General features: G+C 40.1%; 1 protein-coding gene across 1 annotated transcript; it reads right to left on the bottom strand.

Moving 5' to 3' along the window:
- Positions 1–25,010: 25,010 nt before the first annotated feature.
- On the bottom strand, positions 25,011–60,681 carry prcp (prolylcarboxypeptidase (angiotensinase C)). The gene is made up of 9 exons (XM_052026187.1): positions 60,456–60,681; positions 50,910–51,050; positions 46,172–46,273; positions 43,498–43,679; positions 42,079–42,236; positions 35,859–36,028; positions 32,437–32,601; positions 29,926–30,113; positions 25,011–25,800 (listed from the first exon to the last, which is right to left on the bottom strand). Exons 1-9 carry the CDS (start codon positions 60,624–60,626, stop codon positions 25,569–25,571), a joined length of 1,509 nt encoding a protein of 502 aa, XP_051882147.1. The 5' UTR covers positions 60,627–60,681; the 3' UTR covers positions 25,011–25,568.
- Between the last annotated feature and the right edge of the window lie 267 nt (positions 60,682–60,948).

Here is a 60,948-nt window from a genome sequence, read left to right on the forward strand (position 1 = left end):
CCAATGAAACCAACTTCAATGGGTCTTACCTGAACTGTCTTTTCTCACAATTGTGAAATATATTCAAATATACTGTGACAAGGATTGTATTTATATTTGGATCAAAATAATGACAGTTCTTGCAGTTATCTCAATCAAAAACAAGATTTCTGATAAATTAAAAATCAGCAGTCTTTCATGAAGACATTACAAAAAATATTTTGGTTACCTTTCTGATAACAGGTTCCAATCTAATTTATGTATGAATAGTCATTGTTGTTTGAATTCATAATATTGCTACCCTAAAAGTACGTTTCTTTTTACCTATTGCCAGGAACAAGTGGGAATAGAACTATATTTTTGCTAATAACAAAATATATCTAAAAACACCTGAGAAACTATTAGTTAAAAAATTTTAATCAAGGAATCTCCTGCCTTCAATTAAGTCAAATAGATCTTAGGTTGAAGCACATTTAATTCAAAAAAAGAGCTTAACAAGCAATATAGAAAACACTACAGTGAATTATGTATCATTTTATAGGGTCCACAAATTGGTCAGGCAGGAGACACCTGTTACGATTCTTTTGTGTGATCTGCACAAAATCTAGTCCTCTTAGTTATGCCATATCTATAACTTGATTGCAAAAATAGCAATTGTTAGAAATTCACAATTAACTCCCAAATATGTAGTGGACTTTGTCCTAAGGAGCTTCACAAAGACATAATCAGAAAAAAAAATGGATTTAGGGGCAGAAGATATTAGGAGGGTTGACTGCAAGCTGAGTAAAAGGAGCTGGGTTTTAAGGTGGGTGTCAAGGGAACAGAATGAGGTGGAGAGACAGGGGGATTTAAGCAGGGAATTAAAGAAAATGAAGCTTAGTTGACTGAAGGCATGGCCACCAATAGTGAAACAAAGGAAGGAAAGAAGCACAAGGGAAGGTGTAATTAAACATAATGCATAGCAGCACACACTGTGTAACTGAACCAAAGTATGTGCACACAATGCATGGCTGCTCAAATGTAAAACTGCATACCATTTATTACTACAACAATGTATAATTGTCCCATTTATAACTACATGTATATAAGTGCATGACATTTTGTGTACTTTGTGGAGAAATCCCCCTCCCAAAAAAATTTACAATTACATTATTTTTCTAATATATGTAATTGACTTTTCAGAAATCTGCTCTTATTCAATAAAGAAAATTCTTACCAACTCTCAGAGGCCACTTCATGGCAATCTATACAGGTCTGTGAATATTTCTATTCTGAGCCTTCCCCCATTACCACAGTAATGCAACCAGGTGCTGTTCCTCACTAACTTCAATCCTAATAATGGTTTACGTTCTTCAGTAATTGGAGCAGTAGAACACCAGCAAATATTGATAGGCGTATTGGAGAGTTTTATTTAATGTATTGTGACAATATCTCATAACAGTAAATCACTATATTTGTTGACTACACATATGGCCATGGTAAACTGATGGGTAAAGATTCTGAAAAACTAAGTTTTTAAACTTCAGAACACAATTATTGAAGATGTCATTCCAAGATGATTATTGGATGTCAATCCTGAAATACTGAATTTTGAGACCTATTGAAATCTAATACAAGCAGTTTAGCTTAACATGCCTGAAGCAAGAATCAACCTGCCATACACCTGTTGACATTAGGTAGATATTTTGGAATTTGCACCATCATTCATTCAATGAAGAAGACGATGAAATTTAAAGAAAGGGAAAAGAGAACTATTTATATCTTACATAACAACTCACTAAAAAAAAGTTTCTCACGCAATGATTAATGTTGTGATTGCATTGACTGTTAAGTACAAACATATTCATGGTGGTTCCTGGTAGGTATTTACTAACTGGGCAATATTTAACCTGAACATCTCTGTGTACCATTATTTTATCTAATGGCATAAGATAAGGTAAGATTAAAAAAAAAGGCATAGTAGGTTTGTGTGAACAAGTTACATATCTAATTTTTGTAAATCACAAATCTTAATTTCGTCCATTTTATGTTTATTTCTATCAGTTCATGCTGGAACTGTGGTTGTTACTGATTTCTTAAAGTAAAAAACCCATAAAAGATTACTGATCTCAATCAAAGGTTTTGTTGGTTGCACTTCAGCTTGTACATGAATGAATTGTCAACAAAAATCAAAAATAGAAAAAAACTGCAATGCTGGAAATCTGAAACAAAAAGGGAAAATGATGGAAACACTCAGCCTTTAGTTCTGATGAAGCGTCTTCATTCTCTGTGACTGCATTGTTTTTTTTTCCATATTCTCCAGTTTCCTTCCACATCCCAAATACACTCAGGTTAATAGGTTAATTAGCTACTGTAAATTACCCCAAGTGTATAGAAGAGTAGTAGAATCTGAGGGGACTTGATGGGAATGTGGAGAGAATAGGTTACTAGGAAAATTAGAGTGGGAGATATGGGTTTGGTCTGAGAGCTGGCATAGTCTTGATGGGCCAAATGGCCTCCCTCTCGTTGTAAGGAAAAATGGGATATTGCAAATTTGTAAATCTTTATTTTTAATTTTTTCTTCCAAGCAGCTATGATTGTTACTTTCCTCCAGCTAGTTTTGTTATGTGTTCTTTATGAGAAAAATTGTGGCTTTCACATAGTGATGAGCAGATAGAAAAAGTGCAGAATGTGTAAAATCCCAGCTGACGGGATACAATAAAAGTGTCACAGACTGCAATTGAATGAGATTATTCCAGATCAAAAAATCTAAAAGCTGTACGTTTGCAATTTTAATAGAACAACTACACAGTTCTTAACAGCACGGTGATCCCTCCTGGAGTGAGAAGATTACAGCTGTATTCCAATGTCTGCCCTACCGTGGCAATTCACTGAACTGGCAAATCTAGTGAAATTCAGTTTACTTACCCAACACATATAAGATAAAAAATTGAAATAATTTCACATAAAAATGCCATAATATGAAGAGAATATAAAGATTAGGTTAAAATATAGGTACAGAAAAGAGCAATGAGTAAAAGGTGAATAACTCAATTACAAAAAAGAATGAAACTGCATTTAATTCTCAGTTTATCCGTTTGTTACTAATGAATGGCTAAGTGCTTTTAAAATTATTTGGACTTTTCCAATGTAGGAGTTTGTTTTTAGAAAGATAACCAAGCAGCTTAAATCATTCACACTTCAATCATTTGTTCTTTTATATGTGATTTTGACTCTGAGCTGTAAAATGCCACCTAGCGGATTACCTGAGAGCCAGCAAGTGGTGGGGTGGATTTCAGAACACATCAGTTCATTCTGGAAACCACTGGCTGAATTATAACATCTCAGTTCACTGGAAGCCTGGGTCGAGATAGTAGGGGAAGGGGTGTGGGGTTCTTACTGAGAACACACTGAAGTTTGTGCTGCACATCAGTCGCTGTCTTTTAACCACACAATTCTATTAGTATATCATATGTGGTCAGTTTTCCTGACTAGTTAGGTTGGCCAGATGTGATGACTCAATTTCAGTTTCACTATTTAAAGGGACATTGCCATGATGACGTTCAGTATTTTTGTGGTGTTGACTGCACCTACAGGAAAAACAGAATGCGGAGAAGCCACCTGGATGTAGTGGACATTGTGCAGAGGACATTGTGCAGAGTCAATTAGATCCTCCAGGAAGAATCTTATCTCTGCTGTTGGGAGGAAAAAGACTTTCTGTGAGATGAACAACCTATGGCTCAAAGCTGTCACAGAAATCAGCAGCAAGAATCTGGACCCCATTCCTGGATTCAGTCCCACAATGACCTTGTCAGATCAGGAATACAACAGCACTTTTCCCCACTCCAACCCCACAATCTGCTCTCTTAAGCCTACTCCAGTTGAGCACTGCAAGTGCCAATTCATGTTTCAGGGACACACATCACTTTCCGTTAAAGCACTTCTTCACATCTCCAGCATTCCAGCCAAAGCTCATGCTCATCCTCCATGCAAAGTCAAGCCTCTCTATTATCAGCAGTTTTATTCCATTCAACACATGTCATATTCACTCCCGGGTTGCTTCATTTCCTTTTTTTAAGGAAGGAACACAGAACACCGAGGAAAGATAGAAAATTGGAGGTAGCTCTCCAGTTATCATGTCTTACGCTGACAGAGCCACAGCTCTGGTGATAACCCAGCAGCTGGAAAGCACAGCAAATGAATTCAAATGAGGTGAAAGCCTTATAGCAATTGCAGGGATGGATACAACACTGACACCCTCTCTCAGTTGGACTTGAAGACAGCTGAGAATAGAAAATGAGTGCATGGGTAATGGCAACAAACCATTCTTAGCAGTTCTGATTAATACAACAATATAAGATATAATCATAAGGAATAGACAGAGTAGGCCATTCAGCACCCTGTGCCTGCTCCATTAATAAGATTGTGCTTGATCTTTTACTTCAAAAAAGACTTTCCTGTACTAACCCCACATCCCTCAATGCCCTTAGTATTCAAACAACTAGCTATCTCTTGCCTTGAACATACTTGTCATCTGAGTCTCCACAGCCCTCTTGGGTAGAGGGATTAAGAGAGGTGACAGGATGATTCACTTAGACATTGTCAGCACACACATGGAGAATGATGTTGTGTTTTTGAATGATGTTGCTGAGGAGCAGCCTGTTGACATGAACGTGTGGAGTGAAGAACAGATTCTTGGGTGCAAAAAGGGGAACAATGCAGGAATGGCAAGAGAAAACCATGACTGCCAAGTCTCTAACTTCGACTGAATAGAAATGAAAGGAAACAAGTGGGTGTGGGCTCAGGTTAAATGTGGGTCAGGAGACACAAGAGACTGCAGTTGCCGGAATCTGGAGCAACAGACAAGACTCTGGAGGAACTTAACGGGTCAGGCAACACCTACGGAGGGAAGTGAGCAAGTTCCAATGAAGGGTCTCAACCCAAAATGTCAACTGTCTATTTCATTCCATAGATGCTGCCTGACCAGCTGAATTCCTCCAATGTCTAAATGTGGATCAGGTTAATGCTTCCACCGTACCCCATTGCTTCCAAACCTATGTTATTGCAGCAATTAAATTTAATAACAGATTTGTTTGAATGAGGGTGGAGCTGCCATTGCCACAGCTAGAATACCTTGACCTCAACTAACCACACCACCAGAGGCTAGAATCAGAATGGAGACACAAGAGCTTGCAGGTGCTGGAATCTGAAGCAACAAACAATGTGCTGGAGGAACTCAGTGAGTTGAGCAGCATCTGTGGGAGGAAAGGAATGGGTGATGTTTCGGGTTGAAACCCGGCATCAGGACTGAGAGTGGAGAGGCGAGATGGCCAGTATAAAGAGGGGAAGGGGAGTGGCAAGAGAGGATTCTGAGGCATTGGTGGACTGAGGAGGGGTGTAAGTTGACAGGCAAGTAGTGACAGGAAGGGGAGGTGAGCCAGGGTGGGGTTGGAAGACAGTGGCAGGTGAATGATAGATGGAGGCAGACAAAGAGAGAGAGAGAGAGAGAGGGGGGGGGGGAAAAGAAAAAAAAACAACAGGTGGGGGGAGGGAAAGTGAAGATTGGAGACAGGTGCTGGAGGGAGATGAGCAGGAACACAAATCGCCACCAGTGCTGGATTCGGATAAGTAAAGGAGGTGAGAATGGGAACCATTAGGGGAGAGTGAATGACAGTTGGAACCAGATTGGGGGAGGGGGGTGGGGAAACTGTGTGAAGTGAATGGATGGAGCCAGGAGGGGGAAGGGGACGAAGATGGGTGAAGGGGGGTTGGGGGGAGGGAACAAAAATGGGAAGGATCAGAGTATCAGGAGGAGAGGGGGGAATGGGGGGAAAGAGGGGGAAAAAAAAGAAAAGGAGGGGGGTTACCTAAAATTGGAAAACTCAATATTCACGCCATCGGGTTGCAGACTACCTAGCAAATATATGGTTGCATTAGACTTCATCCTGGCAGTAGAGAAGGCCAAGGATGGACAGGTCAGGGTGGGAATGGCAAGGGGAGTTGAAATGCTCTGCAACTGGTCTTACACCTCCATCCCCCATCAGGAACGTCTAAAAGCCCTCTACTTCTTTCTACAACAAAGATCCAACCAGTTCCCCTCCACCAACACTCTCATCAGCCTGGCTGAACTTGTTCTTACCTTAAACAGCTTCTCTGTTGACTCCTCTCACTTTCTACAAATCAAAGGTGTAGCCATGGGCACCCGCATGGGCCCCAGCTATACCAGTCTTTTTGTTGGCTATGTGGAACAGTCCCTGTTCCAAACTTTCTCCAGTACCACTCCCCAAGTCTTTCTCTGTTACATTAATGACTGCATTGGCGCTGCTTCTTGCACCCGTGCAGAACTCATCAATTTTATCACCTTCACCACCAACTTCCGCCCTGCTCTCAAATTCACGTTGACCATTTCTGACACTTCTTTCCTTTTCTAGATCTCACTGTCTCCATCTCAGGAGACAAACTATCCACTGATATTTACTATAAACCCACCGACTCCCACAGCTACTTAGCCTACATCTCTTCCCACCCTGTCTCTTGTAAGGATGCCATTACTTTCTCCCAGTTTCTCTGTCTCCACTGCATCTGCTCTGAAGTTGAGGCTTTCTGTTCCAGGACATCTGAAGTGTCCTCCTTTTTCAGGAAGCATGGCTTCTCTTGTGCTGTGGTCGATGGAGCCTGATCTCACATCGCCTCTGTTTCTCGCACTTCTGCTCTCAACCCTCCTCCCAGACAGAACAGAGATAGAGCTCCCCTAGTCCTCACCTTTCACGCTATGAGCCTCCGCATCCAGCATATCATCTTTTGTCATTTCCGCCAGCTGCACCGTGATCCCACCACCAGCCACATCTTCTCCTCCCCACCCTTTTCCACCTTGCGTAGGGACCACTCCCTCCGTGACTCCCTGTTCCGCTCATCCCTCCACACCCATTCCTCCCTGACCCTTGGCACTTTCCCCTGCTGTTGTAGTAGATGTAACACATGTCCTTACACCTCCTCCCTCACTGCTATCCAAGGACCTAAGCAGTCCTTCCAGGTGAGGCAAAGGTTCACATGCATCTCCTCCAACCTTGTCTACTGCATTCGGTGCTCCCGATGTGGCTTCCTCTACATCAGCGAGACCAAGCGCAGACTGGGCAACCGTTTCACAGAGCACCTACGCTCCATCAGCAATGGCCATCCCGAGCTCCCAGTTGCAGAGCATTTCAACTTCCCTTGCCATTCCCATAGTGACCTGTCCATCCTTGGCCACCTCTACTGCCAGGATGAAGCCCAATGCAAACTGGAGGAGCCACACCTTATATTCCACCTGGGTAGTCTACAGCCCAATGGCATGAATATTGAGTTTTCCAATTTTAGGTAAATCCCCCTTTTTTTCCCCTCTTCCCCTCCCCCCCCAATTTGTCACCACCCCCCCCCCCCCACTCCCTCTCCTGATCCTTCGGTCCTCACCTTTTTTGTCCCCTTTCCCACCCACCCTCAGCCGCCCCTTCACCCATCTGTGTCCCCTTCCCCCTCCTGGCTCCATCCACCCACCACACACTGCCTTCACAACCCCCCCCCCCCACCTCCCCTCCCCACCAATCTGGTTTCAACTGTTGTTCATCTCTCTCTTCCCCGCTAATAGTACCCACTTTCACCTTCTTATCTGAATCCAGCTCTGACGAAGCTTTGTTTCCTTGCTCATCTCCCTCCAGCAGCTGTCTCCTATCTTCACATTTCCCTCCCCCCACCTTGCTCCATCTGTTTTTTTTTCCTTCTTCCTCTCTCTCTTTGTCTGCCTCCATCTATCATTCACCTGCCAAAGTCTTCCCACTCCACCCCCCTTCACCTCCCCTCCATGGCACTACCTGCCTGTCATCTTACACCCCTCCTCAGTCCACCAATCACCTCGGAATCCTTTCTCACCACTCCCTTTATCCTCTTTATGCTGGCCATCTCGCCTCTCCACTCTCAGTCTAAAATCAGAATTCATGACATAAGCTACATTTTATTTTTAAATGGTAAAAGTGCAGCTAATTTCATAAAGACATATTGTGCCAATAAAACAGCTATACCAAGGTGCTTCAGGATTACAGTGATGAAGAATATTGAAACACCAATGTGAGGTGCCTGTAGGTTTTCTCTGCCAAATTCCCTGGAAGTTTTTAGAAAATGATTCAAATCCTTAAGGGAAATCAGAAGTTGCCTTGTCTGCAAAGTGAACAAACATATGGTAGAAACTAGTAAAAGATACCAAACAAGTAAATTATACAGTGGAATCTAGACATAGGAATTGACCAGCCCCTATAAGAAGTGGCAAAAATGTAAAAATTTAAGGTTCAATCAAGAAATTGATTATAAATGGAGAATGAAAGAGGAGGTTCAAGAAAAAAATCAAGTGGACAAATTTGTGCCACAGTAAGTTAACATGCCTAAAGTATCTCAGTGGTAGAATAACAAAGACAAAGAAGAACATTATCCAGTCTTAAATTCCTTCTTTCTCCTTTGATCAAAATAATATATATACTTGTATCTACTTACCACAATGAATAACCCAGGAAGCATACTCCTTTCTCAGCATGAAAACAGCATGCAGTTAGAATAAAGGTTAGAGAAATAACAAGTAATTTGCTTCTATTGTAGCAGCCTGCAAGTATGGATCTAGATTTGGAGTAATGTGCTGCACTGAATTATATATCATTAATGTGAATCTTCTCAATTACACCAAAAGCACATTTAAGACATGGTAACACACATATAGAGTCTGTCAAATTCTGAGAGACCAGCAGATCAATAAAACATCTGAAGGAATAGTGCGCCACAACTATAATTTGGCTTTGCACAGTATAATTGGCTTGAATGTACCTTGTGATTTGAGTTTCTGATTCTTTTGTGACCATTATGAACATTTTTATGAACATTTGGAGAGGTATAATATGATTAGGAATAGTCAGCATGGCTTTGTTAAGGGCAGGTCCTGCCTTACGAGCCTGATTGAATTTTTTGAGGATGTGACTAAGCACATCGATGAAGGGAGAGCAGTAGATGTAGTGTACATGGATTTCAGCAAGGCGTTTGATAAGGTACCCCATGTGAGGCTTATGGAGAAGGTGAGGAGACATGGGATCCAAGGGGACATTGCAGTGTGGATCCAGAACTAGCTGGCCCACAGAAGTAAAAGTGTGGTTGTTGAGGGGTGGTATTCTGAGTGGAGGTCGGTGACCAGTGGTGTACCTCAGGGATCTGTACTGGGACCCTTACTATTTGTGATTTTTATAAATGACCTGGATGAGGAAGTGGAGGGGTGGGTTAGTAAGTTTGCGGATGACACGAAGGTTGGGGGTGTTGTGGATAGTTTGGAGGGCTGTCAGAGGTTACAGAGGGATATAGATAGGATGCAGAGTTGGGCTGAGTAGTGGCAGATGCAGTTCAACCCAGATAAGTGTGAAGTGGTTCATTTTGGTAGGTCAAATATGTTGGCGGAATATAGTCTTAATGGTAGGACTCTTGGCAGTGTGGAGGATCAGAGGGATCTTGGGGTCCAAGTCCATAGGACACTCAAAGTGACGGCGCAGGTTGACTCTGTGGTTAAGAAGGCATGTGGTGTATTGTCCCTCATCAATCGGGGAATTGAATTTAGGAGCCGTGAGGTATTGTTGCAGCTATATAGGTCCCTGGTCAGACCCCACTTGGAGTACTGTGCTCAGTTCTGGTCGCCTCACTACAGGAAAGATGTGGAAGCCATAGAGAGGGTGCAGAGGAGATTTACAAGGATGCTGCCTGGGATGCAGAGCATGCCTTAGGAAAGCAGGTTGACGGAACTCAGCCTTTTCTCCTTGGAGAGATGGAGGATGAGAGGGGACCTGATAGAGGTGTATAAGATGATGAGAGGTATTGATAGGGTAGATAGTCAGAGGCTTTTCTCCAAGGCTGAATTGGTGGCCACAAGAGGACATAGGTTTAAGGTGCTGGGGAGTAGATATAGAGGAGATGTCAGGGGTAAGTTTTTTACTCAGAGAGTGGTGAGTGTGTGGAATGGGCTGCCAGAAATGGTGGTGGAGACTAATACGATAGGGTCTTTCAAGAGACTGTTAGATCGGTATATGGAGCTGAGTAAAATAGAGGGCTATGGGTAAGCCTGGTAATTTCTAGGGTAGGGACATGTTCGGCACAGCTTTGTGGGCCGAAGGGCCTGAATTGTGCTGTAATTGTTCTATGTTCTATGAATCATGGTACAAGTGGAAACCAATTATTGAACTGTCACTGTGGAAAGTAGCATAAAACAAACAGTAATGGATAGACCAATGCTAACTTTAATGAAAGGAAATTGGCTGAGGTGTATGAGTAGTAGCTTATCAGCTCCCACATATTGTTTCAGCTGAAGCATTCTGGTGTGCAAATGTTAGGTAGACATAACATTAGAAAGCTTTTTCAGACTCACTCTGTTTGCTTTGAGAGAGAGTTAGGGACACACTGAACCAGAGGAGGAATGATATTTAGAACACACATCATAGCACGTGGTCATCCTACGAATAGAAAGGTGAGAAAGATGAAAGGAAATTAGTGACCATCCATGCTGGTGTAGAAGTCGTCTTAGGAGGAAGGGACAGTTCAAATTCCAGGAACTTTGATACTGTTCATTGGCTAAATAGACATGGTACACAGCGTATGTCCAAGAATCACATTCTTCTCACAGGGTGTTTTGTTCCAGTCTCTACCCTCCTCCAGCTTGGCGATGAGAGCCAAATAGATACCACATGTATGTGTCTAAGCTCCATGATTTAAACAGAGAGAGTAGAGGTTGTTTATCTCCAAACACTGATAGATCAATCCCTTCCTCATCTGTTAATGGATACTGACTGAAACAACTTCATCCATAAAGCACTTCCACCAACATACAATTCACTATATTCCACCTTGAACCAGAAAAGGGTACTATATAATGCATTTGTGTTGATATGTGGTATATAAATTTCTCTTCAGAAATGAAACGTCAAGTTACAAATAACACTTTCAAGATACTCTGATACATACAATTAGAAATGCATTCACACCAACTCAAGTCTTTTACACAGCAAATCCTAACAAAGTGAAATGCAACAAACTTTTCCTCTGGCTCTTACTCAGAAAGTCAAACCCTGTCTTACAGCATCTATTAAAGCCTCAGCCACAGCTTGCTTACTTACCCACACTCCAAGGAGTCAATGCATTTGCAGAAGTCCCCACCTTATGTGCACTCTGAATTATATAGTGCAATAGTGCTAACTTGTTTCAATTTAGGTGTTGCAAAAAAGCTCTACAAAATTTAAGTAATTTTCTGAATAGTAAATCTAGCAACACCTTTTGTTTCAAATGACTGAAAAAAAAAGAAAATAACAATCTTTTTATTAGTTTTCAAATTAATACAGATTGATATATAGCATCAATATTTATACATGTAATACAAAGAGATCAGGATAACAATCATAGCATATATAATCATAAAGAACAATAGAATATAATAAAAATCTGTAGATCCAACGATCTCTTAGTAAATGAATATAATATAAAAGAAAGGAAAGAGAAAGGTTTATTATATAAATTTTAAAAAAAAATCAATTAAAAAAATTATAAACAATATAAACTAAACAAAAAAAACTTTTCAAAAGAAAAACAAACAACAAAAAAAGGGGGAAAAAAGGGGAAAAAAAAACTGGGCTAAACTGTCTCAGTAGAAACAAAACAATATTATGTCGTCAAGTCCGTTCCTCCAAGTTGGAAAGTTATTGAAAGGGGATCTACATCATGTGAAAATATTGAATAAATGGACTCCAAATATCTTTAAATTTAAGCTAAGGATCAACAGTACCACTCCTAATTTTTTCCAAGTTTAAACATGATATAGTTTGAGAAAACCATTGAAAAGTAGTAGGGGGTATTGGATCCTTCCATTTAAGCAAAATGGATCATTTGGCCATTAATGTAACAAAAGCAATCATATGGTTAGCGGAAGGAGATAAATGGCCAAACTCTATCCTTGGTAGTCCAAAAATTGCAGTGATAGGGTAAGGTTGTAAATCAATCTTCAATACATTTGAAATAATGTTAAAAATGTCTTTCCAATATTTTTCCAGAAGAAGACAGGACCAAAACAGATGTGTCAAAGAAGCCACATTCGATTTACATCTATCACATATAGGATTTATATGGTTATAGAAATGAGCTAACTTATCTTTGGACATATGGGCCCTGTGGACTACCTTAAACTGTATCAATGAGTGTCTGGCACACATTGAAGATGTATTAACTAAATGAAGAATTTTCTTCCATGTCTCTGTAGGTATAGATGTCTGGAGTTCACTTTCCCATTCATTCTTAATTTTGTCTAATGATTCTAGATGTATTTTCATAATTAAATCATAAATTATCACTATCAAGCCCTTCTGATAAGGATTAAGACCTAAAATTTTTTCCGTAGTTTCAATTTTGTAAGGTGTCGGAAAAGAGGGTATAGTAGTTTTTAAAAAATTTCTAATCTGCAAATATCGAAAAAAGTGTGATCTAGGCAAATTATATTTATTAGACAATTGTTCAAAAGATGAAAAACAGTTATCACTAAATAGATCCCAAAAACATACTATTCCCTTCCTTTTCCATATGGAAAAACCTGAGTCAGCTCTAGATGGATGGAAGAAAAAATTAGATTGAATGGGACTTGACAAATTAAATTTATCCAATCCAAGACTGTTCTGTTATTAACTTTTTTCCACAAGGTTTGAGGGTGGGTGGCAGAACCATAAAAAGACTTCATATATGTTAGGCAACTGGCTCAACACTTGACCATTTTTCAAAATATAAGACCAGCTTAGTTCTGCAATATCTTGTGTTCCTTTGAGGATGTCCCAGAATGCTTTACAGATAATTAAATATTTGTCAAGTGTAGTCATTATTGTAGTGTAGGATTTACACACGAAATTTCCAGGTAATCATTTTATCAGATATTGTTTGAAGGATAAATATTTGACAGGACAATAATAATTGCTCTTCCTCAAAATATTGTCATGGGATTTTTTACTTCCAGCTGAGAGAGTAAACCAGATCTTATTTTAACACTTCATCCAACAATGCTCCACTGACTGAGTACTCTTCTGAAGTAGGACTTGGAACACACAACTTTCTAACTCAAAAGCAAAGAAAGCTGTCAGGAAAGCCACAATTGATTTAAAGTTGTAATCTACTTTGATGTATGTCATTTTTAATACTTTGAGTACAGATGTTTTCTATGCATTTGACATAGGATTAATCCCATTGATAACACACTCTGTGCTTAAATTGCATATCCAAAAACCATTCTTGTCACAGTAATGAGTCAATAAAGAACAATCTGTCTACCTCCTAGAAGTTGCTTGGATGCCAACTAAGGAAATTGCATGCTCATTTTGTGGAACATTGAACCCATTAGGTCAATGAGAGGACCTGGAGCAGGAAGACATTTTAGCTCAAGTGTAATTATTAACAGCAGGCAGTATTTGAACAATGGCAAAATCTTGATTATAGCATTAGCCAGAAGCCTTCGTAGTGTTGTGTTCTGACTGTTTTGTTGGTTGCACATTATCCAGCAAAGCTGGGACTATTATCTTCAGCTGAAGTGGAGGAGGTGCATGGTTTTGGAAGTAGCCCAGAGTGAGAGTTATAAAAATTGCAATACATTTACATTGTAGCTTGTGCTATTACAATATAAATTGGTATATTTGTATTATCTTAAGAATTAAAATCTAATTTAGTTTTTGAAGTAATGAATGTTTTAAAATGAGACACTGGTTTGAACAGTGAAAATTCTAAATTGGGTTTATGGTCAATTTTACTAGACTGTGAAATTATTAAGCAAAGGATGTACTGGAAACAGCAGTTTAAAAGGTAAAACCAGTTTCGGGTGCAAGCTATTTAAGGAGGAAGTTCACGGGGTTCAAATCAGAATCAGATTTATTATCACTGACTTATACGTTGTGAAATTTTTTGTTTTGCGGCAGCAGTACAGTGCAAAGACATAAAATTACTATAAATTACAAAATAAATAAGTAGTGCAAAAAGAAATAACGAAGTAGTGTTCATGGATCATTCAGAAATCTGATGGCAGAGGGGAAGAAGCTGTTCCTAAATCAATAATGATCTTATTGTCTCCCTCCTAGAAGTTGCATGGTTGCTACACACAAACTTTACACTGATCATCTTGTGGAATATAGGCTCACTAGACCAAAACAAGAATCTAGAGCAGAAAGGCTTACTAGCTCAGAAATAATTATTAACAGCATGGCTTTGTAAAGGGAAAGTCATGGCTAACTTGACTGAACTTTTTTTTGAGGAGGTAACAAGGATTGAAGAGGGCAATTTGTCTGATGCCACCTATATGGATTTTAGCAAGGCTTTTGACCAAGTCCTACATGGTAGGCTGGTCAAAAAAATTAAAAGACCATGTGATCCCAAAGTGGCAAAATAGATCCAAACTGACTCAGTGACAGGAAGCAAAGGATAGTGGTTGACTGGAAGGCTTTTAGCAATGGCATTCCACAGGGCTTGGTATTCAGTCCCTTGGTTTTTGTGGTAAATATTAATGATTTTGACTTAACATATGGGGAGCACAACAAATGAGTTTGCAAATTATCAACCACTTGGCCCATTTTTGTATAGTGAAGAGGAAAGCTTTAGTCTACAGGATGCTGAAAGGTCTGGAGGAACAGTGGGACCTCAGAGTATATGTGCACAGATCCTTAAAGGTAGAAGGTTAATGAAGTAGTCAAGAAAGTCTTCAAGTAATGGGCTGAGGCATGAAATACAAGGGGAGGAAGGTTGCATTAGAACTAAGTAGAACACTAGTTAGACCACAGCTTGAATACTGAATACTGTTGTGGTCACCACACAAGATGCTGAAGCAAGCGCAGAGGAAATTTGAGGATATTGTCAGTATTGGAAAATTTTAAATAGGAGGAAAGATTAAATAGGCTGGGGTTATTTTCTCTTCAACAAGGAGGGTGGGGTGCTAAACAAAGACATAATTGAAATGTATAAAATTATGAGGGTCTTGGAAAAAGCATATAGGAAGAACATTTCTCTCAACATTGGGGTCAAAAGTCAAGTTTTAAGGTCATTGATAGAAAGATTAGAGAGGAGGTGTGGGTACATTTTTCACCATAAAGGCAGTAAGGATCTAGAGAGACACAGCACAGAGGCAGGTACTATGGCCCACCAATCTGGGGATCACTGACCGAAAGGTTGGTAGAGGCAGAAACCATCATCACATTTAAGAAGTACTCGAATGTGTATCTGCAGAACCATAACCTGCAGGGCAACAGAATACAAGGTAAAATAGGCTGGGTAGCTCTTTTATGAACAGCACAGGCATGATAGATTGGATAACCTCCCCCTATATGCCACACATTTGCAATGGTTCCAGACTGACAAGTGCTCCAAAATAATTTCATAGAACACCAGTCTTAGTTTTCTCCCTGGTACATAACAGGCACATATGCTCTTTTGCAGACTGGTTCAGGGTATGGTAAAAAAAAAATTTGAGGACTTAAGTGGTAAATTAATTCAGTCATTTCAAAACTACCCCTGCCAACTAGTCAATATGTGTCAACAAATGGATAGGGTATTGGATTTTTAAGGCATTAGGGTAAAGTAGGAAGTAATAGAAAGCACTGATTGATGGGGTTTTACCCAAATCAGACCCATGCCAACGTCTCGGTAAAAGGGGTACATGTACTATATCAGAACTCAAAGCTGTAAGTCGGCTGTGTAGGGTGGACAATCTTGCATTAAATGAAAAGGATTAGCAAAAATCTAAAACATTGAGCTTGTGAGTTCAAAGGGCAATGGGAGGATATTCCAAAGGACAGCAAAAATCAAAAGCAGGGAAAAGTGATTATAAGGAGACAAGAGACTGCAGATGCAGGGATTTGGAGCAACACACAAAACACTGGAGGAACTCAGCAGGTCAGGCAGCATCTATGGAGGGAAATGGACAGGCCATGATTTGGCTCAAGACCCTTCACCTGGACAAAAAGATAGGAGATGGCCAGTATAAAAAGGTGGAGCAAAAGCTGGCAGGCAATAGGTGGATCCAGATGGGGAGGTGGGGGGAGGGCAGTGGGAGGCAGATGGGGTGGGTGGGGGGAGGTGAAGAGTGGGAATAGCATCAGCACCAGTGACAAAGGGCTGAAGATGATGGAATCTGATAGGAGAGAAAGGTGGACCATAAAATAAAGGGAGGGAGGTGGGGAGTGCAGATGGGAGTAGAGGGGGAGGGGAAACCAGTGGGAGGAATGTGTGGGTGATGGACAGATGGAGAGGGGAAGAGAATCTTGGCCCCTAAACAGCCCTTACAGGTGAGGAAGTTTTTCAGATGCAAATCCCCCAGCGTTACTTATTGTATCTAGTGCTCCAGTTATGGCCAGATGCAAACTGGGCAACCGCTTCGCTGAGCACCTTCGGTCTGTCCACCATGACTATCTGGATCTCTCTGTTGCCAGCCATTTTAATTCTCCTCCCTATTAACACACTGATATGTCTGTCCTCTGCCTCCTCTTCTGCCAAGTCGAGGCTAAATGCAAATGAGAGGAACAGAATTTCATATTCCGCCAGTGTAGCCTACAACCGGGTAGCATGAACATTGAATTCTCCAACTTCTGCTAACCGCTCCCCCTCTGTCCCTTTTCTCTCTCCTCCTGATCTACCTGGCCTCCATCACCATGTCTTTCCTCTCCTCCAGCCTCCCCATCTGCCCATCATCCACACACTCCTCCCACTGATTCCCCTCCCCCACTGCTCACCTCTGCTCTCCCCACCTTCCTTCCTCTATTCCATGCTCCACCTTCCTCTCCTATCAGATTCCATTATCTTCAGCTCTTTGTTACTTCCACCTATCACCTCCCAGAGTCTGGCACTACTGCTATTTTTCCCCCACCCTCACTGGATCCACCTATTATCTGCCAGCTCTTGTTCCACCCCCTCCCTCCATTAATACTGGCTACCTTCCCTCTAGCTTTCATTCCTGATGATGAGTCTCAACCCAAAACGATGACTGTCCATTTCCCTCCAATAGATGCTGCCTGACCTGCTGAGTTCCTCCAGTGTTTTGTGTGCTGCTGCAGTGAATATAATTCATGGAACTATTGATTCTGATATTATAGACTTGACATAAGTTTCATATCAACAAGGATGAGACAGGGATAAAAAGCATGTCCAATAATATCATTTTTAGGATATATAAAAACTGAAAATGTAGGTGTATAGAGACAAATTAATGATAAGCAATTCTGGCCATAAAGATTTATTAAGGTAATATGCAGACAAAATTTGTCATAGTAGGATTTTAAAGGAATTTCATTGAAAGGTTTTCCACCATTCACCATCTACATCCAACATCAGGAGGATGCCTCATACACATAAAGCCATACTCTATTATGAGTCAGCACCATCAGCACCTGCAGTAGAAAAAATTACGATCAAGGTATTCTCCACAAACACAATGCAGTCATTCTATTTTGCAGAAGAGGGTGGTATGGGGAAAAAGGAGGTGGTGAGATGTAATTACAATAAATGAAAAGATCAGAAGGTTAGGGATATTGCACAGGTGATGATCAGTGGGGATGGAATGATGAGGACTGAAGATATGAAAAGAGCAGCAGAAAAAGCACAGTGCAAAAGGAAAAAAAATAGGAGTACTGTGGCAAACATTGTGGGGAGGAGTTGGGTAGAAGATCAGTGAGGTGGCAGGGAGAAGTCAGATATGGCATGGTGGACATCAGAATGGAGTGAAATCCAAACACTGTGTGAAAGATAAAACAGGAGCTTACCTTAAGAAAGTAAATTCCTTTCAGGGAGAATCTTTACAGCTAGATTTCCAGGAATCAATCTACAATAGAATTTGCTCTTTAAATAAATGCAGGTCCAGACCTTGCACCTCCAATAAGGTGTGCTCCAGTATTCAAGACCATCAGTGTATGTGAACCACATCAAAATAATCACAGCGAAGAAGCCTGCTGGTCGTTAATGGCGTAACAGCTAGTTGCTGCTGCTCCTACTTTATCTAACTCCCAACCCAGTTTAAAACCCTTTTTTTTTTAAACGTGATATTACTTTACTATGACTTCAAGGAGTGACAAAGGTACTAAAACTACCAAGGAAGATGATCCTCCTGCATCTTTGGAATCTATTTTACAATTGCTTCAAAAACACACAGATGATTCTTCTGAGCAGTTTCAACAGCTTAACTCCAAGCTGGACTCTATTCAGAAAACCTTAGAAGATCATGACAAGCAAATTGAAGTGAATGAAATGACTCTTTCATTTTTGGATGCGAAAATTGATGATTTAGAAAAGCTTTGTAAACAAAGGCTTCAAGCCTTCTCTTCGTTACCCTGCAAGACTTAGAATTATTCTGAAAAATGGCTCGCAGAAGTGGTTTCATTCGATCGAAGAGGCTCAAGGATTCTTGGAATCTGAAGATTAATGGCTCCAAAACTTTTCTGCATGAATATTTATCACTGTTACTCTTGGTAACCCCTTGTAGCTAATGTTCTTTTTGAATCTTTTAGTGTCTTACTAAGAGAATAAGGTCTTAAAGAGTTAATACCTTGAATGTCCATGTATTTTGATTTCTGATCCTTTTTTTGATATTTTACTTTATACATATTTTGAGGTTTTTCCTTTACTAAGGTTTAGTATGGATATTTATCATTTTATTATTTTGAAACTTTTTTTTAAATTCACTGTTTTGACTGGGTTGGAATTACCTAACCTTGAAACATAGGGAGCAGGACTCTTTTGGGAGCGACGTTATCTGTAGATTTAGCTGCCGTCTGTCTATTGGTCGGCTTTCTGTCTTTGGGTGGTGGGAGGAGGGATGGGTTCTTTCTTTGGAAGCTGTTTTGGGTTCTTAGCCAAGTCTGTTGCTTGGTTACCTTATCTAAATGTTTGTTGTCCGGTTTGAATTTACATTCCATTATGGTCTGTTTGTTAACCTTTCTTTTTAATTGCACTTGAATAATATTAAAAATGGATCAAACTATTAATTTACTTAGTTTTAACATGAAAGGGTTAAATCACCCTGTGAAACAAAATAAGATTTTTACCTATATTAAAAAACTCAAGGTCCCAATTATTTTTTTTACAAGAAACTCATATACGTAATTGTGATAACTCACGCTTTTTTAGCCGATGGAGAGGGTTACAATTTCATTCCTCTTTCCGAGCTAAATCTGGGGGGGGGGGGGGCGTGGGTGTCAATTTTTATAGACAATACAGTTTCATTTGTTCAACACAAGGTAATATCTGATACTAATGGACATTTTGTTATAGTGTCAGGAAAATTAGAGAATAAATTAATGGTATTTGCCAATATTTATGCCCCAAATATGGATGACCCAGGACTTTTTGAATGATTTTTTGGACTCTTGCCAGATTTGAATCTTTATTCTTTAGTTTTAGGAGGAGACTTTAATTGTTGGTTAGATTCATGATTAGATAAGTCATCTTCTAAACCAGCTGCTCTCAATAATCAGCTTTATTTATTCAATCATTTTTAATGAAATCTGGTGTTACTGATGTTTGGTGTTTTTTTACATCCAGAAGATAGGGAGTATTCGTTTTTTTTTCCATGTTCACCATAAGTAGGATTGACTATTTTTTTTATTGATAGCCAAATGATTCCATCAGTTTGATCCTGTGAACATAAAGAGATTGCTCTTTCAGATCATTCTCCTGTGTTTTCATCTTTAAACCTCCCTGGACTCCCTCAAACAGATTTTGGCGTTTTAATCTGATTTCGTTATCTGATAAAGACCTTAATTTTTGGAGAAACAAATTATTCCTTTTTTTTTTAGAAAAGAGAATATGCTGGAAGAGACTTCCAGTCTTATTATATGGGGTGCTTCTAACACCTTTATTAGAGGACAAATTATGTCTTTTACAGCAAGTGTCAAGAAAAAAGCTAACAGGGAGAGAATTGATTTAGCTAATCAGCTGAAACTACTAGACCAAAAATATGCCTTGGATCCAGATCCTGCTTTATACAAAAGACGTGTTGAAATTAAAACCAAATATGATCTCCTTTTAACATATCCAATTGAAAGTCAACTTTTAAAAGATAAAAGTCAATTTTATATCCATGGAGACAAAACAGGTAAATTAAAAACCTCTATTTAGCAGTTAAACATGCCTTGAGGATTTGGTTACAATTTAGAAAATATTTTGGTTTATTGAGTTTTTCTTTGTCCAGTCCCATTTTCTCTAATTACTTTTTTAAACCTTCTACGACTGATGTAGTTTTTAAAGAGTGGCACAAATTAGGTATTACTTGTTTTCAAGATCTGTTTGTTGGAGGAAATCTTTCTTCGTTTGAACAATTGTCTACCAAGTATAATTTACCAAAAACTCATTTTTTTAAAGATATTTACAAATTAGAGATTTTCTTCGCTCTCAATTACATTCTTTTCCTTTGTGTCTCGATAAGAACTTATTAGATGTAATTTTTAAGTTGGAACCCTTTCAGGATGGCTCAATATCTAATATTTATGACAGATTACTAGGAATGAGTAAGGTGCCATTAGATAACATTAAAAACGCTTGGGAACAAGATTTGCAGGTGTCAATTTCCGAGGAAACTTGGAATGAAATTTTCAAGTTGGTTAATACTTCATCATTATGTGCTTGTCACTCTCTTCTTCAATTTAAAGTGGTCCATAGAGCTCACTTGTCTAAAGATAAACTATCCTGTTTTTATTCTGATATATCTCCTTACTGTTATAAATGCAATAACGGAGTGGCTTCCTTAATTCACATGTTTTAGACTGTCAGAGTCTTAAAAGAATATTGGACAGAGGTCTTTCATACTTTTTCTGTACTTTTTAAAATAAATATTAAACTTAATCCTTTGCACTATTTGGGATTGTTGGAGAAAAAGATACAACTTTGAAGGCTTCTGATTTACATATTCTGGCTTTTATTTCTCTTATAGCCAGGAGAGCTGTATTGCTTAAATGGAAGGAAGCTACTCCACCTACGCATGTTCAATGGTTACGGGATGTTTTGTCATACTCGAATCTAGAGAAGATTTGCTGTTCAGTTTTTGAATCTAACCTAGACTTTCAAACCCTGTGGGGACACTTTTTGAATTATTTTCAAAATCTCTGATTTGGGGACTAAAATGCAGATATTGGCTGACACTGTTACTTTTTTTTTAAGGTTTTTCCTTGCTGTTTCTTCTATCTAACAGCTTCGGGTTTTGGTAGTGGGGGTACATTTTTTTTTGTAATAAAATATTTCAATTTTTTCTTTCCTTATTAACTAACTACTATATGTGATTATTGATTTAGGGTATTGTAATCCTAAGTACGACTTAATACAATGTATTCAGTAGTATTTTTACTTTATTTTTTGATGCATGTACTCTGTATTTTTTTCATGGATTTAATAAAAATATTGTAAAGAAAAAAACCTCTATTGCTAGACAGCAAATTAAAGAAATTTGCAAAGCTAATGGTAATAGGACAACTGATCATTTAGAAATAAATGATACCTTTAGAGAATTTTATTCTAAACTTTATAGTTCTGATTCTCCTAAAGACGATACCATAATGAACAATTTTTTCGACCAATTAAACATTCCTACACTCTCTGCTGATAACCGAAAACAGTTGCACCAACCTATTTCTTATGAGGAAATCGCTGAGGTTGTATGTTCATTACACTCTGGGAAGACGCCAGGTTCTGATGGATTTCCTGGAGAATTTTAAGGCCGTTTCCTCATTGCTTATACCTTATTTATATTCTGTTTTTTCGGACTCTTTTAAATTGGGTAGGCTGCCTCAATCTTATTATGAAGCTTCCATTTCACTTATTCTTAAGAAAAATAAGAACCCAACAGAATGTTCTTCACATAGACCAATTTCTTTACTTAACATTGATATTAAAATTTTATCTAAAGTTTTGGCTCGTAGACTGGAAAACATTTTACCATCGTTTATATTTTATTACTGGCCTGGTTTTATTAAAAATCATTACTTTCATTTTAATATTCGTCATTTACTGAATATTATCTATTCTCCCTCTAAGGAAATATTGGAATGTGTAATATCTCTAGATGTTGAGAAGGCCTTTGATCAGGTTGAATGGAGTTACTTATTTAAAACTTTAGAGAAATTTCACTTCGGGCCTGATTTCATTCAATGGATTAAATTACTCTATATATCCCCCTCTGCTCATGTTCTTACCAACTTTCAAAATTCTAAACCTTTTAAACTTCAACATGGAACCAGACAGGGATGCCCTCTGAGCCCTTTGCTCTTTGATCTGGCTTTAGAACCCTTAGCTATTGCTTTTCGAGAATCTAGAGATATCGCTGGTATCTTTAGAAGAGGTGTTACCCACAAAGTTTTGCTTTATGCTGACGATTTATTGCTTTTTATTTCTAATGTTGACACCTGGTTACCTCCCATGCTTTCTCTACTTTGTTTTAGCCAGTTTTCAGGTTATAAACTGAATTTACATAAGAATGAACTTTTTCCTTTGAATAATCTGATGTCATTTGATACTAACCTTCCTTTTAAAATTGTAAGAAATCACTTTACCTATTTGGGTGTAACAATTACTAAAAATCATAAACACCTATTTAAAGAAAATTTTCTTACTTTACTGAACTATGTGAAAAGGGTTTTATCAAACTGGTCACCCCTTTCCATATCATTGATTGGTCGAATTAATTTTAATAAAATAAATATTCTACCTAAATTTATACACCTATTTCAGGCTCTACCCATTTTTATTCCTAAGTCCTTTTTTGACTCTCTGGATTCAATTATATCTTCTTATATATGGAAAAATAAACATCCTAGATTAAATAAAGTTCACTTTCAAAAAGTTAAAAAGAGTGGAGGTTTAGCCTTACCCAATTTTAAGTTTTATTACTGGGCAGTCAATATACAAAATCTTACGTTCTGGTTATATTACATTAATCAGGAGGTTTGTCCAGTATGCGTTCCTTTAGAAGCTAACTCTGTTAAAAAATTTTCTATTACTTCTCCGCTTGGTTCCTCACTTCCTTTATTAAGTAAACTAACTGATAATCTGGTAGTTAAACATACTTTGAGGATTTGGCTACAATTTAGAAAATATTTTGGTTTATTGAGATTTTCTCTGTCTAGTCCCATTTTTTCTAATTATTTTTTAAACCTTCTATGACTAATGTAGTTTTTAGAGGGGGATAGATTGGGTATTACTTACTTTCATGACCTGTTAGAGGATATCTCTCTTCGTCTGAACGATTGTCAACTAAATATAGTTTATCAAAAACCTATTTTTTTCAATATTTACCAATTAGAGACTTTCTTTGATCTCAATTACATTCATTCCCTATGAGTCCTGATAAGAACTTAGTAGATGTAATTTTAAATTTGAAGCCTCTTCATAATGGCTCAATATCTAATATTTATGGCATGTTATTAGGAATGAGTGAGGTTATTAGGAATGAGTGACAAAATTAAAAATGCCTGGGAACAAGATTTGCAGATTTCAATCTCTGAGGAAACTTGGAATGAAATTTTTAAATTGGTCAATACTTCATCATTATGCGCTCATCACTCCCTCCTTCAATATAAAGTGGTCCATAGAGCTCACTTGTCCAAAGACAAGTTATCTCATTTTTATCCGGATATATCTCCCTATTGTGATAAATGCAACAATGGAGAGGCTGCTCTAATCCATATGTTTTGGACATGTCAGAGTCTTAAAGAACACTGGATTTATTTCAAAAAGCACAGAAACTTTTTCCGTGCTTTTTAAAATAAATTTTAAGCCTAATCCTTTGACTGCATTATTTGGAATTGTTGGAGAAAAAGGCATAATTTTGGAGACTTCTGATCTACATATATTGGCCTTTATTTCTCTTATAGCCAGGAGGGTGGTGTTACTTAAATGGAAGGAAGTTACTCCACCTACTCATGCTCAATGGTTACATGATTTTATGTCATACCTAAATTTAGAGAAGATCCATTGTTCAATTGCTGATTCTAACTTAGACTTTCAAACATTGTGGGGACCTTTTTTGAACTATATTCAAAACCTTTGATTTGGTGATTAAAGTACAGATGTTGGCTAGTATCATTATGTGACGAGGGTTTTTCTGTCTTTCTTTCTGTACCAAACAGCTTCAGTCTTGGCAGTGGGTTTAGATCTTTTTATAATAAAAATATTGCAATGTAATTATTAATTATCATTTTTGATTACCATTATGGGGTATTGTGATCTTAAGTGTGATTCAAGACAATGTATCAGTACCATTCTATTTTTTTTTCCGATTCATGTACTCTGTATTCTCTATGTGGAATTAATAATAAAAATATTGTAAAAAAAAAATCACAGCGATGTTAATCATGCGTCAAACATTGACTGAAGGCATTGCATCTGCTAATACTTAGTGACCAGATTTCCAGCCAACTCTATCATACAGTGCATAGAAACGTTATACAAGACTACAAAATTTCTAGGTTCAGTAGTCACAAAAACCATGGTTTAGCTTTTGGCCCCCCCATAGCAATCCCACCATCTGCCTGGCACCTTAAGAATGTCATGGAATATTTCCCACTTGCCTGGAAGAATGAAGCTACAGCATCTCAAGAACAATTGGTTGCAGATATGCTGTATTTCCAATCAGTAATTCTTCACCAGCACCTCTCAAACCTACATCCTGGAAGAAGAAAGTCAGCAGGCACAAGGGAACTTCTCTGCCTGCAAGTCCCTTCTAGGTCACACATCAGCTGCGTGGCTTGGTAGAGAAATTGCAAATATTTCTCTTCATCATTCTGCACCTCCCGAAGCAGTAGCCATGTGGGAGTACCTTCAACACAATTCAAAAAGGCAACTTATCAGCATCTTCTCAAAATCATTTTATAATGGGCAAAAAATATGCTGGTCTTGTTAGCAATCTTCATATTCCTCAAAGAAATAAAAAAATTCTAGTTGTAAATTAGATGATGCACAAGTTACTTAGAAAATTTTGCAAAATTGAATGTGAAAGATATGAATGCAGCACACAAGACTAAGTAAACCACACGCAGAAATTTAATTTAAGAAATGCTAAAAGGATAAATGTAACATCAAAAAGGCATGTGGGTAGAATATTAAAAAAGGATAATAGCAAAAGATGTGCATTTTGAGTTACAAGTCTTAAAACTGGCATTATCTGAGCCACTGGAACTTGTTTTACATCAATTTCAGTTTTCAAACAATGGAAATATTCATAAATCCAGTGAAACCCAACCTGAATTTTAATCAAGATCTGACCAGCAAACCACAATTCAAAGTAGTAAATTCATACAAAATAATAATGTAAACAAAGTTATTGATTATATCAGCGCATTAAGATAACAAATTAACAAACGGCAATTTGGATAAAACACAAGATACTATTCATATTATCTAAAACCAAGGGTATCACTCAGTTATAAACTCAAGTACAAATTATAAAATTTCTTGTAAGGAACATCAGGACACTGGTTGTTGAAAATTACCTCACAAGAAACTGTGAAAAGGAACTATTGCAAATCAAGTTGAGAAATCAGTAAAATCTGAGAACGTTTTACCCAAGTTTATATAGTTCAATGATTAGGAGAATTGTAGGTTTCAAGTGATTCAGTTTTTGCTTCTTTTATCCACTTTTTGAAATATTTAAGTTCCAGAGATCGTGCTTTTCGGAGAGAGTAAGGGTCCCGTTCATTACTGGAACGCAGATCTAAATGATGAGCTCCCTCAGGAATCAAAATGGCAACCAAGGTATCAGAGATTGATTTAGTCACCCCTCCACTTGACCAAGGATCCAAACCACCATTGCTGTCAAAAGGAATCAATGTCTACAGTTAATACAGCTCAAATACATTCAAAATGAATTTGTAAACTATGCTTCTCCTAGGATGAGTAATAACTTTATCACTTTATTTTGACCCCTTTCATTCATAAAACACAGATCAAGGCAAATGCTATTACATAGCTCAATTATATAAAGGCTGAGTTTTGATGTCTAAGCTTTAAGATTATTATTGTTAATGAGTTCTTTTTGCTTACTCCCTATGTATAACTTTTACTGTGTACTGCAGCGGAGTATCCAGACAAAAATAATTTCAGAAATATTTTTGTCTGGTGAATACTGATTAATTAAGTGGTCTGCTGATAAGAAACATCAAAATATTTGCAAGTTCAAATACTAATGGCTGGTGATGTACACAATTTCTGATCCAAAAGTAATGGAAGTGTATTAAATGAACATTATTGCAAATCAGAACTTACAATTTCTTTAACGATAATAAACAGGCTTTTGTTTTATGGTGGTTTTGGCCATTAGACTGAAGAAACTAGCTGCTAAACATATACACATTTATATTCATTAGCTCTGAAATGTTAACCTGGCCATGCACAATCGTCCTGTTTTTCATTCAAATCACTCTTGCCTTCCACCCTTTCAGAAAACTTCTCTCTTTTCCTCCCTTTCCCCATCTATCTGCAATCCTAATTTTCTTCGCATCTTGCTGAAAAACCTGTAATATCTGTATCATTTTCCAATTCTGAAAAAGTCAGACATTTCACTTTCCATGGATATTGCCTGGCATGCTAAGTGCATCTGGCATTCTGTGTTTTTATTTTATATTTCTACCATTCTGCAATGATGTGCTCATGTTTCAGAAAAGGTTGATTTTAGAAGACACTGTTCACTAAAGAGGGACACAAGGAGCTCCTTACAAACTGATTGTTAAACCTTCACTCAATATAAAAAAGTTTAACATTTTACAATATGAACTTCACAGCACAAAGTGGTATCACTTTGCATATAAAAATGTTTACCTGTATCCTGATTCCCTGTGTGGTGTTAAATCTATCCAGGTGTTTATTTTTTTCAGCACATCTGAGACACATACATAGTCATAGTGCTTGGCTTTGCTATGGCATTTTTACATATTTGCTGTGGTCTTCGTATCATAGAAGGACTCCATTATACATGTGTTATCACTACTGATGCGTGAGATGTTTGGTCCCTGAATCCCAATACCTATATAAGCTGGCATCCAAGTACACTCCCCAGAAGTGAGATGCCAGGAGTTCTAATAAGCTGCAGTCCATCTCCACATTGCCACTCAAAGCCAATGAGAAAGCACTCACTTTACGCATCCTCACTGTCCAGAAGCACTACAGCCAGGGTTTGATGCAGAATGTTTACGGTGCCCTCATCTGCTCCAACTAATTCCAAACCACATCAACAGCTTTTAAAACAGAGCAAGGAGTTTGGCATTTGCTGCAGGTCCTGCTAGATTGCCTGTGGTGGCATAGATAAACTGTGTAAGCTTTTGATTGGACAAAACACTGACCGTGCATTCTACAGTGAGCTATAAAAACAAGGTCTCCAGGAAAGAGATCGGTAAGAGCAATAAAAGCAGGAGGTTTGAGACCAAAAGAAACCTGCAGCCCAGTAATAACTGAACAACTGGAGAAACATTATAAGATATACTAACTGATTAAAGCTAGTTGGTCATTAATTAGGCTTGGAAGTGACCAACAGATACAACCCAGCAGACAGGAGTCACACTACCAAACCGTGTGAGACATAATGACCTTGCCTAGAGTTACCTGACGTATGGACTTAGAATTAATTAACATCTGGGGCCCAGAGGACAAAAGACAGACTTCTGGAGGAACCACGTGGAGACACATCAATCATTCGGTGTAAGTGCCAGGAGCATGGACAATGCCGGAGAGGTACTCATGGATATTATGGTTCTGCCCATTCAGATTATCTCAGACAGTGCATGGTTAGATGCTGCTCAAGACAGTATTGTGTTTTATCAGACTTGAACAAAATTGCTTTGGTGATTACTGCTGCAGTTCAACAATGAATTGTTTGAATTAGACATTGAGTTAATTGGCCTAACGCCCAACAGGACTGTATGGCATATCAGCAAAGCTGGTAGAGCTGTTGCCCCTCAGCTTCAGCAACCTGGGTCCAATCCTGACCTCTGGTGCCCTCTGTGTGGAGCTTCTACTTTCTCCGTGACTGCATGGGTTTCCTCACACATGCCAAAGATGTCTGGGCTAGATTAATTAGCCACTATAAATTGCCCCTAGTGTATAGGTGAGTGATAGAATGTGGAGAGAATTTTGGATTAGTGTAGGATTAGCATAAATGGTTATGTTATGGTCAGTGCAGACTTGATGGGCCAAAAGGTCCATTTCTGTGTTGTATAACTCTGACAATTGCTACCTTTCGCAAAGTAAAAAAATCCTAATATATTCTTCACAAATCAGCAGACCCCATCGCTCCTCTTTGAAGTTGTCTTTTTTTTCCTCATCTAGCTGCCAAGCATAATTCACTTGTTTTTACCAGAGGTGCTGTTACCTCTGAAGCAAGTCTCTGCCTCTTCTCTATATACTTTAGCACCACTTTCCGAAATTCCTTTCCTATTTTCTTGAAAATTCAACTTTTCAACCACATACCAAATCACCCCATTCACCTCCTTTTTCCAGCTGCGTCAATATTCTTACATCAATCTGTAAAGTCCCTTGTAATATTTTGTTATACCACAAGTGCTATCATAAATGTAGTCTGTAGCTGCTGCACTACAGAGGGGCATATTCTTTTTTCCCCCACTATCAAAGTAATATTTGTATCTATTGAACAAGTTTCATTTCATTAGTATTTTGACATTACATATCTAAGCATGCAGAAATGAAAAGGCCTAACATTTAATTGCTCCATGAAGATCAAGCTGATTACAGAAAACTAAGGCTAGAAAGTGAACAGTCTAATGCAGTTTATGTGCACAATGCGCAGCAATTTATTCAGAAAATCCTCTGCAAAGTAGAATGCAAGACTTCTTGTACACTCCATGAAGTCTGCAATTTTCTTTCTGGATCCTGTTTCCAAAGCAGGAACACATGGAAATAGCAAGAAAGATGCTATTTCAGATTCCACTGACATGATTTTCATACACAGAGAGGCGGCATCAACCACTCATGCAGAAGCAGATCTTGCCAGGTTATAAGAGGTCTGTTCTTATTTCATATTTCCACTCAACAGAGAAGGAGGCCATTCAGACGACCGAGTCAGAGCTGGCTCTCATTGTAATCCCATTCCCCAACTATTGCCTTGTTACTTATTGTCTCTCAGTTGTCCTTTAACTTTCCTTCCCCCAATTCTCCCCCAGCTAGAGTCCTGGGCTGCAGAGCTCAGTGTAGGGAATATATTTCAGGTTCATCCACTTCTCCTCAGGTCACCCATTTCACTAGCAGACAATCTGCAACTTCCATTCCCTACTCTCTATGGCTTGGCTCGACTCAACCTAACGCCCAACCTCCCCCAATCTTGACCGAAGTTCCGACCCTCCCGCCTACCAACTCTCACACACTAACCCTCAGACCTCTGTCACACACAATCCATGAATCAGACCAGCAATCTACCCGTTTTTCTCAGCACACTTCATTATTCATTTAGTGCTACTTGATGCTGGAAAAATAAGGAAGAAACGGACTTCTGAGCTGCTTCTAAAATGACTGCTACCAAACAATTTTTGGCAGGGTATCTTAACTGAAGATGGAATGCTCCATTTAAGATATACAAGATCCTCAAATTCTAAAAGATAACATAATACAGGAGTCATGTTGGATTTGATGCTTGGATTATCTAATCCAATTTATGTTAATAACACATTATCTTTAAATTAAGCTCAATTTGAAAATCTTTCGACCACCTATTTATTCAAACTTTAGTCATTAGAATGTGTTAGTGCCCAGCCCAACCAACACGTACATCCTCCACATCTAGAAGGTAACTCCATGTAACACTCTCAAAGTGGCTGTAATAATATTAGCAAACGTTTTCCTTTCTTCCCAAAAAGTGCTCTATTCTCACTGTGAACTGCCTCTAAAAGCAATGGTTTTCAATGATGCTTGGAAAGTTTTATAAAAACTTACCTAAAGATAATATTGCTGTGTGAACTGATATTTTTCCCACCATAAACTGTGGTGATCCAGTCAGGTCTTGGACGCAATCCCCAGTCCTTTTTGCAGTCATCAGAAAATGATTTGAGATCCCATGCCACTGGTTCAAACATATCATTCACACCATCTGTACATGAAGGCATCACCATTTCTGTGCAACTCTATCAACAAAAAGCAAGCAACTGTAAATCAGCGGCCAAAAGTTACTTTCTTAAAATGCACATTTATTAGTATATTCAGACATCACAGAATGAATGCTATTGAAATTTTGTTGGGAAAAAAGTTCCCTACTAGCAAACATTAACCTGTAGGCAAAACTAAAACATCATAGGTCCTTACATTACTATGAATTCAGAAATATGGGTGACTCATGGTGATCTTTCACCCACTTATACATATCCACTTTATATTGGAAAAAAAATGACCTTACAATTAAATCAAGCTAATCAGGGTTGTCACCATGTTGTTCAAAGGAGGTCTGCTTCATTTTTTTAAGAAGTTAATTAGAACATTTTACAGCTACAAAGATTCTTCCTTAATAATGAATTTAATATTGTCAATTTTTAGCTTTCTTTAATCACTTAACAAAATAACTTGGGTTTAGTCAGCCACAGCAACATTTGGATAATTGTTTTCTTTAGCTCAAGTCCCCAACTAGCACAAAAAATGTTGTCATGTGCACAAGATCCTAGTTGTGAGATAATTTAATAGATAATCCAATTTATGTTAATTAAAAGATAACACCTGCAAACTCACCAAGGTAAACTCCCAAATTCCTCAGCAAAAGATACCACCAAAGATAGTAAAGGGTGGGGGGGGGGGGGGGGAGATTTTGGGATTATGTTTCAAACAAAAGGCAACACCTCCCACAGTTTAAAACTCTCTCACTATTACAATACTTATCTCAGGAATGAGATGTGACACTCCAACCTTCTGATTTAAGAAGCAGGGAGCAAAAGGCAAGAGTTCTACTACTGAGACAATACTGACTGCTGAAAAATCATTCACCTACATTACTCAAAATCATATCAAACTATATTGACTCAGACTTTGCTGTGTTTTGCCTGAAGTTTAGTATTGGCATTTGTCAGTGTAAGCGCTATCAATATTCAGGTCTTCTAAACTAATACTAGGAGTGGCTGAGGTAATAATTTATCAATGTCAGAGATGATCAGAAACACTGAAACCCCAATGCAAGACAGCAAAGCCAGGGGCAGGTTTTGCTGACTGTCAGAGTTCTCTCCCATCCAGCAGAAGATTTTTATGGGCAGAACTTATTCTGATTGGTTCACATCATCCAATGGGGTCAATCAAGAGGATGTGCCTGCCCAATGGGAGAGGGAAGAAGAGAGAATGTCCATGGTGGCTGGCTGCTTTACAGAGACAGCGAGAAGTGTAGACAAGAGTCCATGCAGGGACGGCTGGTTTCTGTGATGTGCTGAGCTGTGTCCACAACTCTCCGCAGTTTCCTGTGGTCACAGGCAGAGCAGTTGCCATACCAAACCGTGATGCATCCAGATAGGTATAGCAATGGTCAAGGGTGTTTGGGCCCCTAGTGGGACAGGAGAAGTGCTGGTAGTATTTTGGTAACACACTCTTTAAGTTGGCCTGTTTGAAGTCACCGGCAATGAAGGGGACTTCAGGGTATCCCATTTAAAGGCTGTTGATCACAGAGTATAGTTCATTGAGTGCAGGTTTTACCTCTGCCTGGGGTGGGATGTAGACTGCCATCAGGATAGCTGAAGTGAACTCCTGTGGTAGGTAGTATGGATGACACTTCACTATTAGATATTCCAAGCTGGGTGAACAGGAACTCGCCAGGACCGTCACATCCGAGCACCCCGAAATGTTGATTAGGATGCAGACCCCTCCACCTCTAACTTTGCCCGAGGACACCATACAGTCCATCCAATGAATTGAGAAGCCCACAGGTTCTATGGCATATTCAGGTGAAGCAGGTGTAAGCCACATTTCAGTGAGACATAGTATACATCAGTCCCTCAGTTCTCTTTGGTAGGTCAGATAAAGAGCACAAATTACTTTAATTTATTTTTCCTCTCCTTGTAGTATATTAAATTTTCAATAGGGCAGTCTGATCAACTTCAGAAGCTATTTATTATTACATAAAATAATATATCTGCTGCCGAGCTCATGGGAAGTCAGGTCTGGTGAAATGTGGAGGAAGGTAGAAAGAAATATGAACAGCATGTTAAACAAGCCTACAATGATCTTTCTGGTTCATTTATTTTCTTAAATTGACTAGTCAAAATTCCAGCATATAATGGATATTATGTCATGGAACATAGGAAAACCTAGGAAGAGAACATAGTTTACAGTGGAGAAATGCAGAAAGCACCAGAAGTAAAAGTTCCTAGCACATGAATTATCTGATATCACTGCAGTAAAGAAAAAAACTTATTACAACACAGTTTAAAATATTTTCATTACACCAACATCACATGATGTACACATAATAGCATTCACCTGGTAATACCAGCCTTGATCATCAAGATAGGAAGTTGAAGTCTGGGATATATTCAGGCATGCAGCATTACCAGTGTAGTTATAATATATATTCACAGCCTGATAGATATTTTGGAGCAATGACTTTGCAGGAAGTGAGGGATTCTTAAGAAAGTTGCAAACAACCTAAGGAATAAATTAAAAAGATTATCAACATGTACAACATACATTAAAAAAAATTAATCTCTGCAGATTCATCTTTGACTCCCATTATCCATGGATAAAGGAACAACCTTTAAAATTTGTCTTCTTCAGCTCCTCTAAGCCAGCTGCAAGATGCTGGATGATTTTAATTCTTCAATATCTAGAATCTGAGCTTTCATCAGTTTTAAAAATTGTCGACAGACTACAGTAACCTCAGTTGCAATTAAGTGCACAGTTTATATAAATTGTTTTGCTTCATGGGCTGCTTTGGGATACCAAACGTGGTCAAAGCTCCATTAAAAGCATTAATAGTATTTAAAAACACTTTGTGCCTTGCTAACATTACATGTACACATTCTGATTTTATGACAATGAAATATCAATACTCATGCTATCATTTCTTTTGCACTGAGCCAACTAGTGTTAAAATTGATATTCAGTGAATATCCAGCATCACCTTGGGCCCGAGACAGAGCAACGCTACAACCTGACTTGTCAACCCTGTAAACTAACGTATAAACAGAACTTGTTGCAGATACTCAGCAAATCAGGCAACACCCACAGAGAGAAAGTGTTTCAAGCTGGTGGCTACTGATTTCACCGACTTGAAACAGTACTTCCATCTCTCTTTTTCAATCTTTTTATTAGTTTTCAAATTAATACAGATTAATATATCAATGTTTAGATGTGTAATACAAAGAGATCAGGAGAACAATCATGACATGGATAATCATAAAGAACAATAAAGTATATAAAAAAACTGTAGATCCAATGATCTGTTAGTGAATGAATATATAAGAAAAAGATTTATTATAAAATATAAAAGAAAGAAAAAAATCCCCAAGACAATAAGAAAAATTATAAATATATCAAACCAAACTAAACTAAAGAAAAAAAAATTTAAAAAACTGAAAAAAAAACTGGACTAAAATTTCTCAATAGAAACAGAGCAGTACTTCCATCTCTCGTTAATGCTGCCTCACTCATTGTACCTCCAACATTTTCTGTTTTTCCTTAGGACGTCTAGAATCTGTAGTTTTATGCTTTTCAATTATGTAGACTAACATGTTGGGATTTGTGTACAAATTGGGAGAGCTGTCCCATAGATGGTCAAGCAAAAGCCTGACATAATCCTACTCATCATTCAGCAAATGTCCCAGAGTATATGATGAGTATGTCCCATTCCACTGGCAGGACAGATCAACCTGAAGTGGCAGTGCAGAGTTACTGTCAAGATGGAGTAGTCAACATTGATTACATTTTCATTTCCTGAGATCCATGCATTGCTGGCAAGGCCAACATTTATTGCTGTTCCTTAATTGCCCCTCCATAATTAACCTTGAAGTGGCAGTGAACCAGCTTCTTGATTTGTTATACTCCTTCTGGTGAAGGCACTTCCATTATGCTGTGTGGGATGAAGTTCCAGGGGTTAGACTCAGCAACAATGAAAGAACGACAATGTATTTCCAAATGCAAATGCCGTGGGTCTAGGAGGGGAATGTGCAGGCAGTGGTGTTCCCTTGTGCCCAAAATCCTTCTCCTTCTACTGGATGATAGAAGTCATGGGTTTGGACAGTATAATCAGAATAGCCTAGGCAAGTAACTGCAGTACATTTTGCAGATAGTACATTTTGCAGATAGTACACAATACAGCCATGGTATGTTGGTGGTAGAGGGAATGAATGGGTTACTGATCAAGTGGGCTGTTTTATCCTGGATGTGTTAAATGTTTTGTGTTGGAGCTGCACTCATCCAGCAAATGCAGAATATTCCATCACATGCCAGATGGTAAAAAGGCTTTAGAGTATCATGAAGTCAGTCCCTCTCTATATATTACCCAGCCTCAGACATGCTCTTGTGGCTACAGAATTTAAGTGGCTGGACCCATTCAGCTCAATGATAGTAGTGCAAATGAACATCAAAAGTAGCTGGCCAGACTTCCTCTTGTTGGAGATTTTCATTGTCTGGCAATTTTGTGGCATAAATGTTAATTGCCATTTTTCAGTTTATACCTGGATTCTGTCTACATCTTGCTTTACGCAAGCACATATTGCTTAATTTGCTAGGGAGTTGCAAATAGGGCATTAGGTCAAACATGAGCAAGGAAACCTCCTGCTCATTACCAACTACTGCCCTCCCTCAGCTTGTGAATCAAAACTCCAAACTGAACACCATCTAGAAGAAACACAAGAGGACAGCAAGAGACAGATGTACTCTGGGTGGGAATTTCAATGTCTGTCTTCAAAAGCGGTTTAGTACCAAAACAAAGTGGTCAAATCCTGAAGGACATAGCTGCCAGACTGAGCCTGCAGCAAGAGAGAAGGGAACTACAGGATAGAAACAGAAGAATACCAAGAGTTTATTCCACTATTCAATATGATTGTAGTTGATCCTCTATCTCAATTCCATATTCCTGCTCTCTCCCCTTACACTTTATGGCTTTTCTGCTAGCAGTCTATCTTTTTCCTTTTCACATGTGTTTCACAGCTTGACCCTCACAATCTTCTCTAGTAGAGAATTCCACAACTTCACCACCCTCTGAATGAAGACACTTCTCCTCATCTCAGTTCTAAATACCTTAGCCCATATCCTGACGTGACTCATGGTTCTAGATCCCACCAGCCAGGGGAAACACCTTCCCATACTGCTCCACAACTTTCCAACATCTGCAAGACACAAGCCAGGAGCTTGATGCAATACTCTACTCACCTAGATGAGTGCAGCTCCCACAATACAAGATAGTTCACTTGATGGGCACCCCACCTTAAACATACACTCTTGCACAAATTAACAGCAACTTGGCAAAGCCTTTCAATATCTTTCCTCAAACCTGTAAACAGTACTGCCTGAAAAGGCAAGGGTGGTTGGATTTTGGGAACACAACCAAAAGGCAAGCTCCTGTCTTAGTCACATTGCCACACTGAGCTGGAATACATTTACATCATTATGTCAAAATCCTACAACTCTCCATTCAGGGACAGCCTTCAATACTTCTAATGTTGGAGAAATGGACAGACCAAAAAACTTCTGATGACTTAGCCTGATGTTAGTAATGTCAGAACCAAAGTTAGGTGAGGCTCTGTGAGTACTTAGATTGCAGAGATCATTGTTGTCGAGACACTATTGCATCACTTCACTATAAATGTAGCAGTGTATAAATGTAATCCTCAGATTTGAGATTTCCTTCAACGAGCAGAGTTCTGGAATGATTCTCCATAATTGAGGTTTACATCAATTACCTTAATAGGCCAGGCAGGAAGAGGCTGTAAAAAGTTGGCTTTATAAGGATAGTCCACCATGGCTAGATTAGTCCAAGTTTCAATCAGCCACGATTTGAAGAGTGCCACATCAGATGCTTGTAATGGTGAACAGAGATGAAAAGTACTAGAAAGGAACTTCAAGCCTTCAGCTAAAATAAACAAAAACATAGGTAAGTATTTAAATGTTACATGGATTGACAGATATCCATAGTTACAGCTTATAAATCATGAACTGACCTAAACAGACTTTTATTTTAATGCCAAACTAGTGACAGCTTAACAATGTGTGAGCAAAACTCAAGCAAATCTAGACAGAAGAAAAGGAAAACAAATAAAATCGCTAATGCTGAATCTGAAACAAAAACAGAAAATATTGAAGAACTCAGACTGTCAAGCAGTATCTGTGGAAAGAGAAGAGAAGAGAAACAAAGGACTGCAGATGCTGGAATTTAGACAAAAAACACTATGATGCTGGAGGATCAGAACTGGGGAAAGAGTGCAGGATTTATAGTTTTCAGAACAGATCTGGGAGACAAGTGCGGTGAAAGTCAAAAGACTATACGAAGATTGGTCAAGACAGATCAGGTAACAAGGATCATGAGTACTGATCATTAGGGAAACATCTTATAGAAATGGAGATGAGAAAAAGGGCACAAATATGATAATAGGAAACAATAAGACCAGTTTACCTCCTGGTGGGATGGAAGTACCAGAGGAATTCTAAATTTATTCTGTTCTCAGACAGAGGAATTGAAAGCAAATATGAGGAAAAAAAGTAAATGTGGTTAAGAGCTCCATCCAGAGGGAAGCCAGGTTTCAGAGAGGAGGAGGAAATTTCAGAGGCACCAGAATGGATGGCCTCATCACAGGAATAAATGTGATGGAGATGAAGAAAATGACAAAAAGGAATGGCATCTTCACAGAAGGCAGTTTGAGAGGATGTATAGTTAAGGTAGCTGTGGGAGTCTATAGGCTTGTAAAAGATGTTAGTGGCTAGTCTATCTCCTGAGATGGAGACAGAGAGATCCAGAAAAGGAACTTTCAGAGATGGACCATATAAATGAGGGCAGGGTGGAAATTGGGAGCAAAAGTGATAAAATTTGAGTTCTGTATGGCTGCAGGATGCAATACCAAAGCAGTCGTCAAAGTGTTGGAGAAAGAGTTGGGAGAGCGGTCCCAAATAAGCCTGCAACAAAGATTGTTCCACATATCCAAAAAGACAGGCATAGCTAGGGCCAATGCAAGTTCTCGAAGCTGCACTTTTAATCTGGAGAAAGTGAGTGGAATTCAGAGATAAAGGAGGGAATTTATGTATGGAGTCAGAAGATTTGCGTCAAGTACTTTGCTTTGGAATTCACCAAGGAGAAGGACATGGAGGATAGTGAGAGCAGTGTCAGGCATGCTAATGTCCTAGGGCATTTTGAGATCAGGTAGAGGAGGTAGGACTGGGTCTCTTGATGTGCATTAAGGTGAATAAATCCCCAGGGCCTGATGGGATATATCCCAGGATATTGAAAAAGGCAAGAAGGGAGATTGCTGGGACCTTGACAAAAGTTTTTGTATCCTCATGAGCAACTGGCGAAATCATAGACCAGTACAGCACTGGACGGACTATTCGCCCCACAATGTTACGCAGATCTTGATGCAAATTTATACCAAATGTCCTCCTCCTGTGTATCATCCATATCCTTCCATTCCGTTCATATTTATGTGTCTATCTAAAAGCCTCTTAAACTCCACCAAACTACCTGCTTCCACTACTACCCCTGGTAACCTATTCCAGGCACTTACTGTACCACTCTCTGTGGGGGAAAAAAAACTTGCCCCTCACGTTGCCTTTAAACTTTACCCATCTAACCTTAAAAGCATGCCCCCTGGTGTTTGACATTTCTACCCTGGGGAACAGATTCTGACTGCCTACCATATCTATGCCTCTCATAATTTTAAAAACCTCTATCAGGTTTCCCCTCAGCTTCCAACGCTCTAGGGAAAACCACTCAAATTTGTTCACCCTTTCCTTATAGCTCATATCCTCTAATCCAGGCAGCATCCTGGTAAACCTCTTCTGCACCCTCTCCACATCCCTCCTGTAATGGGGCGACCAAAACGGCACACAGTACTCCAAGTGTGGTCTGAGGAAAGTTTTGCATAGCTGCAGCATGACTTCCTTACTCTTATACTCAACACCCCTGCCAATGAAGGCAAGCATGCCATACAGTATGCCTTCTTTATCACATTCACTTGCGTAGCCACTTTCTGGGCAAAAGTGTTGCACTTTGGGAGGTCAAATGTAAGGGGAATGTATACAGTTAATGATAGGACCCTTAACAGCATTGATGTACAGAGGGATCTTGGAGTCCCAGTCCATAACTCACTGAAAGTGGCCAGGCAAGTAGATAGGATGGTAAAGAAGGTGCATGACTCTTGCCTTCACTGGTCAGGGCGTTGAGCATCAGAGCAAGGAAGTCACATTGCAGCGATATAAAACTTTGGTTGGGCTGCACTTAGAGTATTGTGTGCAATTCCGGTCGCCCATTACAGGAAGGATGTGGATGCTTTGGAAAGGGTGAAGAAGAGGTTCACCAGGATGATGTCTGGATTAGAGGGTATGAGCTACAAGGAGAGGTTGGACAAATTTGGGTTGCTTTCTCTGGAGCATCGGAGGCGGAGGGGATACCTTATAGAAGTTTATAAAATTATGAGAGGCATACATTTGGTTGACAGTCTGAATTTTCCCCCCCCCCCCCCCCCAAGGTAGAAATGTCAAATACTAGAGGACATGCATTTAAGATGAGAGGACAGAAGTTCAAAGGAGATGTGTGGGGCAAGTTTTTCTTTAAAACACAGAGTAGTAGGTGTCTGGAACGGGCTGCCAGGGGTAGTGGTGGAAGCAGATACAATAATGGTATTTAAGAAGCTTTTGCATGGACACATGAGTATGCAAGGAATGGAGGGATATGGATTGTGTGCAGGCAGAAGAGATTTAGTTTAATTTGGCATTTTATTTGGCACAGACATCATAGGCCAAAGGGCTTGTTCCTGTGCTGTACTGTTCTATATTTAATTGGTTTTCTGATTATTTAAGTAATTGTCTTCAAGTCACCCAGCTGCCGTGGTCAGATTCACGTGTGGATTTATTCGCCCATGTGATGTTGGACATTGCCGGCAAGGTCAGCCCTTATTGTCCCTTCCTACTGAGTAGGACATTTTAGACCAAAGTTAAGAGTCAATCATATTGTGCATCTGGTGGAAATGACAAAGGATGGTGTGCTGGATACAGAGGCTAGCAGGGTGAAAAGTGAGGACTAGGGGAACTCTATCTCTATTTTGTTTGGAGGGAGAGGGTGAGAGCAGAAGTTCAAGGCAGCAAGAAAGGGCTCCATCAATCACAGGAGAAAGGAAGCCATGTTTTCAGAAAAAAGGACACTTCAGATGCCCTGGAATGGAAGACCTCCTCTTAAGAGCAGTTGCAGCAGACATGGAGAAACTGGGAGAAAGGGATGGCATCCTTACAAGCACCAAGATGGAAAAAGATGTAGTATAGGTAGTTGTGGGAGTCAGAGGATTTATTGTAAATGTCAGTGGGTTGTTTATCTCCTGAGATGGAGACAGACAAAGAAAGGAAGAGAAGTGTTGGCAATGGTCCAGGTGAATTTGAGAGCTAGTAGCACCTCATATTCCACAATCTAATGGTATGAACACTGAATTTTTCAATTTCAGGAACATTAACCTCCTGTGTTCCCATGTCTCTCTCCTTCTGATCCATCTCCAATCTTCCTATTCTTGTTCCCTTTCCCTTAACCCCCATCGCCCATTTTCTTCCCCCTCCTGGTTCCATCTACCTACTGCCCATGCACTTCATCCACTGTATCCTCTCCCCCAGCTGGTTCCATCTGCTTTTCACCTCTCCCTTACTGGTTCCCATTATCACCTTCTTTATCAGATTCTAGCTTATAGCCCTTATGTCCCTGCTTATCACCCTCTGTCTCCATCTTCACACTCCCCTACACCCACCTGGCTCCATCTGCCTTTTCCCCCCCCTTGTCTGCTTCCCCCTATCAACCACCTGCCCATCTCCCAAAGCCATCCCTCCCCCACCTGGCTCCTTCTCCCTATCATCCGTCACCCTCCCCCCCCTTGGTCCACCTAGCCCCTATTTGCCCTGTCTCACCCCTCCCCCTCTCCTCATTATACCGGCTAGCTGATATAATGATGCAGGGTCTTGACTCAAAATGTTGACAATTCCTTTCCACCCCACATATCCTGTTCAACTGGCTGAGGTCCTCCAACAGGTTGTTCTTTATTTTCTGGAATTAAATTCCCCAGTTGCTGTGATGGATTTAAGCTCTTATATCCAGACCTAGGATATCAGGTAACCACTACTGCTTACCTAACCAGAATCTCCACAGCCATTATTATACAGACTAATACTCACTTAATATCAGTTATCCTTGCAACTAATAATGAACAGGACTAAATTCCCCTTGTTGATTGTTCACATAATTGGAATTGAGCTTCATATTTCTCAACAAGATTATTTATTTTCACCTTTGAAACACTGCCTACTTTCAACTTTCTTCTGCCCTTTGGATGAAATCTACCCAAATCTACTTTGTTCACCCCTTCAAATCTCTACCTCAAAGGTCATTTATGCTATATGGATCAATTGCCATATTTTTAGGACTCCTGATAGGTTAGACCATGCAAAAGTCGTATATTATACAGAGTGCCAGTTGCACAAATTGAATATAATGACTATAGTGCTATTTTGATCAAGAACTGAGATAACTAAGGTTCTTAAAAGAATACTCAAATGTATGAAAGTGCATGAAGTAACGCTAGAGAAATAAAGGACTGTAGATGCTGGAATCTAGACAAAAAACACTATGATGACGGAGGAACTCAGCGGGCCAGGCAGCATCCGTGGGGAAAAACAGGCAATCAACGTTTAGGGTCAGGACTCTTCTTCAGGACTGAAGATAGGAAAAGGGGAAGCCCAATATATAGGAGGGAAAAGCAGAGCAATGATAGGTGGACAAAAGAGGGAAGGTGGGTGGGCACAAGGTGGTGATGGTTAGATGCAGGTAAGAGATAGCGATAGGCAGGTGTGAGGGAAAGAGGGGAGAGCAGATCCACCGGGGGATGGGACAAAGGTAAGGAGAGAAAGGAAAAAAAAAGCGGTAGAAAAAAAAGAGATAGGCTAGGAAAGGGAAGAAGAGGCATGGTGGGGGGGGGTGGGAGTTGGGGGTTTGTGGGGAAGGGGGGTGGGGATTACTTAAGGTGGGAGAATTCAACGCTAATGCCATTAGGCTGCAAGGTTCCAAGATGGAAAATGAGGTGCTGTTCCTCCAGTTTGCGCTTGGAATTCTCCTGGCAGTGGAGGAGACAGAGGACTGAATATCAGTGATAGTGTAGGAGGGAGAGTTGAAGTGACTGGCAACGGAGAGATGCAGATTGCAGTCACGGATAGAGTGCAGGTGTTCTGCAAAATGATCATCTAGTCTGTGTTTAGTCTCACCAATGTAGAGCAGATCATACTTGGAGCACCGAATGCAGTAGACGATATTAAGGGAGGTGCAGGTGAATCTCTGTCTCACTTGAAAGGACTGTTTGGGTCCCTGGATGGAGGTGATGTAGGGGCAGGTGTTACACCTATGGCAGGGGCAGTGGAAAGCTCCCAGGGTGGGAGCGGGATGGGTGGGTGAGAAGGAGTGAACTAGAGAGTTGGGGAGAGAGCGGTCCCTGCGAAAGGCAGAAAGGGATAGTGAGGGGAAGATATACTTGGTAGTGGGGTCCCACTGGAGATGGCAGAAGTAGTGGAGAATAATGTGTTGGATGCATAGGCTGGTGGGATGAAATGTGAGGACAAGGGGGAAAGCACCGTCTCATCAGTCACAGCTAGCAACTACTACATTGTCGCAAGGATGTAATTTTATGCACAACGGTGTATTTGTATTTTACTGGAATATTGCTGGTTGAAAGTGCACAACACATATGATTCTATAAGCTTATTTTAATATCAGTGAATTATTTTGAATTATGGTGATGTACATATATACATGTACATAACAATTTAATTCCATAGAACTACAACCTCAGGTGAAAAAATCAGAAGTAAAACACTTTAAGATCTTAATGGAATTATCTTAAACCAATAATAAACTATAATTTCTGTCAATTCCAGACAAGGTTTTATTACCTTTGGATGAAAGGCTATTTATTGCACCCCAAGAACGTCTGATGCATTCAGCACAGCCTTTTCCACTCTTCGAGAAGTCATTGGTTACAATCGCAAAGAAAGTTTCACATGGGGTCAAATCTTCAAACAGCCAGATTGGAGCAGAAGCAGCAAGAGCTCTATGACATTCACACAAATGGATTAAAACTTACAGGTGCACACATTAAGCATTATTCTCTGTTAATGTCTTAACATTAAAATTGGTCACTGCCATTGCCATTAATAGAGCATCTGTTGAGCATAATTCCAAGACCACATTAATTGCACAGCGAATAATTATCTGATATTTTCCCAGATTTCAATATTATTAAATTGCTTCAAAAATGTCAGAAACACAAGGGACCTAAAATTCCAGAGTGTAGCAGCATAGGGATAAAAATCAATTCAGTCATTCCACCCCCCACAGCAAATGAGAGGCAACTGATTGCTGAAAATCTCAGACTGAAATGTACTGCCCACCACTCAGTTCCCTGCTGGGTTTGGGATGGCTGGTGATCATCGGCCCATTCGGTGCCTGGCACATCTGTATGCATGACCAGACGGAAAATTGAGACCAGTGATGATGTTTGTATGGTTGTGCGAGAGAAGAGAGTAGGGGTGGAAAAGAAGTGGACACTTGCAATGATGTTTAGAAGGTGGGAGGTGGTAAAAGATCAACCGCATGGTGGCAGGTCACTGATGGATGAGAGGTGAGTTGGTGATTGAAAGCAAGTAAATGGCCTACCTGGCAGATGTTCCATTATGCTAGGAAAGGCTGATTAGAGTCATTGAGTTATACAGCATGGAAACAAGCCCTTCAGCCCAGCTCATCCATACTGACCAAGTTGCCTAACTGAATTAGTCTCATTTGTCTGTGTTTGGCCCATATCCCTCTAAACTTTTCCTATCCACACACCTGTCCAAATGTCTTTTAAGTTTTGTAATTGTAGCCACCTCTACTTCTACCTCTAGCAGCTCGTTCCATATATGCACCACCCTCTGTATGAAAAAGTTGCCCCTCAGGTCCTGTTTCAATCTTTCCCCTCTCATTTTAAACCCATGCCCTCTAGCTTGTTTGACTTGTAAAGTGTACTTCATATTTTAGCTGACCTATGATGCTCCTTAATGTCTATGTATAAACACAATTTATGATGTCTTTACCTCTGATCTAATATTAAATTATACAGTGGATTAATTAAAAATGAAACAATTGAATTAAAAGAATGTTGTAAATTTACCATAAAGAAAACCAAAGGACGTCAATTATTTTTCTTCAAAAAAATAAGTGCAGTTAAAAATGGAATTTCAAGTTATATTGATAACCCCCAAATCACAGGTAAGCTTCCGACAAGTTATTTTGTGCTTTTTTTAAAATCTGTTCCTTCTTAAACCAATACTCACCCAACAACGAAATTTGGATACTTCATCCTAAACCAAGCTGCTAACATTCCTCCATAGGAGCCTCCTATTGCAATAACAGGACTGTTCTGAGCTCCAGGAATGGTCTGTTTGAGATATCTAACAAGAACTGCAAAGTCAGCCAAAGCCTGTTCCGAGGTGAAGTAGTTCAAGTACTTGGGATTCTAAAAGGGAAGCATTGGCAAAATGTATTTACAATGAAACCAACTGAAAGTGACAATCTAATAACCTTTGGTATTCTAATATATGTTCATGTTAACAGATATTTCCATAAATTGCTAAAAATTGTATAATTGGCAAAAATATGGAATCAACAAAAATGCGTTCACACTCGTACTTGGGCACATTCACCAGATACACAATGTTGAACAGTTTAGCAACACAGCTGAAATACAGCAATATCAGTGAGAGCCATCTCTGGCAAATGGATTTGAAGACTTATGTTTTAGTACAGTTTATGCTACACCAATAACATAGGTCCACACCCAAGATAGCACAGGCATTTCAAGTGAAATTGCAGCATTAAACACATAAAATGGATAAACTGGACCTATCTGCTCCTCACATTTTTTGCCCATGCTAGTCTTGTAGCTGCACTTACTTTATTTGCCCCACCCAAGGTCCAAATGTATTCCACATCTCATGGTGTGCGGTTCTCTGTCCTTGAACAGCAACCCCTAGTCAGGCAGAGGATCCCAAGGCCCCATCCTTGGACCACCCTGGCAACCTTCTGAGAACTCACTGCTGTCAAAGGTTAAACATTTTTTTAAATTCCTCTGTTAAACAACGACATTTAAATACAGTTGACATAGATTAAACTTAATTTTTTTTTAAGTTTAAACATCTTAAATTAAAAATTAGATCAAAAGTAACAAATTTGCTTTAAAATATTTTTGTGATAGAAATTTACTAAAAGCACCTATATTGAATAAACTAAAGAGGGAAAAAGCAACTTACCTCCAACTACCTTTTCAATTCAGGATCACAATGTCATTTGAATGAAAGGTGTTATGCTACATATGACAGCCATCATTGGCTGAGAGCCAAGTTACGGAATACAAAGTGGATCCAGACCCACAGCTCAGCATGTCTACCTCCTTACCTGGTTCTAGCACCAAGCCCAGTGGCACAGCAGGTGGTCAAAATGTGCTGGCATCAGACCTCCAGCTCACTCCTAAGAACTGTGTTGCAGTGCACAGCTGAGGACGTCAGCATTGACACATTGCAGCTACTCAGTAGATCACTATGAACTGTTGGCTTGTGAGCAGCATGATCTGGCCCAATGATAAGAATTGCCTTATAGTTACACATAGCCTTTGTATCACTCATATTCTACACTAAGAATGTCAGTTTTTTTTTGCAGATTGAACTGACAGAATTAAAGCATTAATCCATGTCTTCATCATTATTTTACATCCCATATACTGAATGTGACTTCAAACATAGCCTCATTCTTTCAATGTGCAAGAAATAATTAAGTCAAAAGCATTTGTCTGATTAAACAAACTTCAATGGAATATCTGGCCCAGAATTTGTGATCAGTAATGAGCCACTCCTGCTTGCCACTGACCCACAGAAACAAAAACTCTTGTACTGATCAGCAGCCACCAACTGGCTTAAAAATTCTTGCTTATTATTTATCGCTTAATGTTTTATGAAACTATCACATTCATTCTCCAAGAAGAATTAAAAAGTGCCCATATCTGCAGTACTTGTGTATCATGTCTCTCCCCAACTTAGTCTTTAGCAATTTAGTGTGCAAACTAAAAATGCTTCAACATCAAAACTAACAAAGAATGAACACATATTAAGCAATTCAATGCCTGCACAGATTCCCTTCTTCCATTCTCCTTTGCTCCTCCTTTTTATTTCATTTACTTGCATTTATTTTAAAATTTACTATCTTGAGAAACAGTCAGAAAATCTTTTTGAGCCTGTGGGAATTTGGCAGTGAAACCGGCCCAGTTCTTCTCTTAGGTTTTACAGACTCATTTCAAACAAAGTTAATTCAGGAAGTTTATGGCAGTAACAGGAGTTGAGTTTTCTGTACATTCAGCTCTCGTTTGTCACCATAAACAAGCTGTCAACTACACAGAAGTGTCTTAGTGTTCCTTTCCATACAACTAACTCAGCTTTCAATTCTCAATGGATTTCAGGCATTTTAGAAATAATTGATAACTACTGCATGTTCAACTCGCTGGATAAACAGATAAAGTTCTGTGGTGTTTTGATAAAATCTATGTGGTGAAGCCAAAGGTTACTTCTCTAGTGTCAAAGATATTAACTATTTATAATCCTCATCTTCTGAGATCAAAACTCCAAAGCCCTTTCGGTATTATTTTAGTAATTTGCAATATTTAGCTTAGATTACCCTATTTCCATGAAAAAGTCAGAGCAGCTGGAAAATCTAGGCTTAATTTCTTTCTCTGAACATAATATCTTACATTATACAAATTTAATTGCGTGAATTAAGTGTTCCAATGGTAGAGCTGCAGTGCTCAATATATGCCATTAAATCTCTGGTGATCTTTCTGCAGGTTTCTAGTAACAATAGAAGAAAAAGATAGCAATGGCTGTGCAGTTTTCAAAAAACCTAAAATATTTGTCCGTAAAATATACAGACAAAAAGTTTATGAAGCAAATTTTTACAACTTACACTGAATGATTTTTTTCCAAAAGGCAAAGACTCTCCATAATATCTATGTTCAGCAAACACCAACATGGCACCCAGTTCCTTAGAGATATCCCACATAAAACCCTAAAAAAAATCAAAATTTTATTTTAAAAAGTTATAATTTTAACATTAACCAATAAAGAAATCTTTAAAAAAATAAGTTGTGATGAAGCAAATTAAACCAAAAGAAAAATAACAAGTAGTTTAATTCTTCTAACCTTAGGTATGGACCAGCACCTCAACATTCAACTAGAATTAGAAGATGATGGCAAATCTTTTATTTTAAAGAAATACCAAGAAAGGTGGGAAAAATAGATAACTATGCAAGGGGACAGACCATTTAAGACCTCCATGTGCTTGTATTTGAATTTGGCCAGGTAACTGCCCTACCAATGGATTTCTGAAAATGTAAGGCAACAAAGACAACTGAAAAAAAAGAGTTAATCAATGAAATGTCAGAGAAAATAAAACGAAGAAGAAAGATAAGGCTTTAAAGAGTTGGATTGAGTGCCTTTGACTCTACTCCGTAGCACACTATTTGCATATAGTGGAATAGAGTCATGGGCACTAATATCAAATTCATTTTTCATTGAAAAGATTTTCGAAATGTTACTTTCAGCAACCACTAGCTATTCTTTGATGGGTCCTTTGGACTGCAGATGGGCTTGACCAAGCTGAAGAATCCATGCTTTCTTTCTTAATCTCCCATTGGCTGGGAAGAATAACAATTTAAATTTATATGCCATATTTAATACAAATGGCAGCTGTAATATTTAAATCTGAAATTTCGAGGAACAATTATCCAAAAAGCTACAAGATTGTCATAAAAACTTGTGTGGTTTACTAATCTCATTCAGGGAAGGAAATTTGCCATGCATGTGTCTTTCATGTGACTCACGACCCACTCCATGTGGTTGACTGTTGAATGCCCTTTTAGTTTTCTTAGCAAGCCACTCAGTTATACCATGACTACTATGTTCAAACAGAGATAAAAAAGAATCAGGTCACCTGAATCAACCTAGGCACCAAATTCAGACAAAGTTGCTTCCAGACCAGTCACATTGCCAAGTCTTCCTCACAAACATCTGCAATCGGTGCTTAATTGGGAGAGATGTCTCACAAAGAAGACGTAACAGCCTGACATAATCGTACAGAATCATACCTTGCAGACAATGTGCCAGACTCCTCCATCACAATCCCTGGGTATATCCTGGCTACCAGCAGGCCCGAACCAACAGAGGTATACAGGCAGGACGGAGTGGTCTTTGTAATCTTCAACATTGACTCCTGACCCCATGAAGTCATACGGCATCAAGTCAAACATGGGCAAGGAAAACTCCTCCTGATTACAACCTCTGCTGATCCATCAATGCTCCTCCATGAAGAACAACAGTTGGAAAAACACCGAAAGCAGCAAAGGCATAGAACATACTCTGCTTTGGGGACTCAATATCCACCATGAAAGTGGCTTGGTAGCATCATCATATCTACCAAACTGGGTCTGTAGCAGTTAGTGGGTGAACCTACAAGGAATAAAACCACTTGAATTTGACTAATTTTACTAGTTTTTCGAGGAGGTTACCAGGAAGGTTGATCAAGGGAAGGCAGTGGATGTTGACAAAGTCCCGCATGGGAGGCTGCTCTGGAGGTCAAGTCGACTGGCATTCAGGATGAAGTAGTCGAATGGATTTAACGTTGGCTTAGCAGGAGAAGCCAGATAGTGGTAGTAGATGGTTGTCTCTCTGATTGGAGGCCTGTGACTAGTGGTGTGCTGCAGGGATTGGTGCTGGGCCCTTTGCTATTTATCATCTATATTAATGATTTAGATGATAATATGGTAAACTGGATTGGGGGCGTAGTGGACAGCGAGGAAAGTGATCTGGACCAGTTGGGAAAATGGGCTGAAAAATGGCAGATGGAATTTAATGCAGGCAAGTGTGAGGTAATGCACTTTGGGAAGACAGACCAGGGTAAGACTTGCACAGTAAATGGTAGGGCATGGAGGCGTGCAATAGAACAAAGGGACCTGGGAATACAGATCCATAATTCCTTGAAAGTGGCGTCACAGGAATTGGGATGTTACGTTGAAGTTGTAGAAGACATTGATCACCTACCTACAGGACAAGTATCAGTAAGCTTGAAAGAGTGCAGAGAAAATTTACACGGATATTGCCGGGACTTAAAGACCTGAGTTATAGGGAAAGGTTGAATAGGTTAGGACTTTATTCCCAGGAGTGCAGAAGAATGAGGGGAGATCTTATAGAGGGATACAAAATTATGAGGGGTATAGATAGGGTGAATGCATGCAGGACTTTTCCCCCCCCCCCCCCCCCCCCCCCAGGTTGGGTGAAACTAGAACTAGAGGTGATAGGTTTAGGGTGAAATGTGATATATTTAAGGGGACTCTGAGGGGGAACTACTTCACTCAGAGGGTGGTGCAAGTGTGGAATGAGCTGCCAGCAGAAGTGTTGGATGAGAGTTCAATTGTAAAATTTAAGAGAAGTTTGGATAGGTGCATGGATGAGAGAGGTCTGGAGGGCTATGGTCCTGGTTCAGGTAGATGGGACTAGGCAGAAAATCAGGCTGGCATGGACTAGATGGGCCGAAGGGCCTGTTTCTGTGCTGTAGTGCTCTATAATACATCCTTACCAATCCGCTTGTGATAGATGCATCTGCTCCATGGTAGCATTGGTAGAAATGACCACCATACAGAATCATTGTGGAGAAAAGGTCCTGTCTACACTCCAAAGGCACTATCCTATGTTGTGCTGTACTGCAATTGTGCCGCATAGGACAGAATAGGCAGACTGCTCAAAACAGGGTATCCTTGATCCTTGACCCTTGACCATCAGCAGTAGCACAAATATACTCCACCACAATCTGCAGCCTCATGCTCTAGCATATCTCTCACTCTACCATTATTAAGCCAGGGTATCAATCTAGTTCAAAGAGGAATACAGAAGGACATGCTGGCGGCAGCAGCACCAGGTGGACCCAAAGTCATGAGCTGCCAGCCTAGGAAAGTTGCAAAGCAGAACTTAACAGTAAAAACAGCAAGCAATGCATTGAGCTAAGCATTCCTACAACCAATAGATCAAACTGAGTTTCTGCAGTCCGACCATTTCTAGTTATGAATGATGGTGAACAATTAAATGGCTAGTGAGAGAAGGCTCCAAGAATATCCCCATCCTCAACAATGGTGGGTCCCAGTTTGCAAGTGTTATAGACAAGACTGAAACATTCACAACCCCGTTCAGTCAGAATTGCCAAACAGATAATGTCTCTTGGCTCCTCCCGAAATCAACTCCTGTTGGAAGTGATTGAAGCTGCTGTCTCCCCCTCTCTTTGTTTGGCTGCATACTTCTCTCCTGGGCCAGATTTCTTTTTGGTGGGAAGCTCAACTAAGAGGAAGACATAGCAGCTCCATCACATCCAACAGGAAATGATGCAAGAGACTGCAAGATCAGGACATTACCATTGCTGGAATAGGCAGACTCAGGAACCAGGATAATTATCTAAAGCTTTTGAGCAAAGCTCAATTTCTGCACTGCCTCAAAGTTGCCTATTCATGCATTTGTCCCATTATATCTCCACAATCTTTTCAATCACTGAGAAATCAAAAATCTGAAAAAGTGAAAAGTACAAAAAAACAGTGAAAGCAATAAATAGAGTAATCATAAAAGCAGATGACTAACAATAGCATGGAAGTTCATAATCAGATAAGCAAGTAAAAGCACAGGAAGAAACTAAAAAACAATTGTAGGAAACCGACAGCACGGAAAGAGAAATCATAGCTTAATTGATTTTCAAAGCAAATATACATCCTATGTATTGATAAACACAATTTTAAATATATTGCAATAGGATTCCAATTTTTTTAAAAATGTACAGCAGTTGCAGAACTGTGTCAAAATGACAAACGTTTTCACATCTGCAAAGAGATGGTTTAGCAGATTTAAACATGGAAGTTTTATCAGCATACCTTGACAGTAACTTTGTAAATATGCTATCCTAACTGTAAATATAATATGCAAAAACTGGACTTTTAGATATTGCTGCAAAACTCCCAGTAGGATGTTATACAAACTGAACTATTTCATAATTTAGATATATTTTAGAATTATAAAATGATACAATGTTACAGTATCATTGCCTATCTATTTATAGGCGAGACCTTAAACTGACATCCAGAAAACTGAATCACCCGAGCACAATAAAATTCAGATAGAGGATGCACTTCCAATTACCCAGTTTTTCTGATATTCACCTCATAAATGCAAACAGATGTAGTTGAATACGAACCCAAATCTTCCCTTCCCAGTCCATAAATTAAGCAAGCCATAAAACAGTTATTTTACATTTTAAAAAATGTATCCAGGTAATACACAATACTGTGTGGCATGTAGTATTTCTGTGGCATGTAATAAATATAGTAGATGTACTGATCTGAATCAAATCTGTGGTTAAAAAACTTGTGCTGACATAAAGTGCCCCTCTTTCTTAATTGCTATCCAGTAATCTTGCTCAGGAATTATTCAGGTAAATTTCCACTGAGGACAAGATAGGGCTCAGTAAGAAACCCAATGACTGAGTTCACAATATATTGGGGGCAGAAAGAATACCGATATCAAATACAGAACTGCAGTACCTGAAGTAAATGATTTCAAGAGAGGAGAGGACGATAAAAGGAAAGAAACCTTCCAAAGTACATTGTTTTTACCGTATTATTACAGAACCATGTGATGTCTCCTTCATTTCCTGTATAGAAAAGAATGGGGCCTCCATCTTGATTCCAATATTCATCGCCTATCAGGTACCTTTGTTTGAATATGGAATCTTCAGCAAATCCAAAGTGATCAATCTGTTAAAAGAATAAATTTACATACTTACTTACAAAAGCTAAAATGTTAATTAGCTATAATTTAATGATGAGTTCATGGATTTGTCTGATACTAGAATAATAATAGCAGAATCAGAATTATTATCACTGACACATGATGTGAGATTTGTTGTTTTGCAGCAGTAGTACAGTGCAAAGACAGAAATCTATAAATTACAAAAATAAATAAATAGTGCAAGAAAAAAAAGAAATAATGAGGTAGTGTTCATGGGCTCATGGACTGTTCAGAAATCTGATGGCAAAGAGGAAGAAGCTATTTCCGAATCATTGAGTGTGGGTCTTCAGATTCCTGTACCTCCTCCCTGATGGTTGTAATGAGCAGAGGGCATGTCCTGGATGGTGAAGATCCTTTATGATGAATGCTGCCTTTTTGAGGCACCGCCTCTTGAAGATGTCCTTGATGTTGGGGAGAGTTGTGCCCGTAATGGAGCTGGCTGAGTCTACAACCGTCTGCAGCCTCTTGCGATCCTGTGCATTGGAGTCTCCATAACAGGCTGTGATGCAACCAGCGGGAATGCTCTCCACCATACATCTATAGAACTCTGCAAGAGTCTTTGGTGACATACTAAATCTCCTCAAATTCCTAATGAAGTAGAGCCGCTGGCATGCTTTCTTCATGATTGCATCAATGTGTTGGGCCCAGGATAGATCCTGAGATGTTGACTCCCAGGAACTTGAAGCTGCTCACCCTTTCCACTGCTGACCTCTCAATGAAGACTGGTGTGTGTTCTCCCAACTTCCCCTTCCTGAAGTCCATAATCAATTCCTTGGTCTTGCTGATGTTGAGTGCAAAGTTGTTATTGTGACACCACTCAACCAGTCGATCTATCTCATTCCTGTAAGCCTCTTCATCGCCATCTGATATTCTACCAACAACAGTGGTGTTGTCGGTGAATTTATAGATGGCGTTTGAGCTGTTCTTAGCCACACAGTCATGAGTGTAGAGACAGTAGAGCAGTGGGCTAAGCACGCATCCTTGAGCTGTGCCTGTGTTGATTGTCAGCGAGGAGGAGATGTTATTACTGATCCGCACAGACTGTGGTCTCCTGAGAAGGAAGTCGAGGATCCAGTTGCAGAGGAAGGTACAGAAGCCCAGGTTTTGAAGCTTGGTTATTAGCACTGAGGGAATGATGGTGTTGAATGCCAAGCTGTAATCAATAAACAGTAGCCTGACGTACATCTCGTGGCTGTCTAGGTGCTCCAAAGCAAAGTGGAGAGCCAGTGAGCTTGTATCTGCTGTAGACCTGTTGTGGCGGTAAGTGAATTGCAGCGGGTCCAGGTCCTTGCTCAGGCAGGAGTTAATTCTAGCCATAACCAACTTCTCAAAGCACTTCATCACAGTGGATGTGAGTGCTACTAGGCAATAGTTGTCGAGGCAACTCATCCTACTCTTCTTGGGCACTGGAATGATGCTGCCCTTTTGAAGCAGGTGGGAACCTCAGACTGCAGTAGCGAGAGGTTAAAGATGTCCTTGAATTATCCAGCCAGTTGGTCAGCACAGGTTTTCAGCACCCGAGCAGGTACACCGTTGAGGCTTGACACCTTGCAAGGGTTCACCCTGTTGAAGGATGTTTTCCTCCAGTTGTAGCAACCAGAGCTGCTGAGGGGGGAAGCCACCAGCTTTTTTTTAAAGTTGTGTCTGATTGGTTAAGTGTGTGGCAACTCAGCCAATAAAAGGAAGGTATGGTCAAGCAGAGTGGGCCAGTAGAGGAGAGGGAGAGCTAAGGCTTTGGCTCAAGAGACTGCAGTAAGGAGGTGTAGGTAAGAACAGATTATTTTACAGTAGTTACATAAAAAAGACACCAAATTACAACTGATTAAATAAAGTAGGGATGCAGGATTAAATGATGTGTTGTAGCTGCATGATGTGGGAGCTGGTGAACCCCATTGTGGTTCCTGGTGACCACATCTGCAGCAAGTGTTGGTTGCTTGAGGAACTTGGGCTCAAAGATGACCTAGAATCTGAGCTTCAAACACTGACATGTGTGGAAGTTAGCTGGATGCTATGTTTCAGGAGGCAGTCACACCCATTAGATTAACTGCTTCAAAGTCTGTGGTCAGGGACAAGAAGGTGTGACTGCAAGTTAGGCGGGTATGGGGATCCAAGAGGTAGTGCTGGAGGAGCCTCAGCCCTTGAACTTATCCAACAGGTCTGAGATTCTTGCTCCCTATGCAGATGAGAGTGGGGTCTATAGGAAGGATGAGCAATCTAACTGTGGTTCAGGGAGCCATTCAAGAGGGGAGAAAGAAGAGAAATGTAGTTGTAATTGGGGATAATATAGTCAAGGGAATAGACACAATTCTGTTGCAAGGATCAAGAGTCCTGAAGGCTGTGTTACCTGCCTGATGCCTGGGTTTGAGACACCTTGTCTGACCTGCAGTGGAATTTGGAATGGGAGGGGAAAGATCCAGTTGTTGTGGTTCATGTGGGTACCCATGATGTAGGTAGAACAAAAAACAAAGAGGTTCTGCTGAGGGAATTTGAGCAGCTAGGGACTAAATTTTAAAAAAAACAGATCCAAAAAAAGTATTAAGCTTTGGATTGCTACCCAAACCATGTGCAAATTGGGCTTTAAACTTAAATAGTGGGGGGGCGGGTTCAAGATTGGGGAAAAATATGGATAAGTAAAAAGGAAGGAGAGTGCAAGAGAGGTTACTGAAATCTCCAGAATAAAGAATAAGCCAAAGTTTAGAAAGGGATAAGAATTTAACTTCAGGCAACATGGAAACAAATTTGAGAAAAAGGGTGGTGAATACAGGACTGAATGTGTTATATTTGAATGCATGCAGTATACGAAACAAGGTAGGTGAGCTTATAGTGCACTTAGAAATAGGCAGGAATGATGTTGTGGGTATCAGAGTTGTGGCTGAAAGAAGATCACAGCTGGGAGCTAAACATCCAAGGAGATATATCCTTTCAAAAAAGATGGGCAGAGGGGGTGAGGTAGCTCTGTTGGTAGAAAGTGAAATCAATCCCTTAGCAAGAAGTGACATAGGATCAGAAGATGTAGAATCCTTGTGGGTAGGGTTAAGAAACTGCAAGGATAAAAATCCCCTGACTGGAATTGTTTTCAGGCCTCCAAATAGTAGTCAGGATGTGGGGTACAAATTACAAGAGATAGAAAAGGCATGTAAGATAGGCAATGTTACAATGGTCATGGGGGACTTCAATATGCAAGTAGACTGGGAAAATCCAGTTTGCACTGGATCCCAAGAGAAGGAATTTGAATACCTATGAGGTGACTTCTCCAGAGCAGTTTGTGGTCGAACCCACTAAGGAAAAGGCAATTCTGGATTTGGTGCGGTGCAATAAACTAGATTTAATTTGGGAGTTTAAGGTAAAGAAAGTAATTATACTATGATAGAATTCATCCTGCAGTTTGAGGGAGAAGCTAAAATCTGACTTATTGGTACTACAGTTAAGGTAACTACAGAGGCATGAGAGGAACTGGCCAAAGTTCATTGGAAGAAGATGCTAGCAGGGATGACAATAAAGCAGCAATGGCAGGAGTTTCTTGGAGTAATTTGGAAGATGCAGGATAATTTCATCTCGAGGGAGCATTCCAAAGGGAGGATGAGGCAACTGTGGCTGACAAGAAGTCAGACAGCATAAAAGCAAAAGAGGGCATACAATATTGTGAAAATTAGCAAGAAGCTTTTTTAAAATACCAACAGAAGACAACTTAAAGTAATGAGGGGAAAGATCAAATATGGAGGTAAGCTAGCCAATGAGGACAAAGTTTTTTTGTGTATATATAAAAGATACAAGAGTGGACATCAGATAGCTGGAGGAGGAGTAATGGGGAACAAAGAAATGGTGGATGAGCTGAATAAGTAATTTGTGTCAGTCTTCACTGTGGAAGACACCAGCAACATGCCAGAAATTCAAAAGTCAGGGGGCAGAAGTCTGTAATCACTATTACTAAGGAGAAGGTGCTTGGGAAGCTGAGGTTTGAAGGTGGATAAGTCACCTGGACCAGATGGACTACACCCTAGGGTAGGAAGTAGCTGAAGAAATTGAGGTGGCATTAGTAGTGATCTTTCAAGAATCACGAGTCAGGAATGGTTCCAGAGGACTGGAAAATCACAAATGTCACTCCACTCTAAGAAGGGAGGGGGGCAAAAGACCAGAAATTATAGGCCAGTTAGCTTGACTTCAGTGGTTGGCAAGAGTCCATTATTAAGGATGAGGTTTCAGGGTACTTGGAAGCACATGATGAAATAGGCCAAAGTCAGCATGGTTTGTCTGTTGGAATTCTTTGAGGAAGTAACAGGCAGGCAAGACAAAGGAGAGTCAGTGGATGTTTACTTGGATTTTCAGAAGGCCTCTGACAGGGTGCTGTACATGAGGCTGCTAAACAAGATAGGAGCCCATGGTATTACAGGAAAGGCACCAGCAAGGATAGAAGATTGGCTGACTGGCAGAAGGTAGAGTGGGAATAAAGGGGGGCCTTTTCTAGTGACTAGTGGTGTTCTGCAGGGATTGGTGTTGGGTACACTACTTTTTGCATTGTATTAATAATCTGGATGATGAATTGATGGCTTTGTGGCCAATTTGTGGATGGATCAAAGATCGGTGGAGGGGCAGGTAGTGTTAAAGCAGCAGGGATTCTGCAGAAGGACTTGGACAGGCTAGGAGAATGGGCAAAGTGGCAGACGGAATTGTGCAGGGAAGTGTATGGTTATGCACTTTGGTAAAATGAATAAAGGCGTAGACTATTTTCTAAATGGGGAGCAAATTCAGAAATCTGAGGTGCAAAGGGACTTTGGATCCTGCACTCGGACCCCCTAAACATTAACCTGCAGGTTGAGTTGGTAGTGAGGAAGGCAAATGCAATGTTAGCATTCATTTCAAGAGGACTGAAATATAAAAACAAGGATGTAATCTGAGGCTTTATAAGGTGTTGGTCAGACCACATTTGGAGTATTGAGACTAGTTTTGGGCTGCATATCTAAGGAAGGATGTGCTGGCATTGGAGAGGGTCCAGAGGTATGAGAATGATCCTGTGAATGAAAGGGTTAACATAGGAGGAGCATTTGATGACTCTGGGCCTGTACTTGCTGGAATTTAGAAGGATTGGGGGGGGGGGGTGGAATCTCATTGAAACCTACCAAATATTGCAAGGCTTGGATAGAGTGGATGTGGAGAGGATGTCTCCAGTAATGGGAAAGTCTGGGACAGCCTCAGAATAAAAGGATGTCCCTTTAAAACTGAGAGGAGGAAGAATTTCTTTAGCCAGAGGATGGTGAATCTGTGGAATTCATTGCCACAGATGGCTATGGAGGCGGCCAAGTCATTGGGTATATTTAAGGTGGAGTTTAATAGTTTCTTAATTAGTAAGGGCATCAAAGGTTAGGGGAGAAGGCGGGAATGGGATTGGGAGGGAAAAATAAATCAGCCATGATCAAATGGTAGAGCAGACTCGATGGACTGAATGGCCTAATTCTGATATGTCTTATGAACATAGAACATTACAGAACAGGTCCTTCAGCCCACGATGTTGTGCTGACATTTTATCCTGCTCTAATATCTATCTAACCCCTCCCTCCCACATAGCCCTCCATTTCTTTATCATTCATGTGTCTAAGTCTCTTAAATGTCCCTAATGTATCTGCCTCCACACATCCAAAACTTGCCTCTGACATCCCCCTTGTATCTTCCTCCAATCACCTTAAAATTATGCCCCCTCGTGTTAGCCATTTTCACCCTGGGAGAAAGTCTCTGACTGTCCACTCGATCTAAGCCTCTATCTTGTACACTTCTATCAAGTCACCTCTCATCCTCCTCCTCTCCAAAGAGAAAAGCCCTAGCTCACTCAACCTATCCTCATAAGACATGCTCTCCAATCCAGACAGCATCCTGGTAAATCTCCTCTGCACCCTCTAAAGCTTCCACATCCTTCCTATAATAAGGTGACCAGAATTGAACAATACTCCAAGTATGGTCTAACCAGAGTTCGATAGAGCTGCAACATTACCTCGCGGCTCTTGAACTCAATACCCCGACTAATGAAGGCCAACACTCCATACGCCGTAACAACCCTATCGACCTGCGCGGCAACCTTGAGGGATCTATGGATCTGGACCCCAAGATCCCTCTGTTCCTCCACACTGCTAAGAGTCCTGAGATTAACCTTGTATTCTGCCATCAGATTTGATCTCCTGAAGTGTATCACTTCACACTTACCTGGGTTGAACTCCATCTGCCACTTCTCAGCCCAGCTCTGCATTCTATCAATATCCTGTTGTAATCTACAGCAACACACCACAATGCTATCCACAACACCACCAACCTTTGTATCATCAGCAAACTTACTAACCCACCCTTCCACATCCTCATCCAAGTTATTTATTAAAAAAAATCAAAGAGCAGGGGTCTCAGAACAGTTCCCTGTGGAAAACCACTGGCCACCATCCTCCAGGCAGAATACACCCCATCTACCACCACTCTCTAGCTTCTATGAGCAAGCTAATTCTGAATCCACACAGCCAAGTGTCCCTGGATCCCATATCTCCTGACTTTCTGAATGAACCTTCCATGAAGCACTTTATCAAAGGCCTTACTAAAATCCATGTACACCACATCCACTACTCTACCTTCATCAATGTGCTTTGTCACATCCTCAGAATTCAATCAGGCTCGTGAAGCATGACCTGCCCCTCACAAAGCCATGCTGACTGTCCCTAATCAGCCTATGCTTCTCTAAATGCCCATAAATCTTGTCTAAGAATCTTCTCCAGTAATTTGCCCACCACTGAAGTAAGACTCACTGGTCTGTAAATTCCCAGGGTTATCCCTACTCCCTTTCTTGAACAAAGGAACAACGTTTGTCACCCTGCAATCATCTGGCACTACCCCTGTGGCCAGTGAGGATGCAAGGATCATCGCCAAAGGTGCAGCAATCTCTTCCCTTGCTTCCCGTAATAACCTTGGATATATCCTGTCTGGCCCCGGTGACTTATGTTTTTCAAAAGTTTCAGCACATCCTCTTTCCTCACATCGACACACCCTAGCATAATCAGCCTGTTGTATGCCATCCTCAATCGTCAAGGTCTCTCTCACTGAAGCAAAGTATTCATTAAGGACCTGCCCTATCTCCGACTCCAGGCATGTTTCCTCATTTATTCCTGATTGGTCCTACCCTCTAGTCATCCTCCTATTCTTCACATACGTGTAGAACACCTTGGGGATTTTCCTTGATTCTACTAACCAAGGATTTCTCATGCCCCCTTCTAGCTCTCCTAAGTCCATTCTTAAGCTCCCTCCTGGCTACCTTTTAACTCTCCAGGGCCCTGTCTGATCCATGCTTTCTAAACCTCAGGCAAGCTTCTTTCTTCCTCTTGACAAGATATTCTACGTCTCTTGTCAACCACAGTTCCTTTGTAAAAGTAACTGGAAATGTAAGGGTTAACAATGTACAGCTGTTATTGCTTCAACCATGGTGTGACTATAGTTATGACTGCAAGATGTGCAGGTGCTTGGGAGTGCTCAAGGCATATCTTGTTTTGCTAAGTTTGCTGTAAGCAACTGCCCAAGTATGTGCAACTCCACACGTAGGCATCTTTAGATTAAGTATAAAAGGAGGGACACAAGTATTTAAATCTTTGAGTGGGGATCAGTACAGAGCTCGGGTTACACTGTTTACTCTCTCTCTGTATCCCTCACTTCCATTAGCGACTCCCGCTAGCGTTAAATAATAAAGCGCTTATTGTACGCTCCTTGGTTCTGCTGTTGTCTACTTTATTACAGCACAGACTGACTTCCACACCTTCACTGCTATCCTTATCCTGCCTCAATGGGACAAACCTATTCAGAACCCCATGCAAGTACCCCCTAAACAACCTCCACATTTCCACTGTGCACTTCCCCAAGAACATCTGTTCCCAATTTACGCTCCCAAGTTCCTACCTAATAGCATCATGGTTCCCCCTCCCCCTAGTTAAATACTTTCCCATATCATATGCTTTGATCCCTCTCCAAGGCTATGGTAAAGGTCAAGGAGTTATGGTCACTATCTCCAAAATGCTCTCCCACTGAGAGATCTGAAACCTGATCAGGCTCATGGCCTAGTACCAGGTTCAGAATGGCCTGTCCACATACTGCGTCAGGAATCCTTCTTGGACACGCTGGATTGATTCTCACTAAATAATCTATTGTTTGGATTAATAGATTTACTTCACTTATGGGAAGTCTGAACCCTGAAGTAAAGTTTCTGTTCCTTTTAAGTCTGTGTAACAGAAAAATACTTTATCACATGACTAAAACAAAGTAAATTGCATGCATCACATGCTATGCTTATGATATTCACATGACTAAGATGGAAATTGCATCATAAACTAGATCACCAGAAGGAGAAAGTCTGCAGTTTTCTAGAACATGGAATGTTTTACTTTAATTGGTTGTCAAGGTAAACGGCGGGGCGCGGAGAGAAACTTTAAAGGCTAATTTGCATCAAATTGGCCCTTCAAATTGTGCTGCGCAAATTAAGTGTCTTCAACACTCAACGTCAACATGAAGTTGCCAACATTTTTTTTACTGTGATACAAGAATAAATCCTTTTTCTCATAAACAAATGTTTAGTTAATCTTGTGCTTACTGATAAGGCCACAAGAAATACCAGTAAAATAACTGTCACTAAAAGCATTGTATTCTGTTCAGATCTGGAAAGATTTAAGAATTTGGTGATTCCGTCCCAACTTTCTTTCGGGTAGTTCCCAGGCTTTTCACTGGGTCCAGAGCCTTTTGATCCGTTTATTTGGAGCTGCAGAGGAACATTAGTTCTCTCTTGTATGCAAAGAGCGAGTCATAAAATCTGTTGTCAATTATACAGAGCAATCACCGGACTCGTACCGCCACGTCAAAACGTGACAATCTAGGTCGTTAACACACAATGTCACACAGTGCAGGGTAACAGATATGTTCTCTCCAGACAGTTTAAGTCTGGGCATTGTAGAGCGGAATGCGGGAGGTTGGAAACTTGCGGGGAAAAACAAATCATCGCTCGTTATCCTCGTGACTACGGGAAGTGGATATTTTTTTTAATTATTTGGGCAGTGAAATTTAGATTTAAAAAAAGCAAAATGTATTTTGCTGATTAAGTAACGTTTAAAAATAATGCAATTGATGCTCGTTCTCTATTTAAACTGAGAAACGCGGCGGCAGCCCACTTACAATGGGGCTGATGGAGCCTCGGTCCCGCCCGAAACCTGGGATGGGAAGGGGGACAGCCCGCAGTAGGCGCCGAGCCAGGAGCCTGCGGTCCGGGTCCGGGGCAACTTGCAGATCACTAGGAGAGATGGTCCGGCTCTGCCTAAAGGGGACTCTCCATTCCGTGCTTTAGTAACAAACCCGGGGCGCTCACTCACCTTCTGCTCCAAGTACCGAGTCTTGTAATTGAACCGGCCCGGCTGCGTCGAGGGGCCACTCTTGGGGAGGGACAGTCGAACCGAGGCGGCGGGGACTGAGGCCAGGCACAAGGCCGCCGTCACCATGGCGACAACAGCAAAAGGCAGCTTCACCACCGAGCCTGCTGCCATTTCCCCCCCGAGGCAAGAGAGAAGTGGCAGAGAAGGAAATAAGTAACTGAGTTGAGAGGAGGGGCTAGAGTGGATGAGGCGCTGGAGTGGGGGGAGGGGGGACGGGATTGGGGGAGGGACTGAAGACCTTACAAGACCTCAAAGCCCAGCTCTGCAATGAGATGCTTAGTCATCTTCTCCCAATGTTTGTAGTTTAACCACACTTCTGTGAAGCGCCTAGAATCATGTTAAAGTGCTAGCTGTTGGCATCATGGAGATCTGAAATTTCCTGACAACAGAGTCGTGACTGGATTTCAATCTTGTAGTGTTGACGGCGTTAGCT

The sequence above is a fragment of the Pristis pectinata genome, chromosome 11 (genome assembly GCF_009764475.1).
Source record: "Pristis pectinata isolate sPriPec2 chromosome 11, sPriPec2.1.pri, whole genome shotgun sequence".
Lineage (NCBI taxonomy): Eukaryota > Metazoa > Chordata > Chondrichthyes > Rhinopristiformes > Pristidae > Pristis > Pristis pectinata.

What these genes read in the sequence shown, in the direction of transcription:
- prcp (XM_052026187.1), bottom strand. Translation starts at nt 60,626, where the DNA reads ATGGCAGCAGGCTCGGTGGTGAAGCTGCCTTTTGCTGTTGTCGCCATG. An exon ending in TTGGAAAAAAATCATTCAGT is followed by an intron (nt 43,680 to 46,171) that starts GTAAGTTGTAAA and finishes CTTCCCTTTTAG; the next exon opens with AATCCCAAGTACTTGAACTA. An exon ending in TATCCAAATTTCGTTGTTGG is followed by an intron (nt 42,237 to 43,497) that starts GTGAGTATTGGT and finishes TGAATGTCATAG; the next exon opens with AGCTCTTGCTGCTTCTGCTC.